This window comes from Somniosus microcephalus, unplaced genomic scaffold, assembly GCF_052327205.1.
Source record: "Somniosus microcephalus isolate GS21.2 unplaced genomic scaffold, FLI_Smic_1.0 scaffold832, whole genome shotgun sequence".
NCBI lineage: Eukaryota > Metazoa > Chordata > Chondrichthyes > Squaliformes > Somniosidae > Somniosus > Somniosus microcephalus.
Genome location: NW_028226019.1, coordinates 16,989 through 87,561, shown reverse-complemented (window position 1 = coordinate 87,561; position 70,573 = coordinate 16,989). Strand labels below are relative to the sequence as shown.

Below are 70,573 nucleotides of genomic sequence, written 5' to 3'. Positions count from 1 at the left end.
TCGGGGGAGGGGCGGGGACAGCCTCGGCCATCAGGACTGGTCGGGTCGGGGGAGGGGCGGGGACAGTCTCGGCCATCAGGACTGGTCGGGTCGGGGGAGGGGCAGGGACAGTATCGGCCATCAGGACTGGTCGGGTCGGGGGAGGGGCGGGGACAGTCTCGGCCATCAGGACTGCTCGGGTCGGGGGAGTGGCGGGGACAGTCTCTGCCATCAGGACTGGTCAGGTCAGGTCGGGGGAGGGGCGGGGACAGTCTCGGCCATCAGGACTGGTCGGGTCGGGGGAGGGGCGGGGACACTCTCGGCCATCAGGACTGGTCGGGTCGGGGGAGGGGCGGGGACAGTCTCAGCCATCAGGACTGGTCGGGTCAGGTCGGGGGAGGGGCGGGGGCAGTCTCGGCCATCAGGACTGGTCGGGTCGGGGGAGGGGCGGGGACACTCTCGGCCATCAGGACTGGTCGGGTCGGGGGAGGGGCGGGGACAGTCTCGGCCATCAGGACTGGTCGGGTCGGGGGAGGGGCGGGGACAGTCTCGGCCATCAGGACTGCTCGGGTCGGGGGAGGGGCGGGGACAGTCTCTGCCATCAGGACTGGTCAGGTCAGGTCGGGGGAGGGGCGGGGACAGTCTCGGCCATCAGGACTGGTCGGGTCGGGGGAGGGGCGGGGACACTCTCGGCCATCAGGACTGGTCGGGTCGGGGACAGTCTCAGCCATCAGGACTGGTCGGGTCAGGTCGGGGGAGGGGCGGGGGCAGTCTCGGCCATCAGGACTGGTCGGGTCAGGTCGGGGGCGGGGCGGGGACAGTCTCGGCCATCAGGACTGGTCGGGTCGGGGGAGGGGCGGGGACACTCTCGGCCATCAGGACTGGTCGGGTCGGGGGAGGGGCGGGGACAGTCTCGGCCATCAGGACTGGTCGGGTCGGGGGAGGGGCGGGGACAGTCTCGGCCATCAGGAGTGGTCGGGTCGTGTCGAAGTCTCGACTCCCGAGTAAGACTCTTTAAACACAAAGTATTGTTGAGGACAGGCTTTATTTGCTTGCAAGGGAAGAGTTGTGTAGTCAAGGGCTACATCAGACCTCTTCAAAGTAATACAGAAGTTGTAACATATTGATACAGTACAGAAACAAAACCGGCTTTCTGTGCCACATGATATAGCATTGAATCATAGCTGATTACAAAGGCACAGACCTTGCGAATTACTGAAACAACGTATTCCGGGCTGCGTTAGAATAACGAACAGAAATACCTTGGGATAAGATTAACTAATCCTTTATTATGGGATCCCTCTGCACTTTCTGTTCTCTCACTGTATCAACTGGGCCTGTGGGCCGATGTTTACCTTATCATGTCCTTGGCTAGTTGTTTGGTGAATGAGGCTCTTTGTAAGCTTATTACAGATAAGGAGCACGTATGTAGCATTCTTAAATTGTCTAAATCCCGAGAGACTGGTTAGTGAATCATGCTTTCACCCATTTAAGTTTTTATTCTATGCCCAGGAAGCCATTTTGTGTCTAAGTGAGAAACTGTACTTCCACAGTCAGGGGAGGGGTGGGGACAGTCTCGGCCATCAGGACTGGTCGGGTCGGGGGAGGGGACAGTCTCGGCCATCAGGACTGGTCGGGTCGGGGGAGGGGTGGGGACAGTCTCGGCCATCAGGACTGGTCGGGTCGGGGGAGGGGTGGGGACAGTCTCGGCCATCAGGACTGGTCGGGTCGGGTGAGGAGCGGGGACAGTCTCGGCCATCAGGACTGGTCAGGTCGGGTCGGGGGAGGAGCGGGGACAGTCTCGGCCATCAGGACTGGCCGGGTTGGGGGAGGGGAGGGAACAGTCTCGGCCACCAGGACTGGTCGGGTCGGGGACAGACTCGGCCATCAGGACTGGTCGGGTCGGGGACATTCTTGGCCATCAGGACTGGTCGGGGGAGGGGCGGGGACAGTCTCGGCCATCAGGACTGGTCAGGTCGGGGACAGACTCGGCCATCAGGACTGGTCGGGTCGGGGGAGGGTCGGGGACGGTCTCGGCCATCAGGACTGGTCGAGTCGGGGGAGGGGCGGGGAGAATCTCGGCCATCAGGACTGGTCGGGTCGGGGACGGCCTCAGCCATCAGGACTGGTCGGGTCGGGGGAGGGGCGGGGCCAGTCTCAGCCATCATGACTGGTCGGGTTGGGTGAGGGCGGGGACCGTCTCGGCCATCAGGACTGGTCGGGTCGGGGGAGGGGCGGGGACAGTCTCGGCCATCAGGACTGGTCGGGTCGGGGGCGGGGACAGTCTCGGCCATCAGGACTGGTCGGGTCGGGGGAGGGGCGGGGGACAGTCTCGGCCAACAGGACTGGTCGGGTCGGGTCGGGGGAGGGGCGGGGGCAGTCTCCGCCATCAGGACTGGTCAGATCGGGGGAGGGGCGGGGTCAGTCTCGGCCATCAGGACTGGTCGGGTCGGGTCGGGGGAGGAGCGGGGACAGTCTCGGCCATCAGGACTGGTCGGGTCGGGGGAGGGGCGGGGACAGTCTGGGCCATCAGGACTGGTCGGGTCGGGGGAGGGGCGGGGGACAGTCTCGGCCATCAGGACTGGTCGGGGGAGGGGCGGGGACAGTCTCGGCCATCAGGACTGGTCCGGTCGGGGGAGGGGCGGGGACAGTCTCGGCCACCAGGACTGGTCGGGTCGGGGGAGGGCCGGGGACAGTCTCGGCCATCAGGATTGGCCAGGTCGGGTCGGGGGAGGGGCGGGGACAGTCTCGGCCAGCAGGACTGGTCGGGTCGGGGGAGGAGCGGGGACAGTCTCGGCCACCAGGACTGGTCGGGTCGGGGGAGGGGCGGGGACAGTCTCTGCCATCAGGACTGGTCAGGTCAGGTCGGGGGAGGGGCGGGGACAGTCTCGGCCATCAGGACTGGTCGGGTCGGGGGAGGGGCGGGGACACTCTCGGCCATCAGGACTGGTCGGGTCGGGGACAGTCTCAGCCATCAGGACTGGTCGGGTCAGGTCGGGGGAGGGGCGGGGGCAGTCTCGGCCATCAGGACTGGTCGGGTCAGGTCGGGGGCGGGGCGGGGACAGTCTCGGCCATCAGGACTGGTCGGGTCGGGGGAGGGGCGGGGACACTCTCGGCCATCAGGACTGGTCGGGTCGGGGGAGGGGCGGGGACAGTCTCGGCCATCAGGACTGGTCGGGTCGGGGGAGGGGCGGGGACAGTCTCGGCCATCAGGAGTGGTCGGGTCGTGTCGAAGTCTCGACTCCCGAGTAAGACTCTTTAAACACAAAGTATTGTTGAGGACAGGCTTTATTTGCTTGCAAGGGAAGAGTTGTGTAGTCAAGGGCTACATCAGACCTCTTCAAAGTAATACAGAAGTTGTAACATATTGATACAGTACAGAAACAAAACCGGCTTTCTGTGCCACATGATATAGCATTGAATCATAGCTGATTACAAAGGCACAGACCTTGCGAATTACTGAAACAACGTATTCCGGGCTGCGTTAGAATAACGAACAGAAATACCTTGGGATAAGATTAACTAATCCTTTATTATGGGATCCCTCTGCACTTTCTGTTCTCTCACTGTATCAACTGGGCCTGTGGGCCGATGTTTACCTTATCATGTCCTTGGCTAGTTGTTTGGTGAATGAGGCTCTTTGTAAGCTTATTACAGATAAGGAGCACGTATGTAGCATTCTTAAATTGTCTAAATCCCGAGAGACTGGTTAGTGAATCATGCTTTCACCCATTTAAGTTTTTATTCTATGCCCAGGAAGCCATTTTGTGTCTAAGTGAGAAACTGTACTTCCACAGTCAGGGGAGGGGTGGGGACAGTCTCGGCCATCAGGACTGGTCGGGTCGGGGGAGGGGACAGTCTCGGCCATCAGGACTGGTCGGGTCGGGGGAGGGGTGGGGACAGTCTCGGCCATCAGGACTGGTCGGGTCGGGGGAGGGGTGGGGACAGTCTCGGCCATCAGGACTGGTCGGGTCGGGTGAGGAGCGGGGACAGTCTCGGCCATCAGGACTGGTCAGGTCGGGTCGGGGGAGGAGCGGGGACAGTCTCGGCCATCAGGACTGGCCGGGTTGGGGGAGGGGAGGGAACAGTCTCGGCCACCAGGACTGGTCGGGTCGGGGACAGACTCGGCCATCAGGACTGGTCGGGTCGGGGACATTCTTGGCCATCAGGACTGGTCGGGGGAGGGGCGGGGACAGTCTCGGCCATCAGGACTGGTCAGGTCGGGGACAGACTCGGCCATCAGGACTGGTCGGGTCGGGGGAGGGTCGGGGACGGTCTCGGCCATCAGGACTGGTCGAGTCGGGGGAGGGGCGGGGAGAATCTCGGCCATCAGGACTGGTCGGGTCGGGGACGGCCTCAGCCATCAGGACTGGTCGGGTCGGGGGAGGGGCGGGGCCAGTCTCAGCCATCATGACTGGTCGGGTTGGGTGAGGGCGGGGACCGTCTCGGCCATCAGGACTGGTCGGGTCGGGGGAGGGGCGGGGACAGTCTCGGCCATCAGGACTGGTCGGGTCGGGGGAGGGGCGGGGACAGTCTCGGCCATCAGGACTGGTCGGGTCGGGGGAGGGGCGGGGACAGTCTCGGCCAACAGGACTGGTCGGGTCGGGGGAGGGGCGGGGCAGTCTCCGCCATCAGGACTGGTCAGATCGGGGGAGGGGCGGGGTCAGTCTCGGCCATCAGGACTGGTCGGGTCGGGGGAGGAGCGGGGACAGTCTCGGCCATCAGGACTGGTCGGGGCAGGTGCGGGGACAGTCTCGGCCATCAGGATTGGTCGGGTCGGGGGAGGGGCGGGGACAGTCTCGGCCATCAGGACTGGTCGGGTCGGGGGAGGAGCGGGGACAGTCTCGGCCATCAGGACTGGTCGGGTCGGGGACAGACTCGGCCATCAGGACTGGTCGGGTCGGGGGAGGGGCGGGGACATTCTTGGCCATCAGGACTGGTCGGGGGAGGGGCGGGGACATTCTCGGCCATCAGGACTGGTCAGGTCGGGGACAGACTCGGCCATCAGGACTGGTCGGGTCGGGGACGGTCTCGGCCATCAGGACTGGTCGAGTCGGGGGAGGGGCGGGGAGAATCTCGGCCATCAGGACTGGTCGGGTCGGGGACGGCCTCAGCCATCAGGACTGGTCGGGTCGGGGGAGGGGCGGGGCCAGTCTCAGCCATCATGACTGGTCGGGTCGGGTGAGGGCGGGGACCGTCTCGGCCATCAGGACTGGTCGGGTCGGGGGAGGGGCGGGGACAGTCTCGGCCATCAGGACTGGTCGGGTCGGGGACAGTCTCGGCCATCAGGACTGGTCGGGTCGGGGGAGGGGCGGGGACAGTCTCGGCCATCAGGACTGGTCGGGTCGGGGCAGTCTCCGCCATCAGGACTGGTCAGATCGGGGGAGGGGCGGGGTCAGTCTCGGCCATCAGGACTGGTCGGGTCGGGTCGGGGGAGGAGCGGGGACAGTCTCGGCCATCAGGACTGGTCGGGGGAGGGGCGGGGACAGTCTCGGCCATCAGGATTGGTCGGGTCGGGGGAGGGGCGGGGACAGTCTCGGCCATCAGGACTGGTCGGGTCGGGGGAGGGGCGGGGACAGTCTGGGCCATCAGGACTGGTCGGGTCGGGGGAGGGGCGGGGACAGTCTCGGCCATCAGGACTGGTCGGGGGAGGGGCGGGGACAGTCTCGGCCATCAGGACTGGTCCGGTCGGGGGAGGGGCGGGGACAGTCTCGGCCACCAGGACTGGTCGGGTCGGGGGAGGGCCGGGGACAGTCTCGGCCATCAGGATTGGCCAGGTCGGGTCGGGGGAGGGGCGGGGACAGTCTCGGCCAGCAGGACTGGTCGGGTCGGGGGAGGGCCGGGGACAGTCTCGGCCATCAGGATTGGCCAGGTCGGGTCGGGGGAGGGGCGGGGACAGTCTCGGCCATCAGGACTGGTCGGGTCGGGGGTGGGGCGGGGACAGTCTCGGCCATCAGGATTGGTCAGGTCGGGTCGGGGGAGGGGCGGCGCCAGTCTCGGCCATCAGGACTGGTCGGGTCGGGAGAGGGGCGGGGACAGTCTCGGCCATCAGGACTGGTCGGGTCGGGGGAGGGGCGGGGACAGTCTCGGCCATCAGGACTGGTCGGGTCGGGGGAGGGGCGGGGACATTCTCGGCCATCAGGACTGGTCGGGTCGGGGACAATCTCAGCCATCAGGACTGGTCGGGTCGGTGGAGGGGCAGGGACAGTCTCGGCCATCAGGACTGGTCGGGTCGGGGGAGGGGCGGGGACAGTCTCGGCCATCAGGACTGTTCGTGTCGGGGGAGGGGCGGCGCCAGTCTCGGCCATCAGGACTGTTCGGGTCGGGGGAGGGGCGGGGACAGTCTCGGCCATCAGGACTGGTCGGGTTGGGGGAGGGACAGTCTCGGCCATCAGGATTGGTCAGGTCGTGTCGGGGGAGGTGCGGCGCCAGTCTCGGCCATCAGGACTGTTCGGGTCGGGGGAGGGGCGGGGACAGTCTCGGCCATCAGGACAGGTCGGGTTGGGGGAGGGGCGGGGACAGTCTCGGCCATCAGGACTGGTCGGGTCGGGGGAGGGGCGGGGACAGTCTCGGCCATCAGGACTGGTCGGGTCGGGGGAGGGGCGGGGACAGTTTCGGCCATCAGGACTGGTCGGGTCGGGGGAGGGGCGGGGACAGTTTCGGCCATCAGGACTGGTCGGGTCAGGGGAGGGGCGGGGACAGTCTCGGCCATCAGGACTGGTCGGGTCGGGGGAGGGGCGGGGACATTCTCAGCCATCAGGACTGGTCGGGTCGGGGGAGGGGCGGGGACAGTCTCGGCCATCAGGACTGGTCGGGTCGGGGACAGTCTCGGCCATCAGGACTGGTCGGGTCGGGGGAGGGGCGGGGACAGTCTCGGCCATCAGGACTGGTCGGGTCGGGGGAGGGGACCGTCTCGGCCATCAGGACTGGTCGGGTCGGGGGAGGGGCGGGGACAGTCTCGGCCATCAGGACTGGTCGGGTCGGGGGAGGGGACAGTCTCGGCCATCAGGACTGGTCGGGTTGGGGAGGGGCGGGGACAGTCTCGGCCATCAGGACTGGTCGGGTTGGGGGAGGGGACAGTCCCGGCCATCAGGACTGGTCGGGTCGGGGGAGGGGCGGGGACAGTCTCGGCCATCAGGACTGGTCGGGTCGGGGGAGGGGCAGGGACAGTCTCGGCCATCAGGACTGGTCGGGTCAGGTCGGGGGAGGGACAGTCTCGGCCATCAGGACTGGTCGGGTCGGGGGAGGGGACAGTCTCGGCCATCAGGACTGGTCGGGTTGGGGGAGGGGCGGGGACAGTCTCGGCCATCAGGACTGGTCGGGGGAGGGGCGGGGACAGTCTCGGCCATCAGGACTGGTCGGGTCGGGGGAGGGGACCGTCTCGGCCATCAGGACTGGTCGGGTCGGGGGAGGGGCGGGGACAGTCTCGGCCATCAGGACTGGTCGGGTCGGGGGAGGGGACAGTCTCGGCCATCAGGACTGGTCGGGTTGGGGGAGGGGCGGGGACAGTCTCGGCCATCAGGACTGGTCAGGTCGGGGGAGGGACAGTCTCGGCCATCAGGACTGGTCAGGTCGGGGGAGGGGCGGGGACAGTCTCGGCCATCAGGACTGGTCGGGTCGGGGGAGGAGCGGGGACACTCTCGGCCATCAGGACTGGTCGGGTCGGGGGAGGGGCGTGGGCAGTCTCGGCCATCAGGACTGGTCGGGTTGGGTGGGGGGAGGGGCGGGGACAGTCTCGGCCATCAGGACTGGTCGGGCTGGGGGAGGGGCGGGGACAGTCTCGGCCATCGGGACTGGTCGGGTCGGGGACAGTCTCGGCCATCAGGACTGGTCGGGTTGGGGGAGGGGCGGGGAGAGTCTCGGCCATCAGGACTGGTCGGGTCGGGGGAGGGGCGGGGGCAGTCTCGGCCATCAGGACTGGTCAGGTCGGGGGAGGGGCGGGGACAGTCTCGGCCATCAGGACTGGTCGGGTCAGGTCGGGGGAGGGGCGGGGGCAGTCTCGGCCATCAGGACTGGTCGGGTCGGGGGAGGGGCGGGGACAGTCTCGGCCATCAGGACTGGTCGGGTCAGGTCGGGGGAGGGGCGGGGGCAGTCTCGGCCATCAGGACTGGTCGGGTCGGGGGAGGGGCGGGGACAGTCTCGGCCATCAGGACTGATCGGGTCGGGGGAGGGGCGGGGACACTCTCGGCCATCAGGACTGGTCGGGTCGGGGGAGGGGCGGGGACAGTCTCGGCCATCAGGACTGGTCGGGTCGGGGGAGGGGCAGGGACAGTCTCGGCCATCAGGACTGGTCGGGTCGGGGGAAGGGCAGGGACAGTCTCGGCCATCAGGACTGGTCGGGTCGGGGGAGGGGTGGGGACAGTCTCGGCCATCAGGACTGGTCGGGTCGGGGGACGGGCGGGGACAGTCTCGGCCGTCAGGACTGGTCGGGTCGGGGACAGTCTCGGCCATCAGGACTGGTCGAGTCGGGGGAGGGGCAGGGACAGTCTCGGCCATCAGGACTGGTCGGGTCGGGGGAGGGGCGGGGACAGTCTCGGCCATCAGGACTGGTCGGGTCGGGGGAGGGGCGGGGACAGTCTCGGCCATCAGGAGTGGTCGGGTCGTGTCGAAGTCTCGACTCCCGAGTAAGACTCTTTAAACACAAAGTATTGTTGAGGACAGGCTTTATTTGCTTGCAAGGGAAGAGTTGTGTAGTCAAGGGCTACATCAGACCTCTTCAAAGTAATACAGAAGTTGTAACATATTGATACAGTACAGAAACAAAACCGGCTTTCTGTGCCACATGATATAGCATTGAATCATAGCTGATTACAAAGGCACAGACCTTGCGAATTACTGAAACAACGTATTCCGGGCTGCGTTAGAATAACGAACAGAAATACCTTGGGATAAGATTAACTAATCCTTTATTATGGGATCCCTCTGCACTTTCTGTTCTCTCACTGTATCAACTGGGCCTGTGGGCCGATGTTTACCTTATCATGTCCTTGGCTAGTTGTTTGGTGAATGAGGCTCTTTGTAAGCTTATTACAGATAAGGAGCACGTATGTAGCATTCTTAAATTGTCTAAATCCCGAGAGACTGGTTAGTGAATCATGCTTTCACCCATTTAAGTTTTTATTCTATGCCCAGGAAGCCATTTTGTGTCTAAGTGAGAAACTGTACTTCCACAGTCAGGGGAGGGGTGGGGACAGTCTCGGCCATCAGGACTGGTCGGGTCGGGGGAGGGGACAGTCTCGGCCATCAGGACTGGTCGGGTCGGGGGAGGGGTGGGGACAGTCTCGGCCATCAGGACTGGTCGGGTCGGGGGAGGGGTGGGGACAGTCTCGGCCATCAGGACTGGTCGGGTCGGGTGAGGAGCGGGGACAGTCTCGGCCATCAGGACTGGTCAGGTCGGGTCGGGGGAGGAGCGGGGACAGTCTCGGCCATCAGGACTGGCCGGGTTGGGGGAGGGGAGGGAACAGTCTCGGCCACCAGGACTGGTCGGGTCGGGGACAGACTCGGCCATCAGGACTGGTCGGGTCGGGGACATTCTTGGCCATCAGGACTGGTCGGGGGAGGGGCGGGGACAGTCTCGGCCATCAGGACTGGTCAGGTCGGGGACAGACTCGGCCATCAGGACTGGTCGGGTCGGGGGAGGGTCGGGGACGGTCTCGGCCATCAGGACTGGTCGAGTCGGGGGAGGGGCGGGGAGAATCTCGGCCATCAGGACTGGTCGGGTCGGGGACGGCCTCAGCCATCAGGACTGGTCGGGTCGGGGGAGGGGCGGGGCCAGTCTCAGCCATCATGACTGGTCGGGTTGGGTGAGGGCGGGGACCGTCTCGGCCATCAGGACTGGTCGGGTCGGGGGAGGGGCGGGGACAGTCTCGGCCATCAGGACTGGTCGGGTCGGGGGAGGGGCGGGGACAGTCTCGGCCATCAGGACTGGTCGGGTCGGGGGAGGGGCGGGGACAGTCTCGGCCAACAGGACTGGTCGGGTCGGGGGAGGGGCGGGGCAGTCTCCGCCATCAGGACTGGTCAGATCGGGGGAGGGGCGGGGTCAGTCTCGGCCATCAGGACTGGTCGGGTCGGGGGAGGAGCGGGGACAGTCTCGGCCATCAGGACTGGTCGGGGGAGGGGCGGGGACAGTCTCGGCCATCAGGATTGGTCGGGTCGGGGGAGGGGCGGGGACAGTCTCGGCCATCAGGACTGGTCGGGTCGGGGGAGGAGCGGGGACAGTCTCGGCCATCAGGACTGGTCGGGTCGGGGACAGACTCGGCCATCAGGACTGGTCGGGTCGGGGGAGGGGCGGGGACATTCTTGGCCATCAGGACTGGTCGGGGGAGGGGCGGGGACATTCTCGGCCATCAGGACTGGTCAGGTCGGGGACAGACTCGGCCATCAGGACTGGTCGGGTCGGGGACGGTCTCGGCCATCAGGACTGGTCGAGTCGGGGGAGGGGCGGGGAGAATCTCGGCCATCAGGACTGGTCGGGTCGGGGACGGCCTCAGCCATCAGGACTGGTCGGGTCGGGGGAGGGGCGGGGCCAGTCTCAGCCATCATGACTGGTCGGGTCGGGTGAGGGCGGGGACCGTCTCGGCCATCAGGACTGGTCGGGTCGGGGGAGGGGCGGGGACAGTCTCGGCCATCAGGACTGGTCGGGTCGGGGACAGTCTCGGCCATCAGGACTGGTCGGGTCGGGGGAGGGGCGGGGACAGTCTCGGCCATCAGGACTGGTCGGGTCGGGGCAGTCTCCGCCATCAGGACTGGTCAGATCGGGGGAGGGGCGGGGTCAGTCTCGGCCATCAGGACTGGTCGGGTCGGGTCGGGGGAGGAGCGGGGACAGTCTCGGCCATCAGGACTGGTCGGGGGAGGGGCGGGGACAGTCTCGGCCATCAGGATTGGTCGGGTCGGGGGAGGGGCGGGGACAGTCTCGGCCATCAGGACTGGTCGGGTCGGGGGAGGGGCGGGGACAGTCTGGGCCATCAGGACTGGTCGGGTCGGGGGAGGGGCGGGGACAGTCTCGGCCATCAGGACTGGTCGGGGGAGGGGCGGGGACAGTCTCGGCCATCAGGACTGGTCCGGTCGGGGGAGGGGCGGGGACAGTCTCGGCCACCAGGACTGGTCGGGTCGGGGGAGGGCCGGGGACAGTCTCGGCCATCAGGATTGGCCAGGTCGGGTCGGGGGAGGGGCGGGGACAGTCTCGGCCAGCAGGACTGGTCGGGTCGGGGGAGGGCCGGGGACAGTCTCGGCCATCAGGATTGGCCAGGTCGGGTCGGGGGAGGGGCGGGGACAGTCTCGGCCATCAGGACTGGTCGGGTCGGGGGTGGGGCGGGGACAGTCTCGGCCATCAGGATTGGTCAGGTCGGGTCGGGGGAGGGGCGGCGCCAGTCTCGGCCATCAGGACTGGTCGGGTCGGGAGAGGGGCGGGGACAGTCTCGGCCATCAGGACTGGTCGGGTCGGGGGAGGGGCGGGGACAGTCTCGGCCATCAGGACTGGTCGGGTCGGGGGAGGGGCGGGGACATTCTCGGCCATCAGGACTGGTCGGGTCGGGGACAATCTCAGCCATCAGGACTGGTCGGGTCGGTGGAGGGGCAGGGACAGTCTCGGCCATCAGGACTGGTCGGGTCGGGGGAGGGGCGGGGACAGTCTCGGCCATCAGGACTGTTCGTGTCGGGGGAGGGGCGGCGCCAGTCTCGGCCATCAGGACTGTTCGGGTCGGGGGAGGGGCGGGGACAGTCTCGGCCATCAGGACTGGTCGGGTTGGGGGAGGGACAGTCTCGGCCATCAGGATTGGTCAGGTCGTGTCGGGGGAGGTGCGGCGCCAGTCTCGGCCATCAGGACTGTTCGGGTCGGGGGAGGGGCGGGGACAGTCTCGGCCATCAGGACAGGTCGGGTTGGGGGAGGGGCGGGGACAGTCTCGGCCATCAGGACTGGTCGGGTCGGGGGAGGGGCGGGGACAGTCTCGGCCATCAGGACTGGTCGGGTCGGGGGAGGGGCGGGGACAGTTTCGGCCATCAGGACTGGTCGGGTCGGGGGAGGGGCGGGGACAGTTTCGGCCATCAGGACTGGTCGGGTCAGGGGAGGGGCGGGGACAGTCTCAGCCATCAGGACTGGTCGGGTCGGGGGAGGGGCGGGGACATTCTCAGCCATCAGGACTGGTCGGGTCGGGGGAGGGGCGGGGACAGTCTCGGCCATCAGGACTGGTCGGGTCGGGGACAGTCTCGGCCATCAGGACTGGTCGGGTCGGGGGAGGGGCGGGGACAGTCTCGGCCATCAGGACTGGTCGGGTCGGGGGAGGGGACCGTCTCGGCCATCAGGACTGGTCGGGTCGGGGGAGGGGCGGGGACAGTCTCGGCCATCAGGACTGGTCGGGTCGGGGGAGGGGACAGTCTCGGCCATCAGGACTGGTCGGGTTGGGGAGGGGCGGGGACAGTCTCGGCCATCAGGACTGGTCGGGTTGGGGGAGGGGACAGTCCCGGCCATCAGGACTGGTCGGGTCGGGGGAGGGGCGGGGACAGTCTCGGCCATCAGGACTGGTCGGGTCGGGGGAGGGGCAGGGACAGTCTCGGCCATCAGGACTGGTCGGGTCAGGTCGGGGGAGGGACAGTCTCGGCCATCAGGACTGGTCGGGTCGGGGGAGGGGACAGTCTCGGCCATCAGGACTGGTCGGGTTGGGGGAGGGGCGGGGACAGTCTCGGCCATCAGGACTGGTCGGGGGAGGGGCGGGGACAGTCTCGGCCATCAGGACTGGTCGGGTCGGGGGAGGGGACCGTCTCGGCCATCAGGACTGGTCGGGTCGGGGGAGGGGCGGGGACAGTCTCGGCCATCAGGACTGGTCGGGTCGGGGGAGGGGACAGTCTCGGCCATCAGGACTGGTCGGGTTGGGGGAGGGGCGGGGACAGTCTCGGCCATCAGGACTGGTCAGGTCGGGGGAGGGACAGTCTCGGCCATCAGGACTGGTCAGGTCGGGGGAGGGGCGGGGACAGTCTCGGCCATCAGGACTGGTCGGGTCGGGGGAGGAGCGGGGACACTCTCGGCCATCAGGACTGGTCGGGTCGGGGGAGGGGCGTGGGCAGTCTCGGCCATCAGGACTGGTCGGGTTGGGTGGGGGGAGGGGCGGGGACAGTCTCGGCCATCAGGGCTGGTCGGGCTGGGGGAGGGGCGGGGACAGTCTCGGCCATCGGGACTGGTCGGGTCGGGGACAGTCTCGGCCATCAGGACTGGTCGGGTTGGGGGAGGGGCGGGGAGAGTCTCGGCCATCAGGACTGGTCGGGTCGGGGGAGGGGCGGGGGCAGTCTCGGCCATCAGGACTGGTCAGGTCGGGGGAGGGGCGGGGACAGTCTCGGCCATCAGGACTGGTCGGGTCAGGTCGGGGGAGGGGCGGGGGCAGTCTCGGCCATCAGGACTGGTCGGGTCGGGGGAGGGGCGGGGACAGTCTCGGCCATCAGGACTGGTCGGGTCAGGTCGGGGGAGGGGCGGGGGCAGTCTCGGCCATCAGGACTGGTCGGGTCGGGGGAGGGGCGGGGACAGTCTCGGCCATCAGGACTGATCGGGTCGGGGGAGGGGCGGGGACACTCTCGGCCATCAGGACTGGTCGGGTCGGGGGAGGGGCGGGGACAGTCTCGGCCATCAGGACTGGTCGGGTCGGGGGAGGGGCAGGGACAGTCTCGGCCATCAGGACTGGTCGGGTCGGGGGAAGGGCAGGGACAGTCTCGGCCATCAGGACTGGTCGGGTCGGGGGAGGGGTGGGGACAGTCTCGGCCATCAGGACTGGTCGGGTCGGGGGACGGGCGGGGACAGTCTCGGCCGTCAGGACTGGTCGGGTCGGGGACAGTCTCGGCCATCAGGACTGGTCGAGTCGGGGGAGGGGCAGGGACAGTCTCGGCCATCAGGACTGGTCGGGTCGGGGGAGGGGCGGGGACAGTCTCGGCCATCAGGACTGCTCGGGTCGGGGGAGGGGCGGGGACAGTCTCGGCCATCAGGACTGGTCAGGTCAGGTCGGGGGAGGGGCGGGGTCAGTCTCGGCCATCAGGACTGGTCGGGTCGGGGGAGGGGCGGGGACACTCTCGGCCATCAGGACTGGTCGGGTCGGGGGAGGGGCGGGGACAGTCTCAGCCATCAGGACTGGTCGGGTCAGGTCGGGGGAGGGGCGGGGGCAGTCTCGGCCATCAGGACTGGTCGGGTCGGGGGAGGGGCGGGGACACTCTCGGCCATCAGGACTGGTCGGGTCGGGGGAGGGGCGGCGACAGTCTCGGCCATCAGGACTGGTCGGGTCGGGGGAGGGGCGGGGACAGTCTCGGCCATCAGGACTGGTCGGGTCGTGTCGAAGTCTCGACTCCCGAGTAAGACTCTTTAAACACAAAGTATTGTTGAAGACAGGCTTTATTTGCTTGCAAGGGAAGAGTTGTGTCGTCAAGGGCTACATCAGACCTCTTCAAAGTAATACAGAAGTTGTAACATATTGATACAGTACAGAAACAAAACCGGCTTTCTGTGCCACATGATATAGCATTGAATCATAGCTGATTACAAAGGCACAGACCTTGCGAATTACTGAAACAACGTATTCCGGGCTGCGTTAGAATAACGAACAGAAATACCTTGGGATAAGATTAACTAATCCTTTATTATGGGATCCCTCTGCACTTTCTGTTCTCTCACTGTATCAACTGGGCCTGTGGGCCGATGTTTACCTTATCATGTCCTTGGCTAGTTGTTTGGTGAATGAGGCTCTTTGTAAGCTTATTACAGATAAGGAGCACGTATGTAGCATTCTTAAATTGTCTAAATCCCGAGAGACTGGTTAGTGAATCATGCTTTCACCCATTTAAGTTTTTATTCTATGCCCAGGAAGCCATTTTGTGTCTAAGTGAGAAACTGTACTTCCACAGTCAGGGGAGGGGTGGGGACAGTCTCGGCCATCAGGACTGGTCGGGTCGGGGGAGGGGACAGTCTCGGCCATCAGGACTGGTCGGGTCGGGGGAGGGGTGGGGACAGTCTCGGCCATCAGGACTGGTCGGGTCGGGGGAGGGGACAGTCTCGGCCATCAGGACTGGTCGGGTCGGGGGAGGGGACAGTCTCGGCCATCAGGACTGGTCGGGTTGGGGGAGGGGCGGGGACAGTCTCGGCCATCAGGACTGGTCGGGGGAGGGGCGGGGACAGTCTCGGCCATCAGGACTGGTCGGGTCGGGGGAGGGGACCGTCTCGGCCATCAGGACTGGTCGGGTCGGGGGAGGGGCGGGGACAGTCTCGGCCATCAGGACTGGTCGGGTCGGGGGAGGGGACAGTCTCGGCCATCAGGACTGGTCGGGTTGGGGGAGGGGCGGGGACAGTCTCGGCCATCAGGACTGGTCAGGTCGGGGGAGGGACAGTCTCGGCCATCAGGACTGGTCAGGTCGGGGGAGGGGCGGGGACAGTCTCGGCCATCAGGACTGGTCGGGTCGGGGGAGGAGCGGGGACACTCTCGGCCATCAGGACTGGTCGGGTCGGGGGAGGGGCGTGGGCAGTCTCGGCCATCAGGACTGGTCGGGTTGGGTGGGGGGAGGGGCGGGGACAGTCTCGGCCATCAGGGCTGGTCGGGCTGGGGGAGGGGCGGGGACAGTCTCGGCCATCGGGACTGGTCGGGTCGGGGACAGTCTCGGCCATCAGGACTGGTCGGGTTGGGGGAGGGGCGGGGAGAGTCTCGGCCATCAGGACTGGTCGGGTCGGGGGAGGGGCGGGGGCAGTCTCGGCCATCAGGACTGGTCAGGTCGGGGGAGGGGCGGGGACAGTCTCGGCCATCAGGACTGGTCGGGTCAGGTCGGGGGAGGGGCGGGGGCAGTCTCGGCCATCAGGACTGGTCGGGTCGGGGGAGGGGCGGGGACAGTCTCGGCCATCAGGACTGGTCGGGTCAGGTCGGGGGAGGGGCGGGGGCAGTCTCGGCCATCAGGACTGGTCGGGTCGGGGGAGGGGCGGGGACAGTCTCGGCCATCAGGACTGATCGGGTCGGGGGAGGGGCGGGGACACTCTCGGCCATCAGGACTGGTCGGGTCGGGGGAGGGGCGGGGACAGTCTCGGCCATCAGGACTGGTCGGGTCGGGGGAGGGGCAGGGACAGTCTCGGCCATCAGGACTGGTCGGGTCGGGGGAAGGGCAGGGACAGTCTCGGCCATCAGGACTGGTCGGGTCGGGGGAGGGGTGGGGACAGTCTCGGCCATCAGGACTGGTCGGGTCGGGGGACGGGCGGGGACAGTCTCGGCCGTCAGGACTGGTCGGGTCGGGGACAGTCTCGGCCATCAGGACTGGTCGAGTCGGGGGAGGGGCAGGGACAGTCTCGGCCATCAGGACTGGTCGGGTCGGGGGAGGGGCGGGGACAGTCTCGGCCATCAGGACTGCTCGGGTCGGGGGAGGGGCGGGGACAGTCTCGGCCATCAGGACTGGTCAGGTCAGGTCGGGGGAGGGGCGGGGTCAGTCTCGGCCATCAGGACTGGTCGGGTCGGGGGAGGGGCGGGGACACTCTCGGCCATCAGGACTGGTCGGGTCGGGGGAGGGGCGGGGACAGTCTCAGCCATCAGGACTGGTCGGGTCAGGTCGGGGGAGGGGCGGGGGCAGTCTCGGCCATCAGGACTGGTCGGGTCGGGGGAGGGGCGGGGACACTCTCGGCCATCAGGACTGGTCGGGTCGGGGGAGGGGCGGGGACAGTCTCGGCCATCAGGACTGGTCGGGTCGGGGGAGGGGCGGGGACAGTCTCGGCCATCAGGACTGGTCGGGTCGTGTCGAAGTCTCGACTCCCGAGTAAGACTCTTTAAACACAAAGTATTGTTGAAGACAGGCTTTATTTGCTTGCAAGGGAAGAGTTGTGTCGTCAAGGGCTACATCAGACCTCTTCAAAGTAATACAGAAGTTGTAACATATTGATACAGTACAGAAACAAAACCGGCTTTCTGTGCCACATGATATAGCATTGAATCATAGCTGATTACAAAGGCACAGACCTTGCGAATTACTGAAACAACGTATTCCGGGCTGCGTTAGAATAACGAACAGAAATACCTTGGGATAAGATTAACTAATCCTTTATTATGGGATCCCTCTGCACTTTCTGTTCTCTCACTGTATCAACTGGGCCTGTGGGCCGATGTTTACCTTATCATGTCCTTGGCTAGTTGTTTGGTGAATGAGGCTCTTTGTAAGCTTATTACAGATAAGGAGCACGTATGTAGCATTCTTAAATTGTCTAAATCCCGAGAGACTGGTTAGTGAATCATGCTTTCACCCATTTAAGTTTTTATTCTATGCCCAGGAAGCCATTTTGTGTCTAAGTGAGAAACTGTACTTCCACAGTCAGGGGAGGGGTGGGGACAGTCTCGGCCATCAGGACTGGTCGGGTCGGGGGAGGGGACAGTCTCGGCCATCAGGACTGGTCGGGTCGGGGGAGGGGTGGGGACAGTCTCGGCCATCAGGACTGGTCGGGTCGGGGGAGGGGACAGTCTCGGCCATCAGGACTGGTCGGGTCGGGGGAGGGGTGGGGACAGTCTCGGCCATCAGGACTGGTCGGGTCGGGGGAGGAGCGGGGACAGTCTCGGCCATCAGGACTGGTCGGGTCGGGGACCGTCTCGGCCATCAGGACTGGTCGGGTCGGGGGAGGGGCGGGGATGGTCTCGGCCATCAGGACTGGTCGGGTCGGGGGAGGAGCGGGGACAGTCTCGGCCACCAGGACTGGTCGGGTCGGGGACAGACTCGGCCATCAGGACTGGTCGGGTCGGGGGCGGGGACATTCTTGGCCATCAGGGCTGGTCGGGGGAGGGGCGGGGACAGTCTCGGCCATCAGGACTGGTCAGGTCGGGGACAGACTCGGCCATCAGGACTGGTCGGGTCGGGGACGGTCTCGGCCATCAGGACTGGTCGAGTCGGGGGAGAATCTCGGCCATCAGGACTGGTCGGGTCGGGGGAGGGGCGGGGCCAGTCTCAGCCATCATGACTGGTCGGGTCGGGTGAGGGCGGGGACCGTCTCGGCCATCAGGACTGGTCGGGTCGGGGGAGGGGCGGGGACAGTCTCAGCCATCAGGACTGGTCGGGTCGGGGACGGTCTCGGCCATCAGGACTGGTCGGGTCGCGGGCAGTCTCGGCAATCAGGACGGGTTGGGGAGGGGCGGGGCCACTCTCGGCCATCAGGACTGGTCGGGTCGGGAGAGGGACAGTCTCGGCCATCAGGACTGGTCGGGTCGGGTCGGGGAGGGGACAGTCTCGGCCATCAGGACTGGTCGGGGGAGGGGCGGGGACAGTCTCGGCCATCAGGACTGGTCGGGGGAGGGGCGGGGACAGTCTCGGCCATCAGGACTGGTGGGGTCAGGGGAGGGGCGGGGACAGTCTCGGCCATCAGGACTGGTCGGGGGAGGGGCGGGGACAGTCTCGGCCATCAGGACTGGTCGGGTCGCGGGAGGGGCGGGGCCAGTCTCGGCCATCAGGACTGGTCGGGGGAGGGGCGGGGACAGTCTCGGCCATCAGGACTGGTCGGGTCGGGGACGGTCTCGGCCATCAGGACTGGTCGGGTCGCGGGAGGGGCGGGACCAGTCTCGGCAATCAGGACGGGTTGGGGGGAGGGGCGGGGACAGTCTCGGCCATCAGGACTGGTCGGGTCGGGGACGGTCTCGGCCATCAGGACTGGTCGGGTCGCGGGAGGGGCGGGGCCAGTCTCGGCAATCAGGACGGGTTGGGGGGAGGGGCGGGGCCAGTCTCGGCCATCAGGACTGGTCGGGTCGGGGCCGGTCTCGGCCATCAGGACTGGTCGGGTCGGGAAGGGGACAGTCTCGGCCATCAGGACTGGTCGGGTCGGGGAGGGGACAGTCTCGGCCATCAGGACTGGTCGGGTTGGGCGGGGACAGTCTCGGCCATCAGGACTGGTGGGCTCAGGGGAGGGGCGGGGACAGTCTCGGCCATCAGGACTGGTCGGGTCGGGTCGGGGGAGGGGCGTGGACAGTCTCGCCATCAGGTCTGGTCGGGTCGGGGGAGGGGCGTGGGCAGTCTCGCCATCAGGTCTGGTCGGGTCGGGGGAGGGGCGTGGACAGTCTCGCCATCAGGACTGGTTGGGTCGGGGACAGTCTCGCCATCAGGACTGGTCGGGTCGGTTCGGGGGAGGGGTGGGGACAGTCTCGGCCATCAGGACTGGTCGGGTCGGTTCGGGGGAGGGGCGTGGACAGTCTCGCCATCAGGACTGGTTGGGTCGGGGACAGTCTCGCCATCAGGACTGGTCGGGTCGGTTCGGGGGAGGGGTGGGGACAGTCTCGGCCATCAGGACTGGTCGGGTCGGTTCGGGGGAGGGGTGGGGACAGTCTCGGCCATCAGGACTGGTCGGGTCGGGTTGGGCCGGGACGGCCGCGAGCAGGGCCGGAGCTGGAGGAGCGGAGTGGGGACAGTCTCTAATAATAATTTTGAATACCATGCTCTCAAATTCTCCCAACAGTTTGGGGATAGTTTAGTCAGTGTCTGGCGAAATGAGATTAACCTCGCCACGGGACTAATAGGTACTTTGACGCCATTGGTTCAATGACAGTCACCTTATGCTGATTTCTGATTGGTTGTGGCCGGGCAGTTATTTTCAATCTGCTTAAGCAAATGAGGCTCCTGTTGCATCACATTACTGTTGGGAGATTTCACTTTTATCATGGGGAGATTTTTGCAGTGAGTTTGTTCCCAGTGTTATTGCATTCAATCGAAATTAAATTCATTTTTAATAGATTAAGTAAATATACTTGCTTCCCAAGAATGATTCGTTTTTCTCCCATGTAATTGAAGGTTACTTGAAATAACTTATAATTCAACAGAAATGATTTTTTTGTTTTAATTAATTCATAAATTAATTGCAGAAACAACATATAAGCACAAAGGAACATGTTTCCCTTTTTCCTACCCAGTTTTGCCTTGTAGGAATGTTCGGATTCCTAACTAAAGGACTGAGGTCGAGTCAGTCTATCAAAGAAACGATGTTTAATACTATTCAACAGAGTTTAATATGCAAGTGCAGGAGAACTTAGGTTACAGGTCTGTACAGTTCGATGGCTCCACGAGGACTGACTGGGGCGGCTTCCCAGGTCACGTTTTCCCGCCGGAGGATCACGTGATCAACGTGATGACGTCATCGCATTTGGTCTCGCTCTTAAAGGGACCGCGCTATGTACATGCAACAATATAAACAAAGATACAGATTCAGCCTGTAGCTAACAAATTGTTAAAGGGAATTATGTACAGTTGATCAAAGTCCCTTAGTGGCTCTGCCACATGCACCCCCCCAGAATTATCTTTAACAGAAAAAGTCAATCGACTAGGAGGTCTGACAAGCCTGTCGGAGCAACTTCTATATTCCTGGAGTGGAAGCTGTTGGACGGTGGGCGGGCTGGCGGGTGGAAGCATTTGGTTTGGCACGGCTGCTGCAGGCGGTCGACCACGTCGTGGCGGCTGTGCGGTCTCGACAGGACGGCCGAGGTCCGGGTGTGCCGGCTTGAGACGGTCAATGGAAACGTGGTCGGGTTTACCACCGATGTCAACGGAGAAACTTCTGTCACCTGCCTCCAGTACAAATGAAAAGGGCCTGTGTAAGGGGCCTTGAGCGGATCCCGATGGGTGTCATGTCGGATGAACACAAATTCGGCGTTCTTTAGCTCTGCTGGGATGTGCGAGGTTGGGAGGCCATGATGCGACGTTGGGATTGGCGCAAAAGACTTGGTTGTTTCGCAGTGGCTGCTGAGTTGGTCGGATGCAGACCATGGCGCTGTTGGAATCGGAAGGAAGTCTCCTGGTACGCGGAATGGCTGACCGTACATGAGCTCAGCAGAAGACGATTGAAGATCTTCTTTGGGTGCCGTGCGAAAACCCAACATGACCCACGGAAGCTTATCTACCCATCCGGCGCCTTGGCGGCTGGCCCTCAGCGATGCTTTTAGCGACCTGTGAAAACGCTCGCACAAGCCGTTCGCCTGTGGATGGTAGGCCATGGTGCGGTGTAGCTTGGTGCCGAGACCCTGGGCCACAGCGTTCCAAAGCTCAGAAGAAAACTGTGGACCGCAGTCTGAAGAAATGTCTGCCGGAATGCCCAAACGGGCGACATTAGCGGAAGTGGTAGATGACAAAGGAACCGCCTCTGGCCATCTAGCAGTGCGGTCTACTATGGTGAGGAGGTGTGTGAACCCGTGATGGTGGAAGCGGCCCAACGAGGTCCACGTTTACATGGTCAAACCGACGCTCTGGTACTGTAAAAGTGGCCAATGGAGCCTTGACATGAGGCTGTACCGTAGATTTTTGGCAGACAACGCAGGTGTTAGCCCAGTCGCAGATATCCTTATGCATACATTTCCAGACAAATTTAGACATTAATTTTTGGGAGGCCTTCATTCCAGGATGCGAAAGCCCGTGTATGGCATCAAAAACTTTGCCGTGCCAGGCAACCGGAACGATTGGGGGAGGGTCTCCCATGGAGACGTCACAGAGTAGTGTGGTGCCTGCTGCATGGAATTCAACATCAGCCGGTTGGAGGCTGGAGATGTCGGTGCGGTATGCCTGTGTTTCAGGATCGGATACTTGGTCGGCAGCCATGAGAGCATAGTCGATGCCCAGCTGGAGTGCTTGGACGGTCGTGCGAGAGAGGCAATCTGCTACCAAGTTGTCCTTGCCAGCTACGTGTTGGATATTTGTCGTGAATTCTGATATGAACGTTAACTGACGTTGTTGTCGAGCTGACCACGGTTCGGTGGTCTTGGCCATGGCGAAGGTTAGTGGTTTGTGGTCCACAAACGCAGTAAAGGGACGTCCCTCTAACAAGAAGCAGAAATGGTGGATAGCCAGAAAGAGTGCCAGCAACTCCCGGTCGAAAGTGCTGTATTTTCGTTCGTTGCGCCGTAGTTGATGGCTGAAAAACGCCAGTGGTTGCCACGTCCCATTGACCCACTGTTCCTGTACAGCGCCGATGGCGTAGTCGGAAGCGTCGGTGGTAAGTGCGATGGTGGCACCTGGCAGTGGGTGCGCCAGCATGGTCGCGTTGGCCAAAGCGGTTTTCGTGTTGTCGAAGGCGTTGTGCATTTCAACTGTCCAGGTTACCGAATCCTTGCCAGACTTGCCTTTGAGGGCCTCGTAGAGGAGCTGCATTAGCCGTGCTGCCTTAGGTACAAAGCGGTGGTAAAAATTTACTATGCTGAGGAATTCCTGCAGGGCCTTGATGGTCTGCGGCCGTGGGAACGCCGTGACTGCCTCTACCTTCGTCTGCAACAGAATTGCACCTTCCGAAGTAATGCGGTGGCCCAAGAAATCAATCTGCTGCAGGCCGAACTGACACTTGGCTGGGTTGATGATCAGGCCGTGTTGGCTGAGGCGTCGAAAGAGGGTGCGTAAATGGCAGATGTGCTCCTCTTTGTTAGGGCTGGCGATAAGGATATCGTCGAGGTAGACGAATATAAATTTAAGGTCCCGCAGTACCGAGTCCATCAGGTGCTGGAAAGCCTGTGCAGCATTCTTCAGCCCAAATGGCATCCGTAGAAACTCGAACAGGCCAAAGGGGGTAATGACTGCAGTTTTCTGGACGTCTTGCAGGTGTACGGGGACCTGGTGGTAGCCATGGACGAGGTCGACCTTGGAGAATATAGAATTTCACAAGTGGGCAGAGAAATCTTGAATATGAGGGATCGGGTACCGATCGGGAGTAGTGGCGTCATTAAGGCATTGCTAGTCGCCGCATGGCCGCCATCCGCCGCTGGGTTTCAGGACAATGTGGAGAGGCGACTGGCGAATAATCCCTAGCTGCTCCATCGTGGCGAACTCCGCCTTCGCAGCCGCGAGCTTGCCAGGTTCCAGACGCCGAGCCCGTGCGTAGACCGGGGAGCCAGTCGTAGTGATGTGGTGTTCGACACCATGTTTAGTGGCCGAGGAGAAGGTGGGCCTGGTCAGGTCCGGGAATTCGCCTAGCAGGCGAGTGAAATCGTCCGGAGAGGGCAATGTGCAGGAGACAGTGCGCGACATGGCGGTACTGCGGAAGCAAGGGATGGAGTGGAAAGTGGCCGCATTAATTAACCGTCAGTTCCTTACATCAACCAAGAGGCTGTTGGCACATAAGAAATCCGCACCAAGGATGGCTTGCGAGACCTTGGCTGTGATGAATTCCCAATGAAACCGTTGCCCGCCGAAGCACACCTGGACCCGCCATTTGCCAAAGGTACGAATAGCCCCGCCATTAGCTGCTTCGAGGGAGAGGCCGTGCCGCCCAGCCTGTATATCCAGTGCTGACGCGGGAAGGATGCTACACTGCACCCCGGTGTCGCATAAAAACCGCCGACCAGAGAGGTAATCCGTGATAGAGGAGCTTCCCTGAAATTCCCAATCGCCATCGCGGCCGCAGGACATCCCTCAGATTCGGTCCTCCTTTGCCAGGGGTGAAGGAGCCCCACCGCTACCGGCCCCGGGCGGGGTGAAGGAGCCCCACCGCTACCGGCCCCGGGCGGGGTGAAGGAGCCCCACCGCTACCGGCCCCGGGTGGGTGAAGGAGCCCCACCGCTACCGGCCCCGGGCGGGGTGAAGGAGCCCCACCGCTACCGGCCCCGGGCGGGGTGAAGGAGCCCCACCGCTACCGGCCCCGGGCGGGGTGAAGGAGCCCCACCGCTACCGGCCCCGGGCGGGGTGAAGAAGCCCCACCGCTACCGGCCCCGGGCGGGGTGAAGAAGCCCCATCGCTACCGGCCCCGGGCGGGGTGAAGAAGCCCCACCGCTACCGGCCCCGGGCGGGGTGAAGGAGCCCCACCGCTACCGGCCCCGGGCGGGGTGAAGGAGCCCCACCGCTACCGGCCCTGGGCGGGGTGAAGAAGCCCCACCGCTACCGGCCCCGGGCGGGGTGAAGAAGCCCCACCGCTACCGGCCCCGGGCGGGGTGAAGGAGCCCCACCGCTACCGGCCCCGGGCGGGGTGAAGAAGCCCCACCGCTACCGGCCCCGGGCGGGGTGAAGAAGCCCCACCGCTACCGGCCCCGGGTGGGTGAAGGAGCAGTGACATCACTTGGAATGGTCACACAATTGGAGCAGTGAGGTCATCACTTGGAATGGTCACACAATGGGAGCAGTGAGTTCGTCACTTGGAATGGTCACACAATGGGAGCAGTGAGGTCATCACTTGGAATGGTCACACAATGGGAGCAGTGAGGTCATCACTTGGAATGGTCACACAATTGGAGCAGTGAGGTCATCACTTGGAATGGTCACACAATGGGAGCAGTGAGGTCATCACTTGGAATGTTCACACAATGGGAGCAGTGAGGTCATCACTTGGAATGGTCACACAATGGGAACAGTGAGGTCATCACTTGGAATGGTCACACAATGGGAGCAGTGAGGTCATCACTTGGAATGGTCACACAATGGGAGCAGTGACGTCATCACTTGGAATGGTCACAATGGGAGCAGTGAGGTCATCACTTGGAATGGTCACACAATGGGCGCAGTGAGGTCATCACTTGGACTGGTCACACAATGGGAGCAGTGAGGTCATCACTGATGTAACTATCAATTCATCCAATGAAAAGCGACGAGTTAGGAAAGTAACTATAGGTTTTTATTGGCTAAATAACAGAGCCCACCCTCGTGGGTGATCGAATACAAGGAGGAATGCCAGCCAGTCGACTACCTTTATACCTGGGCAGGTAGGTGGAGTCATGGGCGGAGTCAGCAGTGGTCAGCCCAGGTATATCAGCGTGACAAGAGGCGACCTTGTATAGTGATACAACAGTGTGAACAGTGATAACCATAGAGTAACGATATAACAGTGATAACTATAATGTAACGATAGTGAACGATAAAAGTGGTTTACCACATTCACCCCTTGTTTAGATTTGAGTCCGGCGGGGTGAAGTGTACTACCAGTTCTGGTATGTCAGTCTGTCCGGAGGCCTCGTAAGCCTTTCTGATCGTCGCAGCGGCGGTGTTGCATTATCCGGTGTTAATGCTGGTGTCTGCGTGGTCGGCGAAGGCTCGTGGGGTTCCGGCATGCCGTCTACCTTGGCTGGAATTGGGGGGGGTGGTGGGGGTGAAGGTGGTGTCTCAGGAGTGCCCGAGGGTGTGAGGTCTCGTAAGGAGACTGTGTCCTCCCGCCTGTCTGGGTATGCCACATAGGCGTACTGGGGGTTGGCGTGCAGGAGGTCCACCCTCTCGACCAGGGGGTCCGTTTTATGGGCCCTCACATGCTTTCGCAGCAAGACGGGCCCCGGAGAGGTCAGCCAGGTTGGTAGCGTGGTTCCCGTAGTCGACTTCCTGGGGAAAACAAACATTCGTTCATGGGGGGTGGCATTGATGGCAGTGCAAAGTAGTGACCGGGTGGAATGCAGCGCTGCCGGGAGGACTTCCTACCAGCGGGAGGTTGGGAGGCCCTTAGACTTTAAGGCTAAGAGGACGGCCTTCCATACCGTCGCGTTCTCTCTTTCCACCTGGCCGTTCCTTCGGGGGTTGTAGCTGGTGGTCCTGCTTGCAGCAATACCTCTCGCTAGTAGGAACTGACGGAGTTCCTCGCTCATGAAGGAGGAGCCCCGGTCACTATGTATATAGTTTGGGAACCCGAACAAGGCGAAGAGGTCGTTCAGGCATTTAATGACCGTGGTACTGGTCATGTCTGGGCAGGGGAAGGCAAAGGGGAAATGGGAGTACTCATCAACAATGTTGAGGAAGTACACATTATGGTCAGAGGACGGGAGGGGCCCCTTAAAGTCGATGCTCAGGCGCTCGAAGGGGCGGGTGGCCTTGATCAGGCTTGCTCTGTCCGGCCTAAAGAAGTGCGGTTTGCACTCGGCACAGGTCTGGCAGTTCCTGGTCATGGTCCTGACCTCCTCGATGGAGTAGGGCAGGTTGCGGGCCTTAATGAAGTGGTAAAGTCTGGTGACCCCGGGGTGGCAGAGGTCGTTGTGGAGGGTCTGAAGTCTATCACTTTGCGCGCTGGCGCATGTAATTCGTGACAGAGCATCGGGGGGTTCGTTCCGCTTACCTGGCCGGTACAAGATATCATAATCATAGGTGGAGAGCTCGATTTTCCACCTCAAGATCTTGTCATTCTTGATTTTGCCCCTCAGCTTGTTATTAAACATAAAAGCGACCGAACGTTGGTCGGTGAGGAGGGTAAATCGTTTGCCTGCCAGGTAGTGCCTCCAGCGTCGTACCGCCTCCACAATCGCCTGGGCCTCCTTCTCGACCGACGAGTGTCGGATCTCAGGGCCCTGTAGGGTCCTTGAGAAGGCCACCGGTCTCCCCTCCTGGTTAAGGGTGGCGGCTAGGGCGAAGTCGGATGCATCGCTCTCGACTTGGAAGGGGATGGACTCATCCACTGCGTGCATTGTGGCCTTGGCAATGTCTCCCTTAATGAGGGAGAAGGCTGCACACGCTTCCTCCGTAAGGGGGAAGGATGTAGACTTCATGAGGGGTCTGGCTTTGTCCGCATAATTGGGCACCCATTGGGCATAGTAGGCGAAGAGCCCCAGGTTTCTCTTCAGTGCCTTTGGACAGTGGGGGAGGGGTAGCTCCATGAGGGGGCACATTCTTTCGGGGTCGGGGCCGATGACTCCGTTCTCTACTACACAGCCGAGGATGGCAAGGCGCGAGGTGTTAAACACACATTTATCCTTATTGTAGGTGAGGTTGGGCCGTACGGAGGAATCTCTCCAGATTAACATCGTGGTCCTGCCGGTCGCGGCCGCAGATGGTGACGTTATCTAGATAGGGGAACGTGGCGTGCAGCCCGTTCTGGTCAACCATCCGGTCCATCTCCCTTTGGAAGACCGAAACCCCGTTGGTGACGCCGAAGGGAACCCTAAGGAAGTGGTAGAGGCGGCCGTTCGCCTCGAAGGCTGTATACTGGCGGTCCTCAGGGCGGATAGGGAGTTGGTGATAGGCCGACTTAAGGTCGATGGTGGAGAATACCCGGTACTGCGCAATCTGATTGACCATATCAGATATGTGGGGAAGGGGGTATGCGTCCAGCTGGGTGTACCTGTTTATGGTCTGGCTGTAGTCGATGCCCAGGCGGTTTTTATTGCCGGTCTTAACGACCACGACCTGGGCACGCCAGGGGCTGGTGCTCCCCTCGATGATGCCCTCCTTCAGGAGACGCTGCACCTCAGAGCTAATGAAAGCTCTGTCCCCGGCGCTGTACCGCCTGCTCTTGGTAGCGACGGGTTTGCAGTCGGGGGTGAGGTTAGCGAACAGGGAAGGTGGCGGGACCTTGAGGGTGGATAGGCCGCAGGTGTTACGCGGTGGGCGGTTTAAAATCTGCTGGTTGTCGACTGTGAGTGGGGGGAGGGGTCCGCCGTATGCTAGCGTAACGCTTTGGAGGTGGGATTGGAAGTCTAGGCCTAGTAGGACGGCAGCGCATAGCTGGGGCAGGACGAGGAGTTTAAAATTTTTATACTCCGTACCCTTAACCGACAGGGTCACAACACAGTAGCCGCTGATGTCTGTGGCGTGTGACCTCGATGCCATCGAGATCCGGTTGCGCGTTGGCAGGACAGGGAGGGAGTAGTGGCTCACCGTGTCTGGGTGGATGAAGCTCTCCGTGCTTCCGCTGTCGAACAGGCAGGTCGTGGCGTGGCCGTTTACTTTGATGTCCATCATCGACTTGGACAGGTGATGCGGGCGGGCCTGGTCCAGTGTGACGGAGGCTAGTGTATAGCTGAGCGTGTTGTTGTAGTCTGCGGTTGAGGCGGTAGTCGGGTCTAGAGGCACGGTGGCGGTCGGGGGTGGTGGGTAAAATGGCGTCTCCCACGAGTCGGGACCAGCGGGAGCAGCGAGGAGGAGCTCGGGAGAAAACCCGGCGACCAGCGAGGCCCGAGACCAGTCGGGAGCAGTGTGGTGAGACCGGTATAAAAACCGGAGAGAGGCGAGGCCCGAGACCAGTCGGGACCAGCGGGAGCAGCGAGCAGCAGCTCGGGAGAAAACCCGGCGACCAGCGAGGCCCGAGACCAGTCGGGACCAGCGGGAGCAGTGAGTCGGAGCCCGGTATAAAAACCGGAGAGAGGCGAGGCCCGAGACCAGTCGGGACCAGCGGGACCAGCGAGGAGGAGCTCGGGAGAAAACCCGGCGACCAGCGAGGCCCGAGACCAGTCGGGACCAGCGGGAGCAATGTGGTGAGACCGGTATAAAAACCGGAGAGAGGCGAGGCCCGAGACCAGTCGGGACCAGCGGGAGCAGCGAGGAGCAGCTCGGGAGAAAACCCGGCGACCAGCGAGGCCCGAGACCAGTCGGGACCAGCGGGAGCAGTGAGTCGGAGCCCGGTATAAAAACCGGAGAGAGGCGAGGCCCGACCAACTCAGCAGCGGGGAGAGAGGTAAAAAGTAATCAGTGTGTGACGTCACCAGGGAGCAGGTAGGTGATTGGTTGGTGAGTATTTCTCTTTTTTCAATACAAGCTTGAATTCTGTGGTGTTAAATTTCTGTGGTGTAGTGGGGATAGTTGGTAAATAAAGCGCCCTAGAGCATACCTGTAACTGGGGTATTGAATAAATTTTTTAAGTAATTAAAGGGGTACGTCATGGCAGGAGAGTTCAGACCCGTGCTCTGCTCCTCCTGCTCCATGTGGGAAGTCAGGGATGCTGCCAGTGTCCCTGATGACCATGTGTGCGGGAAATGCATCCAGCTGCAGCTACTTGTAGACCGCATTGCGGCGCTCGAGCTGCGGGTGGATGAATTTTGGAGCATGCGCGATGCTGAAAGGCTCGTGGATAACACGTTTAGCGAGTTGTGCACGCCTCAGGGTAGGGCAGCACAGGGGGTGACCATCAGGCGGAGCAACAAAGGCAGGCAGGTAGTGCGGGGAACCCCTGCGGACATCCCCCTTTCAAACAAGTATACCGCTTTGGATACTGTTGAGGGGGATGACTCACCAGGGAAAGGCAGCAGCGGCCAACTTCCTGGCACTGGGGGTGCTCCTGCTGCCCAGGAAGGGGGGAAAAAGAGTGGGAGAGCAATAGTGGTAGGGGATTCTATAGTAAGGGGAACAGATAGGCGTTTCTGTGGCCGTAGACGTGAATCCAGGATGGTTTGTTGCCTCCCTGGTGCCAGGGTCAAGGATGTCACTGAGCGGCTGCAGGGCATTCTGGAGGGGGAGGGAGAACAGCCAGTGGTCGTGGTCCACATTGGTACCAACGACATAGGTAAAAAGAGGGATGAGGTCCTGCAGCAAGAATTTAGGGAGCTAGGTGAAGGATTAAGGAGCAGGACCTCAAAGGTTGTAATCTCTGGATTACTCCCGGTGCCACGTGCTAGTAAGTATAGGAATAGGAAGATAGAACAGATGAATGCGTGGCTAAAGGGATGGTGCAGCGGGGAGGGCTTTAGTTTCCTGGATCACTGGGTCTGCTTCTGGGAAAGGTGGGACTTGTACAAGTCGGACGGTTTACACCTGAACCAGGGGGGAACCAATATCCTTGCGGGGAGGTTTGCTAGCACTGCTGGGGAGGGTTTAAACTAACTTGGCAGGGGGTTGGGGTACAGAGTGGAGCTATAGTAGGGGGTGATTTACAGCCAAATACAGAGGGAAAAACAAGTCAGCTGGGAAGGCAGAGCAAATATGTGAAGGCAAAAGAGAATATGGCAGGGCTGGAAGGCATTTATTTTAATGCAAGGAGTCTTGCAAATAAGGTGGATGAACTGAAGTTGTTGTTGAACACATGGGAGTACGATATTGTTGCTATCACGGAGACATGGTTGAGGGAGGGTCAGGACTGGCAGCTCAATATTCCGGGGTATAGAATCTTCAGGCGAGACAGAGGGGGGTGTAAAAGGGGAGGGGGTGTTGCAATATTAATTAAGGAGTCAATTACTGCTGTAAGGAGGGATGATATATTAGCGGGTTCCTCTAATGAGGCCATATGGGTAGAACTTAAAAACAAAAAGGGGGCAAGCACTTTGCTGGGAGTGTACTATAGGCCCCCAAACAGTCAGGGGGAGATAGAGGAACAGATATGTAGGCAAATCTCCGAGAAGTGCGAAAATAATAGGGTAATAATAGTGGGGGATTTCAACTTCCCCAATATAAATTGGGACAGTCAGAGTGTGAAAGGCTTAGAGGGTGCAGAATTCTTAAAGTGCATCCAGGAGAGCTTTTTGAGCCAACATGTAGAAAGTCCTACAAGAGAGGGGGCGGTACTGGACCTAATTCTGGGGAATGTAGCCGGGCAAGTGGTGGAAGTGTCAGTAGGAGAGCATTTTGGCGACAGTGACCATAATTCGGTGAGATTTAAGGTGGTCATGGAAAAAGACAAAGACGGCCCGGAAATAAGGGTTCTAAATTGGGGGAAGGCCGATTTTAATATGATAAGGCAGGATCTGGCCAAAGTGGACTGGGAGCAGCTGCTTATAGGAAAATCCACATCAAAACAGTGGGAGACTTTCAGAAGGGAAATAGAGAGAGTACAACGCCAACATGTTCCTGTAAAGGTCAAGGGTGGGACCAACAAGCAAAGGGAACCTTGGATGACAAGGGATATACAAAAATGCATTAGAAATAAAAGGGGGGCTTTTGGCAGTTACAAAAGACTAAAGACAGAAGAAGCCCTAGAGGAGTATAAAAAGTGCAGGGGCATACTTAAAAAAGAAATTAGGAGGGCGAGGAGGGGCCATGAAATAACACTGGCGAGCAAAATAAAGGAAAATCCTAAGATGTTTTATAAGTATATTAAGGGCAAGAGGATAACCAGGGAAAGGGTAGGGCCCATTAGGGACCAAAGTGGCAATCTGTGTGTAGAGCCAGAGGATGTAGGCGGGGTTTTAAATGAATTTTTTGCATCTGTGTTCACTATGGAGAAAGACGATGCAGACATAGAAATCGGGCAAGGGGACTGTGACATACTTGAACATATTAGCATCGAGAGGGAGGAGGTGCTAGCGGTTTTAGCGGGCCAGAAAGTGGATAAATCCCCAGGCCCGGACGAGATGTATCCCAGGCTGCTGTGGGAGGCAAGGGAGGAGATTGCAGGGGCTCTGACACAAATTTTCAGAACCTCTCTGGCCACAGGGGATGTACCAGAGGACTGGAGAACAGCTAACGTAGTACCATTATTCAAGAAGGGTAGCAGGGATAAACCAGGGAATTACAGGCCAGTGAGCCTAACATCTGTGGTAGGGAAATTATTGGAAAAAATTCTGAGGGACAAAATTAATCTCCACTTGGAGAGGCAAGGATTAATCGGGGACAGTCAGCATGGCTTTATCAAGGGTAAATCATGTCTAACAAATCTGATCGAATTTTTCGAGGGGGTGACTAGTGGGGTGGATGAGGGAAATGCTGTGGATGTGGTTTACATGGACTTCAGTAAAGCTTTTGACAAAGTCCCGCATAGGAGACTGGTCAAGAAGGTAAGAGCCCATGGGATCCAGGGTGCCTTGGCGCGTTGGATCCTAAACTGGCTGAGTGGCAGGAGGCAGAGGGTGATGGTCGAAGGTTGCTTTTGTGACTGGAAGCCTGTGTCCAGTGGGGTACCTCAGGGATCGGTGCTGGGTCCCTTATTGTTTGTGATCTACATAAATGATTTGGATGAAAATGTAAAAGGTATGATTAGTAAGTTCGCAGATGACACGAAAATTGGTGGGGTGGTAAATTGCGAGGAGGAAAGCCTCCGGCTACAGGACGATATAAACGGGTTGGTCAGATGGGCGGAGAAGTGGCAAATGGAATTTAACCCTGAAAAGTGCGAGGTGATGCATTTTGGACGGACAAATAAGGCAAGGGAATACACAATGAGTGGTAGGACCCTAGGAAGTACAGAGGGTCAGAGGGACCTTGGTGTACATGTACATAGATCCCTGAAGGCAGCGGAGCAGGTAGATAAGGTGGTTAAAAAGGCATATGGGATACTTGCCTTCATTAGCCGAGGCATAGAATATAAGAGCAGGGAGGTTATGATGGAGCTGTACAAAACGCTGGTGAGGCCACAGCTGGAGTACTGTGTGCAGTTCTGGTCGCCTCACTATAGGAAGGATGTGATTGCTTTGGAGAGGGTGCAGAGAAGATTCACCAGGATGTTACCTGGGATGGAGCGCCTCAGCTATGAAGAGAGGCTGGACAGGCTGGAGTTGTTTTCCTTGGAGCAGAGAAGGCTGAGGGGGGACCTGATTGAGGTGTACAAAATAATGAGGGGCATAGATAGGGTAGATAAAGAGGAACTTTTCCCCTTAGTAGGGGGGTCAATAACAAGGGGGCATAGATTCAGGGTAAGGGGCAGGAGATTTAGAGGGGATTTGAGGAGGAACTTTTTCACCCAGAGGGTGGTTGGAATGTGGAACTCAATGCCTGAAAGGGTGGTGGAGGCAGGAACCCTCACAACATTCAAGAAGCATTTGGATGAGCACTTGAAATGCCATTGCATACAAGGCTATGGACCAAATGCTGGAAAATGGGATTAGACTGGACAGGGATGGATGGGCAGCGCAGACACGATGGGCCGAAGGGCCTCTTTCTGTGCTGTCAAACTCTATGACTCTATGAGGTTGGACAAAATGGCGGAGAAGATGGCTTCCCCCATAACTCACGAGGCACTGCTGGTGTCGGTTGCCTGGATCAAAGATGGCCGCCCCCATGACTCACGTGTGGGGATGCTGGCCTCTGTGGCCTTGATGGAAGATGGCCGCCCCCACAGCTCGCATGAGGCACTGCTGGCCTCTGATGATCCACCTCTGCAGGCCTTGGCGAAGTGGCCTTTCTTCATGCAGTTTGAGCAGGTAGAGTTCCTGGCTGGGCAGCGCGCCCTCGGGTGTTCCGCCTGGCCGCAGAAGAAGCAGCCGGCGGCCCGATCGCGGGGGTCAGAGGTCGCAGCCGGTACCGGGGGTGGCGGTCCCGATTGGCTCCGGGACGCCGACACTGAGGTAGGTCCCGGGGGGGGGGGGGCGGGGTGTGCTGCGGGGGGTATTGGGGTCGGTCCCGAGTCCCAGGGTCGCAGGTTACAGTACCTTGAGTATGCCTCGAGGTCCCGATGGGCCACTTCTAGGGAGCGAGCGAGGGCTGCAGCTTTGTCCAGGTCGAGGTCGTTTGCTTCCAGTAGTCTTTGCCGTGAGTAGTCGGACCGCAGGCCTTTCACGAAGGCATCGCGGACATTGTCTTCAGTATTTTCTGCCGCCGTTACCGCTTTAAAGTTACAGTCTCTGCCGAGTGCTTGCAGCACCTGTAAAAATTCATCCACGGTCTCTCCTGGCTGTTGCGGGTGGGATCTTAGGAGGTGTCTGGCATACATGGAATTTACCAGGCTCAGGTACTGTCGTTTCAGCCGGTTGATGGTGTCCTCGTATGTTTTAAGGTCCCGGATGAGTGCGAATACTTTAGGGCTCACTTGGGCGGTCAGAACTCTTAGCTTGGATCTCTGAGGCACGCCGGATTCTCCCAGGTAGGACTCGAAACAGCTCAGCCAGTGTTCGAAGTCGAGGGCTGAGTTTGCAGCCTGTGGGTTTAGATCCAGGTACGGTGGTCTGAGGGCTCGCAGCCAGGCCGGCTGCTGTGGCTGTTGTAGCTCGGCGTCTGACGGCTGCTGTGGCTGTTGTAGCTGGGCGTCTGGCTGGTCGTTTGACTGCTCGCTTTGCTGCTCAGGGAACGACATTTTAAAATTTATCCAATAAAATTGATATAAGTATCAATTCAGCCAATGAAAAGCGACGAGTTAGGAAAGTAACTATAGGTTTTTATTGGCTAAATAACAGAGCCCACCCTCGTGGGTGATCGGATACAAGGAGGAATGCCAGCCAGTCGACTACCTTTATACCTGGGCAGGTAGGTGGAGTCATGGGCGGAGTCAGCAGTGGTCAGCCCAGGTATATCAGCGTGACAAGAGGCGACCTCGTATAGTGATACAACAGTGTGAACAGTGATAACCATAGAGTAACGATATAACAGTGATAACTATAGTGTAACGATAGTGAACGATAAAAGTGGTTTACCACAATCACTTGGAATGGTCACACAATGGGAGCAGTGAGGTCATCACTTGGACTGTTCACACAATGGGAGCAGTGAGGTCATCACTTGGAATGGTCACACAATGGGAGCAGTGAGGTCATCACTTGGAATGGTCACACAATGGGAGCAGTGAGGTCATCACTTGGAATGGTCACACAATGGGAGCAGTGACGTCATCAGTTGGAATGGTCACACAATGGGAGCAGTGAGGTCATCACTTGGAATGGTCACAATGGGAGCAGTGAGGTCATCACTTGGACTGGTCACACAATGGGAGCAGTGAGGTCATCACTTGGAATGGTCACACAATGGGAGCAGTGAGGTCATCACTTGGAATGGTCACACAATGGGAGCAGTGAGGTCATCACTTGGAATGGTCACACAATGGGAGCAGTGACATCACTCGGACTGGTCACACAATGGGAGCAGTGAGGTCATCACTTGGAATGGTCACACAATGGGAGCAGTGAGGTCATCACTTGGAATGGTCACACAATGGGAGCAGTGAGGTCATCACTTGGAATGGTCACACAATGGGAGCAGTGAGGTCATCACTTGGAATGGTCACACAATGGGAGCAGTGAGGTCATCACTTGGAATGGTCACACAATGGGAGCAGTGAGGTCATCACTTGGAATGGTCACACAATGGGAGCAGTGAGGTCATCACTTGGACTGTTCACACAATGGGAGCAGTGAGGTCATCACTTGGACTGTTCACACAATGAGAGCAGTGAGGTCATCACTTGGAATGGTCACACAATGGGAGCAGTGAGGTCATCACTTGGACTGTTCACACAATGGGAGCAGTGAGGTCATCACTTGGAATGGTCACACAATGGGAGCAGTGAGGTCATCACTTGGACTGTTCACACAATGGGAGCAGTGAGGTCATCACTTGAACTGTTCACACAATGGGAGCAGGGAGGTCATCACTTGGAATGGTCACACAATGGGAGCAGTGAGGTCATCACTTGGACTGTTCACACAATGGGAGCAGTGAGGTCATCACTTGGAATGGTCACACAATGGGAGCAGTGAGGTCATCACTTGGAATGTTCAGACAATGGGAGCAGTGAGGTCATCACTTGGAATGGTCACACAATGAGAGCATAGATACATAGATACATAGAGATAGGAACAGGAGTAGGCCATTCGGCCCTTCGAGCCTGCTCCGCCATTCAATGAGATCATGGCTGATCTTAGTCTGAGATCATAGCTGATCTTACCAGTTCAGTACCCCGTCCCCGCCTTTTCTCCGTAACCCTTAATCCCCTTAGCCTTCAGAAATATATCCAATTCTCTCTTGAAAATATTTATTGAATTAGCCTTCACAGCCCTCTGTGGCAGGGAATTCCACAGGCTCACCACTCTTTGAGTGAAGAAATTCTTCCTCATCTCTGTTTTAAATGATTTGCCCGCTATTTTTAGACTGTGGCCCCTGGTTCTGTCCTCCCCGGCCATTGGAAACATTCTCTCTGAATTCAGCCTGTCCAGGCCTGCCATAATTTTATATGTTTCGATGAGATCCCCTCTCAATCTTCTAAACTCCAGTGAGTACAAGCCCAAACTATTTAATCTCTCTTCGTAGGTCATTCCCGCCATTCCAGGTATCAGCCTGGTGAATCGCCGTTGCACTCTTTCCATGGCAAGAACATCCTTCCGCAGATGGGGCGACCAAAACTGTACACAATACTCCAGATGCGGTCTCACCAGCACCTTGTACAGCTGTAGTAAGGTATCCCTATTCCTATACTCGAACCCCCTTGATATGAAGGCCAACATACCATTTTCCTTCTTAATCGCCTGTTGCACCTGCATGCTCTCCTTCAGTGACTGGTGCACAAGAACACCCAGGTCCCTCTGCACTTCCCCATCTCCCAATCTATTGCCATTTAGATAATAATCTACCCTCCTGTTTTTACCCCCAAAGTGGATAACCTCGCATTTATCCACATTATAGTGCATCTGCCACGTATCCGCCCATTCCCCCAACCTGTCCAAATCGCACTGTAGCCTCCTGACATCCTCATCAGAGCCCACCCCTCCTCCTAGTTTAGTGTCGTCAGCGAATTTGGAAATATTGCATCCAATTCCCTGATCCAGATCATTTATATATATTGTGAACAGCTGGGGTCCCAGGACAGATCCTTGCGGCACCCCGCTGGTCACTGCCTGCCACTCCGAAAATGAGCCGTTTATTCCAACTCTCTGTTTTCTATCCGCCAGCCAGTTCTCTATCCACGTTAATACTTTGCCCCCAATCCCATGAGCCTTAATTTTGCATGATAATCTTTTGTGTGGAACCTTATCGAAGGCTTTCTGGAAGTCAAGGTACACCACATCCACTGGCTCTCCCCCATCTATTCTACCAGTTACCTCCTCAAAAAATTCCAGCAGATTAGTCAAACACGATTTACCCTTTGTAAATCCATGTTGACTCTGTCCGATCCTTTCCCCATTTGTCAAGTGCTCCGCTATTTTATCCTTAATAATGGACTCTAGCATTTTGCCCACAACCGATGTAAGGCTTACTGGTCTATAATTCCCTGCTTTCTCTCTACCCCCCTTTTTAAATATTGGGGTAACATTAGCTACCCTCCAATCCACGGGTACTGTTCCCGAGTCAATGGAGTTCCGGAAGATGATCCTTAGAGCATCTGCTATCTCCAGGGCCACCTCCTTAAGTACCCTAGGATGTAGTTTATCAGGCCCCGGGGATTTGTCGGCCTTCAGTCCCCTCAACTTACCCAACACCATATCCCTAGAGATACTAATTTCTGTCAGCTCCTCCCTCTCATTAGTCCCTATGTTTGCCGATATTCCTGGGAGGTTATTTGTGTCCTCCTTTGTGAATACAGAACCAAAGTATGAGTTTAATTGGTCTGCCATTTCCTTATTCTCCATTATATATTCTCCCGAATCGGACTGCAAGGGACCGACTTGGGATTTTACCAGTCTTTTCCTCCTGATTGTGTGACCATTCCAAGTGATGACCCCACTGCTCCCATTGTGTGACCATTCCAAGTGAGGTCATCACTTGCAATGTTCACACAATGGGAGCAGTGAGGTCATCACTTGGAATGGTCACACAATGGGAGCAGTGGGGTCATCACTTGGAATGGTCACACAATGGGAGCAGTGAGGTCATCACTTGGAATGGTCACACAATGGGAGCAGTGACATCATCACTTGGAATGGTCACACAATGGGAGCAGTGAGGTCATCACTTGGACTGGTCACACAATGGGAGCAGCGAGGTCATCACTTGGAATGGTCATACAATGGGAGCAGTGAGGTCATCACTTGGAATGGTCACACAATGGGAGCAGTGACATCACTTGGAATGGTCACACAATGGGAGCAGCGAGGTCATCACTTGGAATGGTCACACAATGGGAGCAGTGAGGTCATCACTTGGAATGGTCACACAATGGGAGCAGTGAGGTCATCACTTGGAATGGTCACACAATGGGAGCAGCGAGGTCATCACTTGGAATGGTCACACAATGGGAGCAGTGAGGTCATCACTTGGAATGGTCACACAATGGGAGCAGTGACGTCATCACTTGGAATGGTCACACAATGGGAACAGTGAGGTCATCACTTGGAATGGTCACACAATGGGAGCAGTGAGGTCATCACTTGGACTGTTCACACAATGGGAGCAGTGAGGTCATCACTTGGAATGGTCACACAATGGGAGCAGTGAGGTCATCACTTGGACTGTTCACACTTCCACACTCAGTCCGCGTCTTGTTCCCCGCAGTAACTCCAGCTGTTTTTTTCCGGATGAACTGAACTGATTCCCCCTCAGCCTGAAGCAGATTAAAGATTAAACAGGAAATAAACAGATTGAACAACAGTGTAAATAACCGCGAGACTGGGGGTAATATTTCAATAATAATTACAGACAAATATTACCCAGAAAAGTGACTGAATCCCATTGATATTTAATTTATTACATTAAACATTAACACAAACACTCACTCGATCCGCTCCAGACTCCTGCAGGTCAGTATGAGGCGGCGGAGAGCGGGGACAGATCGGTCTGTGAAGGAGTTTCCTCCCAGGTTCAGATCCGTCAGTGAGCGGTTTGTACTGAGAGCGGAGGCGAGATCCTCGGCACAAGAATCTGTGAGACCGTTAGCGACCAGCCTGGGGATCAGAGAGAGAAATAACAGGAATCAGAGTAAATCCCCAGAGTTTATTAATAACACTATTACTGATACTAATAATAATGTTCAGTGTCAGACATCCAGTTATTATAAACACAATCTCACACAGTCTGGTACTTACCCCAGTCTCTGTATTTTACAGTCCGGGTTCCTCAGAGCCACAGACAGTAGTTTCACTCCTGAATCTCCCAGTTTATTATAACTCAGGCTCAGATCCGTCAGTGAGCGGTTTGTACTGAGAGCGGAGGCGAGATCCTCGACACAAGAATCTGTGAGACCGACACCACCCAGCCTGGGGATCAGAGAGAGAAATAACAGGAATCAGAGTCAATCCCCAGAGTTTATTAATAACACTATTACTGATACTAATAATAATGTTCAGTGTCAGACATCCAGTTATTATAAACACAATCTCACACAGTCTGGTACTTACTCCAGTCTCTGTATTTTACAGTCCGGGTTCCTCAGAGCCACAGACAGTAGTTTCACTCCTGAATCTCCCAGTTTATTATGACTCAGGTCCAGATCCCTCAGTGAGCGGTTTGTACTGAGAGCGGAGGCGAGATCCTCGACACAAGAATCTGTGAGACCGACAGACCATAGCCTGGGGATCAGAGAGAGAAATAACAGGAATCAGAGTAAATCCCCAGAGTTTATTAATAACACTATTACTGATACTAATAATAATGTTCAGTGTCAGACATCCAGTTATTATAAACACAATCTCACACAGTCTGGTACTTACCGCAGTGTCTGTATTTTACAGTCCGGGTTCCTCAGAGCCACAGACAATAGTTTCACTCCTGAATCTCCCAGTTCATTATAACCCAGGTCCAGATCCGTCAGTGAGCGGTTTGTACTGAGAGCGGAGGCGAGATCCTCGGCACAAGAATCTGTGAGACCGACATCACCCAGCCTGGGGATCAGAGAGAGAAATAACAGGAATCAGAGTAAATCCCCAGAGTTTATTAATAACACTATTACTGATACTAATAATAATGTTCAGTGTCAGACATCCAGTTATTATAAACACAATCTCACAGAGTCTGGTACTTACCCCAGTCTCTGTATTTTACAGTCCGGGTTCCTCAGAGCCACAGACAGTAGTTTCACTCCTGAATCTCCCAGTTTATTGCCATTCAGACTAAAAACAAACAGAGAGAGAGAAACAAACTGAATCAAAGTCCGGATCTGATATACTTTTCTCTCTGGGATATTACAGCAATCACTGAAAGTACTTCAGGAAATTAATAACCCGCTTTTCCCCGTCGGCAACGGTCGGCGGGGCTGGGGCTGGTGGAGGGTCGGGCGGGGGCCTGGGTCGGGGGAGGGTCGGGCGGGGGCCTGGGTCGGGGGAGGGTCGGGCGGGGGCCGGTGGAGGGTCGGGCGGGGGTCAGGGTGGGGTTGGTGTTGGGTGCGGCCGGGGTCGGGGGAGGGTTGGGAGTTTCGGGGCCGGCAGAGGGTCAGGTGGGTCCAGGGTCGGCAGAGGGTCGGGCGGGGCCGGGGTCGGGCGGGGGCAGGGTCGGGCCGGGGCCGGCAGAGGGTCGGGCGGGGCCGGGCTGGGGCAGGGTCAGGCGGGGCCGGCGGAGGGTCGGCAGAGGGTTGGGCGGGGCCCGGGGCAGGGTCGGGCGGAGGGTCGGGCCGGCGGAGGGTCGGGCAGGGCCGGGGTCAGCGGAGGGTCGGGCGGGGCCGGGGCAGGGTCGGGCGGGGCTGGCGGAGGGTCGGCAGAGGGTCGGGCGGGGCCCGGGGCAGGGTCGGGCGGAGGGTCGGGCAGGGCCGGGGTTGGGCCGGCGGAGGGTCGGGCGGGGCCGGGTCAGGTCGCCGGAGGGTCGGGCGGGGCTGGGGTCGGCGGAGGATCGGGTGGGGCCGGCGGTGGGGCCGGCGGAGGGTCGGGGGAGGGTCGGTTGAGGTCGGTGGAGGGTCGGGGGCGGGTCGGGTGTGTCCGGGGTCGGGGGTCGCGGCCTCACTCTGGGGAATTGGGGGAAGCGGGTTTGATGACACACATTGACTTTGCCCATTGTGCTCTGTGTTCTACAGTATTGAGGTTCTACAAACACTGACATCAGCACAGAGGAGCTCGGCTGCACCCAGGCTCTCCCAGAACTCCCTCTAGATGATTATGGAGGGAGCCACAGCCCGCAGGGAGGTTCTCGTCTCTTCCAAGGAGCGGAAGAGACCAACACAGCCTGGGTGCACATTGCACCGTGGGGCTCAAGAAGGGATGTCATCGGGAGGACCAGCCTGCAGTGACACAAACCTTTCAATGATCTCAGTAGATCACAAAACGTTACTGCAAAGCCTCACTTAACCTCATCCGGCTGTGCCTCTCATCACATCCCCATCACTCTGCCTTCCCCACCCTACTCCTGAACATCCTTACTCTCACCAACTTACCTTGCACCTCCACCCATCTCTCTCTATATTATCACATCCCCATCACTCTGCCTTCCCCACCCTACTCCTGAACATCCTTACTCTCACCAACTTACCCTGTACCTCCACCCATCTCTCTCTATATTATCACATCCCCATCACTCTGCCTTCCCCACCCTACTCCTGAACATCCTTACTCTCACCAACTTACCCTGCACCTCCACCCATCTCTCTCTATATTATCACATCCCCATCACTCTGCCTTCCCCACCCTTCTCCTGAACATCCTTACTCTCACCAACTTACCCTGCACCTCCACCCATCTCTCTCTATATTATCACATCCTCATCACTCTGCCTTCCCCACCCTACTCCTGAACATCCTTACTCTCACCAACTTACCCTGCACCTCCACCCATCTCTCTCTATATTATCACATCCCCATCACTCTGCCTTCCCCACCCTACTCCTGAACATCCTTACTCTCACCAACTTACCCTGCACCTCCACCCATCACTCTCTATATTATCACATCCCCATCACTCTGCCTTCCCCACCCTACTCCTGAACATCCTTACTCTCACCAACTTACCCTGCACCTCCACCCATCTCTCTCTCTATTATCACATCCCCATCACTCTGCCTTCCCCACCCTACTCCTGAACATCCTTACTCTCACCAACTTACCCTGCACCTCCACCCATCTCTCTCTATATTATCACATCCCCATCACTCTGCCTTCCCCACCCTACTCCTGAACATCCTTACTCTCACCAACTTACCCTGCACCTCCACCCATCTCTCTATATATTATCACATCCCCATCACTCTGCCTTCCGCACCCTACTCCTGAACATCCTTACTCTCACCAACTTACCCTGCACCTCCACCCATCTCTCTCTATATTATCACATCCCCATCACTCTGCCTTCCCCACCCTACTCCTGAACATCCTTACTCTCACCAACTTACCCTGCACCTCCACCCATCTCTCTCTATATTATCACATCCCCATCACTCTGCCTTCCCCACCCTACTCCTGAACATCCTTACTCTCACCAACTTACCCTGCACCTCCACCCATCTCTCTCTATATTATCACATCCCCATCACTCTGCCTTCTCCACCCTACTCCTGAACATCCTTACTCTCACCAACTTACCCCGCACCTCCCCCCATCTCTCTCCATATTATCACATCCCCATCACTCTGCCTTCCCCACCCTACTCCTGAACATCCTTACTCTCACCAACTTACCCTGCACCTCCACCCATCTCTCTCTATATTATCACATCCCCATCACTCTGCCTTCCCCACCCTACTCCTGAACATCCTTACTCTCACCAACTTACCCTGCACCTCCACCCATCTCTCTCTATATTATCACATCCCCATCACTCTGCCTTCCCCACCCTATTCCTGAACATCCTTACTCTCACCAACTTACCCTGCACCTCCACCCATCTCTCTCTATATTATCACATCCCCATCACTCTGCCTTCCCCACCCTACTCATGAACATCCTTACTCTCACCAACTTACCCTGCACCTCCACCCATCTCTCTCTATATTATCACATCCCCATCACTCTGCCTTCCCCACCCTACTCCTGAACATCCTTACTCTCACCAACTTACCCTGCACCTCCACCCATCTCTCTCTATATTATCACATCCCCATCACTCTGCCTTCCCCACCCTACTCCTGAACATCCTTACTCTCACCAGCTTACCCTGCACCTCCACCCATCTCTCTCTATATTATCACATCCCCATCACTCTGCCTTCCCCACCCTACTCCTGAACATCCTTACTCTCACCAACGTACCCTGCACCTCCACCCATCTCTCTCTATATTATCACATCCCCATCACTCTGCCTTCCCCACCCTACTCCTGAACATCCTTACTCTCACCAACTTACCCTGCACCTCCACCCATCTCTCTCTATATTATCACATCCCCATCACTCTGCCTTCCCCACCCTAGTCCTGAACATCCTTACTCTCACCAACTTACCCTGCACCTCCACCCATCTCTCTCTCTATTATCACATCCCCATCACTCTGCCTTCCCCAATCTACTCCTGAACATCCTTACTCTCACCAACTTACCCTGCACCTCCACCCATCTCTCTCTCTATTATCACATCCCCATCACTCTGCCTTCCCCACCCTACTCCTGAACCTCCTTACTCTCACCAACTTACCCTGCACCTCCACCCATCTCTCTCTCTATTATCACATCCCCATCACTCTGCCTTCCCCACCCTACTCCTGAACATCCTTACTCTCACCAACTTACCCTGCACCTCCACCCATCTCTCTCTATATTATCACATCCCCATCACTCTGCCTTCCCCACCCTACTCCTGAACATCCTTACTCTCACCAACTTACCCTGCACCTCCACCCATCTCTCTCTATATTATCACATCCCCGTCACTCTGCCTTCCCCACCCTACTCCTGAACATCCTTACTCTCACCAACTTACCCTGCACCTCCACCCATCTCTCTCTATATTATCACATCCCCATCACTCTGCCTTCCCCACCCTACTCCTGAACATCCTTACTCTCACCAACTTACCCTGCACCTCCACCCATCTCTCTCTATATTATCACATCCCCATCACTCTGCCTTCCCCACCCAACTCCTGAACATCCTTACTCTCACCAACTTACCCTGCACCTCCTCCCATCTCTCTCTATATTATCACATCCCCATCACTCTGCCTTCCCCACCCTACTCCTGAACATCCTTACTCTCACCAACTTACCCTGCACCTCCACCCATCTCTCTCTATATTATCACATCCCCATCACTCTGCCTTCCCCACGCTACTCCTGAACATCCTTACTCTCACCAACTTACCCTGCACCTCCACCCATCTCTCTCTATATTATCACATCCCCATCACTCTGCCTTCCCCACCCTACTCCTGAACATCCTTACTCTCACCAACTTACCCTGCACCTCCACCCATCTCTCTCTATATTATCACATCCCCATCACTCTGCCTTCCCCACCCTACTCCTGAACATCCTTACTCTCACCAACTTACCCTGCACCTCCACCCATCTCTCTCTATATTATCACATCCCCATCACTCTGCCTTCCTCACCCTACTCCTGAACATCCTTACTCTCACCACCTTACCCTGTACCTCCACCCATCTCTCTCTATATTATCACATCCCCATCACTCTGCCTTCCCCACCCTACTCCTGAACATCCTTACTCTCAGCAACGTACCCTGCACCTCCACCCATCTCTCTCTATATTATCACATCCCCATCACTCTGCCTTCCCCACCCTACTCCTGAACATCCTCACTCTCACCAACTTACCCTGCACCTCCACCCATCTCTCTCTATATTATCACATCCCCATCACTCTGCCTTCCCCACCCTACTCCTGAACATCCTTACTCTCACCAACTTACCCTGCACCTCCACCCATCTCTCTCTATATTATCACATCCCCATCACTCTGCCTTCCCCATGCTACTCCTGAACATCCTTACTCTCACCAACTTACCCTGCACCTCTACCCATCTCTCTCTATATTATCACATCCCCATCACTCTGCCTTCCCCACCCTACTCCTGAACATCCTTACTCTCACCAACTTACCCTGCACCTCCACCCATCTCTCTCTATATTATCAGAGCCCCATCACTCTGCCTTCCCCACCCTACTCCTGAACATCCTTACTCTCACCAACTTACCCTGCACCTCCACCCATCTCTCTCTATATTATCACATCGCCATCACTCTGCCTTCCCCGCCCTACTCCTGAACATCCTTACTCTCACCAACTTACCCTGCACCTCCACCCATCTCTCACTATATTATCACATCCCCATCACTCTGCCTTCCCCACCCTACTCCTGAACATCCTTACTCTCACCAACTTACCCTGCACCTCCACCCATCTCTCTCTATATTATCACATCCCCATCACTCTGCCTTCCCCACCCTACTCCTGAACATCCTTACTCTCACCAACTTACCCTGCACCTCCACCCATCTCTCTCTATATTATCACATCCCCATCACTCTGCCTTCCCCACCCTACTCCTGAACATCCTTACTCTCACCAACTTACCCTGCACCTCCACCCATCTCTCTCTATATTATCACAACCCCATCACTCTGCCTTCCCCACCCTACTCCTGAACATCCTTACTCTCACCAACTAACCCTGCACCTCCACCCATTTCTCTCTATATTATCACTTCCCCATCACTCTGCCTTCCCCACCCTACTCCTGAACATCCTTACTCTCACCAACTTACCCTGCACCTCCACCCATCTCTCTCTATATTATCACATCCCCATCACTCTGCCTTCCCCACTCTACTCCTGAACATCCTTACTCTCACCAACTTACCCTGCACCTCCACCCATCTCTCTCTATATTATCACAACCCCATCACTCTGCCTTCCCCACCCTACTCCTGAACATCCTTACTCTCACCAACTAACCCTGCACCTCCACCCATCTCTCTCTATATTATCACATCCCCATCACTCTGCCTTCCCCACCCTACTCCTGAACATCCTTACTCTCACCAACTTACCCTGCACCTCCACCCATCTCTCTCTATATTATCACATCCCCATCACTCTGCCTTCCTCACCCTACTCCTGAACATCCTTACTCTCACCAACTTACCCTGCACCTCCACCCATCTCTCTCTATATTATCACATCCCCATCACTCTGCCTTCCCCACCCTACTCCTGAACATCCTTACTCTCACCAACTTACCCTGCACCTCCACCCATCTCTCTCTATATTATCACATCCCCATCACTCTGCCTTCCCCACCCTACTCCTGAACATCCTTACTCTCACCAACTTACCCTGCACCTCCACCCATCTCTCTCTATATTATCACATCCCCATCACTCTGCCTTCCCCACCCTACTCCTGAACATCCTTACTCTCACCAACTTACCCTGCACCTCCACCCATCTCTCTCTATATTATCACATCCCCATCACTCTGCCTTCCCCACCCTACTCCTGAACATCCTTACTCTCACCAACTTACCCTGCACCTCCACCCATCTCTCTCTATATTATCACATCCCCATCACTCTGCCTTCCCCACCCTACTCCTGAACATCCTTACTCTCACCAACTTACCCTGCACCTCCACCCATCTCTCTCTATATTATCACATCCCCATCTCACGAGCCACCCCTCACACTCACCCTAGTCCAATCATACCAACTAACAACACACAAGGATAGGCAATTGTGTGTTTTAGCCAATGTTCATGTGAAGTTTCTGTTAATGTGGTGTCAAACATTGAAATCTTTATTTTCAACACTTTCCGTTCTTCGACAGATTTGTGTACATGTTTGGAAGTGGCTTAGTGAGTTGCAGTGAATGGTGAGACATAACGGAACTCCTCGCAATGTTGATGAGTGTGACAGGAGTGGTTTGGGCATTGCAGGGATGCTTTGTGTTGTTGGTGTGGGCTGGTGTTCACCTGGCGCATCATGTGTCATCCAGGGCATGCAGTGCCAAGTGAAGAAATTCTGGCCATGGTGAGGCCATCTCTGGTGACCCGGTCAGCAATGTGGCCGGGTGTTGATGCCCTCTGTGCGGTGCAGCATCAGGACTTGTGGAGAAGGTTGGTGTTGTTGTTGGTGCTGCTGGTGTGCCTGGTGCTGCTGGTGTTGGGGCTGATCGTGGTGAGACTCTGAGGCCCAAGGTGAGACAGTATAAACCAGACCCATGCTGGTGTAATAGATGGCAGGTGAACTTGAGATATCAGAAGCTATCTGTTAACGGTGAGAGAGGTTGTTCCAATGAGGTGACACTGGATAGAGAGTTTGCTCCAAACACTTGCAACCTGCATAAAGCTCAATCTGTCTTCCAAATGCAGTAAGCAACAGCTTCTGAGCTTGGAAAGTGAACAACTGTGAGATGGGAGCTTTTAGAGCACATTTCCAGCTGTCAAGTAATGAAATGATTCCATGGCCTTTCAAATCCCGCCCTGGTTACCTGACGTGATCCCCGAGCAGCGTGGACCACAGGAACATAGGGTCTGATGAAAGGGAGGAACTGAAAGAAATCAGTATTTGTCGGGAAATGGTGTTAGGGAAATTGATGGGATTGAAGGCCGATAAATCCCCAGGGCCTGATAATCTACATCCTAGGGTACTTAAGGAAGTGGCCCTAGAAATAGTAGATGCATTGCTGATCATCTGCCAACATTTGATGGAATCTGGAACAGTACCCATGGATTGGAGGGTAGCTAATGTTACCCCACTGTTCAAAAAAGGTGGTAGAGAGAAAACAGGGAATTACATCGGTAAGCCTGACATCGGTAGTGAGGAAAATGCTAGAGTCCATTATAAAAGATGTAATAGCAGAGCACTTGGAAAACAGTGACAGGATCGGACAAAGTCAACATGGATTTACAAAAGGTAAATCGTGCTTGAATAATCTACTGGAATTTTTTGAGGATGTAACTAGTAAAATAGATAAGGGAGAACCAGTGGATGTGGTGTATTTGGACTTTCAGAAAGCTTTCGATAAGGTCCCACATGAGAGATTAGCGTGTAAAGTTAAGGCACATGGGATTGGGGGCAAGGTATTGACTTGGATAGAGAACTGGTTGGCAGATAGAAAGCAAAAAGAGTTGGAATAAACGGGTCTTTTTCTGAGAGGCAGGCAGTGACTAGTGGGGTACCGCAGGGATCGGTCCTTGGACCCCAGCTATTCACAATATATATTAATGATCTAGACAAGGGAACTAGATGTAATATCTCCAAATTTGCAGATGACACAAAGCTGGGTGGGCGTGTGTGTTGTGAGGAGGATGCCGAGAAAATACAGGATGATTTGGACAGGTTGGGTGATTGTATTGCATCTGCCATGCTTCTGCCCAATGTGGATGAATGTGAGGTTATCCACTTTGGTGTCAAAAACAGGAAGGCAGATTATTATCTGAATGGCAATAGATTGGGAGAAGGGGAAGTGCAATGAGACCTGGGTGTCCTTGTGCACCAGTCGCTGAAGGTAAGCATGCAGGTACAGCAGGCGGTTAAGAAGGCAAATGGTATGTTGGCCTTCATAGTGAGAGGGTTTGAGTACAGGAACAAGGATGTCTTGCTGCAGTTGTACAGGGCCTTGGTGAGACCACATCTTGAGTACTGTGTGCAGTTTTGGTCACCTCATCTGAGGAAGGATATTCTTGCCATGGAAGGAGTTCAGCGAAGATTCACCAGACTGATACCTGGGATGGCAGGAATGACGTATGAAGAGAAATTGGGTCGATTGGGCTTGTACTCGCTGGAGTTTAGAAGAATGAGAGGGGATCTCATTGAAATTTATAAAATTCTAACAGGACTAGACAGACTAGATGCAGGAAGGATGTTCCCGATGGCGGGGGAGTCCAGAACCAGGGGTCACAGTCTAAGGATAAGGGGTAGACCTTTTAGGACAGAAATGAGGAGGAATTTCTTCACCCAGAGAGTGGTGAACCTGTGGAATTCTCTACCACAGAAGGCAGCAGAGGCCAATTCATTAAATATATTCAAGAAGGAGTTGGATATATTTCTTAAGGCTAAAGGGATCAAGGGGTATGGGGAGAAGGCAGGGACAGGGTACTGAATTTGGATGATCAGCCATGATCGCATTGAATGGCGGAGCAGGCTCGAGGGGCCGATTGGCCGACTCCTGCTTCTATCTTCTATGTAAACTCTGAAGGCGAGCTGAAAATAGTTGTTACTGTAATCCTCTGTTAACAAGGTTATAATGACCTGAATTGCCTCCCCCGCCGCTACGTGTCGGGTCTGCTCTGCTCTGACAGACCCGACATTTGGGAAAGGCACGTGGTGGCGGGTTGACAGCGGGGTCCCGACCCGCTGAGGAAAAATCCATTTTCCCACCCGACCCGCCACTGATCGCGCCCGCTGACCCCTGCGAAATTCCCCCCTCACTGGGAATGTATCTCACTCTGTCCAACTGCCCATATATTCAGGGACTGTCCGTTAATGTATTTATTAAATAAAGTGCTGTCTGTGTGGAGCCTTTAAATGTCCCTCAGTCCGGTCTCATTCCCTGATGATCAGAATTACCCTCCTGGAGCTCAGTGACCGGCCTCGTCATGTTTGGAGAAACTTGTCTCAGTTCTGCTGCTCCTTAAATCCCGGATTTTATGGGAATCGGTCGATTTTTTCAGAATTAAATGATAAAGCGGTGATTCCCTGTGCTTTATACTCTGTACATTATATTAATCTGTATATCATCTCGGGGTGAGTTATATTGTGAAACGCTCACTGCTGCTGTAAAATCCGCCCCCCAGGATTTTATATAACAAGGAGAATTAATTCTGAAATAAAAACAGGAAATGCTGGAAATACCCAGCAGGTCAGGCAGCATCTATAGAGAGAGAAACAGAGTTAATGTTTCAGGACAAGGACCCCTCGTCAGAACTGGAACAAGTTACAGATGTAACAGATGTTTAAGCAAGTGTCGGGGCCGGGAAAGGCCGGGGGAGCGGAGGACAGAACAAAAGGGAAGGTCTGTGATAGGGTGGAAGACAGGAGAGATTAAATGTGGAGGCTGGTGGGGTGAAAGGTGAAGACAAGGGGAACCTATCGTGGTTCTGGGAGGGAGGGGAAGGGGTGAGAGCAGAAGTGTGGGAAACAGAACAGACACGGTCAAGAGCCGCGTCAACCACGGTAGAGGGGAATCCTCGGTTGAGGGAAAAGGAAGACATGTCGGAAGCACTGGATGGAACGTGGCATCATCAGAAAAACTGGGAGAATGGGCCAGCGTCCTTACAGGAAGCGAGGTGGGAGGAAGTGTATTCCAGGTAGCTGTGGGAGTCAGAGGGCTTATAGTGAATGTTTGTCAATAGCAGCAAGAGAGTTTATTCTGTCCCGTTACAAGTTTTAAATGTCCCTGTGCTCCTAGTTTATAGGGGAGGGGAATCTCTCACTTTATTCCCATTAAACTGGCTCTACATTTATTTCGGGGTAACTGGCCCGGCAGTTTTTGGGGAATTTTTGAAGTTCCCTCCCCGAGCGGGGCCTCACACACAGGGGGTGGATTATGGGGTATTCTCGGGTTCACTGCCCCCGGTTTACCCAGGAGCCGCCCGCTGTGTGCGAGGCCCCACCGCTGGCCGGTGTGTGTCTGTACTCCGGCTAGATTGGAACCTTTTCACCGGCAGGTTTAAGATCCTGAATATCAATCTTTACTCAATGTTCAGGACTGTGAATAATTGTAAACATTTACAGCTGAAAGAATTCCCGATTCCCCAATATTCCCAATCCAGGAAACTACCCCCTCGACAGGACACACCCTGCACGGTATTGGAGTAAATATCGAGCTGTTAGTGATTTAAACTCGGGTTTCTCTCCTGTTTCTAGTTGAAATGGTGGATGTGGAAAATATTTTAAATTAATTTTATCTTTACTGCCAGATTCTATTTTATGTTTATCTTCCGCTATCCAGTCTTATTAAATGTGACTTATTGTAATTATCAGACTCTCAGTGACCTGTATCTGCTGATCCGATAAAGACTGTAAAATCCCTACTTGTTCACAAGGATCCATTTTAGATTCTCCAGTCCTGAGGGAATTACTGACCGATCATATTATTATTGGTCATATTTGTGTTGAATCCACTTCTCCCTGGTTTAACTGAACTGTTTGTTTCCCTACATTACGGAGCAACAACACAATCCGTGACTGTTCTACAATTCACCCAACAGTTAGAGACAAATAAACAGTTACCTCAACACCCGGCATTTGTGCAGTACGGGTCCCAGCCGCTGGAGTCCTTCACACTGAATGGAGCAACAACACAATCCGTGACTGTTCTACAATTCACCCAACAGTTAGAGACAAATAAACAGTTACCTCAACACCCGGCATTTGTGCAGTACGGGTCCCAGCCGCTGGAGTCCTTCACACTGAATGGAGCAGCCTCCTAGATCGAGGCTTTTTATTGTATCACAGAGTCCAATGATGTGAAACAGGACCGCACAGTCAATCGGGGTCAATGTCAATTCATGAAATGTAAGTGTTTCCACAGATCCCACTGTGGCCCGAGCCAGTCCTTTATTCTGAGACTCAAACAGGTAGTGGAATGTGTTCAGGAGGTTCCTTTTATCAGTTTCACTCCATGTGTTCCCAATCTGTCCTTCAATCTTCTCCTTCACCCAGTCAATCACTCGGCAGGTGGTTTGATGAAGAAATGGACCCAGAAACTCCTCCAGGGGCCGAGCTGCCTGTGGGGAGGAGAGACCAGCAACAAAACGGAGAAATATCTCAAATCGCCCATCTTCCTTGCTGTGGGCTTCTCGGAGGAGTTTCAGGATGTCCCCAGGATTTGGAGTCAGGAATTGTGCGAGTGCGGCTACAAACTCTTGGATGGTGAGGTGTGGGAATGTGTACACCACGCTCTGGACAGATTCATCTCTCTCCAAAAGTTCCATCATGAACCCAGACAGGAACTGGGAAGGTTGTAGATTGTACTTGACCAAATCTCCATTTCCAAACACAATCTTCTTCTCGGAGACTCCTGTGAAGGCCATCTCACCAAGCTTCAGTAACACATCACGGGGGCTTTCAATCTCTCGGCCATGGTTTTTCAGAATGTTGTAAATATAGTAGGAATATAGTTGGGTGATGGTCTTGGGAACTCGCTGATTCCTGTCTCTTTGTGTAAAGAAGGGGCCCAGTGACAGACCGAGGATCAAGCAGTAGGAAGGGTTGTAGCACATTGTGTACAGGATCTCGTTCTCCTCCACGTGTTTGAAAACAGCTGCTGCCACCGTCTGATCTTCAAAAAACTTGTTGAAATATTCCTTCCGTTCTTCACCAACAAATCCCAGGATTTCAGCCCAGACACTGATCTCAGCCTTTTCCAATAAATGTAATGCAGTGGGGCGGCTGGTCACTAGCACTGAACATCCTGGGAGCAGCTTGTGCTGTATTAAACTGTACACAATGTCAGACACTCTACATCGGTATTCGGGATCTGTGCACCTGTGCTGAGGTTCTGTATTTCTCCGACTGTCAGCAAAATCGATCCTGTCCTTGAATTCATCCAAACCATCGAATATAAACAGCAATCCCTCTGGGTTCTTCCAGAGCTCCCTAAGAATATTCCCAAAGTAAGGATACTGATCCAGTATCAGATTCCTCAGGTTTATTCTACAATTAATAGCGTTCAAATCCCGGAATTTAAAACTGAAAACAAATTGAAAGTTTGGGTATATTTTCCCAGTGGCCCAGTCATGAACAATCTTTTGTACCATTGTTGTTTTTCCAATCCCCGGGACTCCGCTCACTGCTCCTGAACTCCCCCGTACTTCACTCACTGCTCCTGAACTCCCAGATTTGGATCGCCAGAAGATATCCATGATTTTCTGAAACAAACCCCCTCTCTGAGAAAAACAGCTGTGGAACAATTGATCAGTTCGGATTTTTTCCAGCTCTCCCCGGAGATGTTGTTTTCTCCACTCTTCATGGTCTCGGCCTCTTACCAGCAGTTCATGTTCTACAAGTGTCCGATCTCGAACAGTAGAAATGACCGTTAGCTCAGCGTATCGATCAACCAGCTGGAAAATCTTAACCTTCTCCTTTATTAGGATAGTGTTCAGTCTCAGTGTTTCAGTTTGTTCCCGGAGTGTTTCCTTGTGTTTCTGCTGAACATCTTCAATTAGAACAGACAGAAAGTGGTTCTCAGTATTTGCACTGACATAAAAACAACTTCTCAATGCCATTTCACTATTCAGTAAAATAACGCAAGATTAAACTGGCAATTTCGATAGAGATGTGTGTAGAAATTAAAACTCAGTTAGTAGCTGAGAACTGCTTCAAATCCTCACGTGATTCTAATATTTACTGGGAAATAGGGCAGAGGATATCAGTGGGATATGGACAGAGTGCGAATGGTCAAATGTACCAGTGCTTATGTATCAGACCTTGGGCAGGTTATCTGGGGCATTGTGTGAATTGGGACTGGGACAGACTGTGAATGGACGGATGTCCCACTGTTACTGTATCAGACCATGGGCAGGTTATCTGGGGCATTGTGTGAATTGGGACTGGGACAGACTGTGAATGGACGGATGTCCCACTGTTACTGTATCAGACCATGGGCAGGTTATCTGCGGCATTGTGTGAATTGGGAGTGGGACAGGCTGTGAATGGTCAAGTGTCCCATTGTTACTGTATCAGACCTTGGGCAGGTTATCTGGTGCATTGTGTGAATTGGGAGTGGGACAGACTGTGAATGGTCAAGTGTCCCACTGTTACTGTATCAGACCTTGGGCAGGTTATCTGGGGCATTGTGTGAATTGGGAGTGGGACAGACTGTGAATGGTCAAGTGTCCCACTGTTGCTGTATCAGACCTTGGGCAGGTTATCTGGGGCATTGTGTGAATTGGGAGTGGGACAGACTGTGAATGGTCAAGTGTCCCACTGTTACTGTATGAGACCTTGGGCAGGTTATCTGGGGCATTGTGTGAATTGGGAGTGGGACAGACTGTGAATGGTCAAGTGTCCCACTGTTACTGTATCAGACCTTGGGCAGGTTATCTGGGGCATTGTGTGAATTGGGAGTGGGACACACTGTGAATGGTCAAGTGTCCCACTGTTACTGTATCAGACCTTGGGCAGGTTATCTGGGGCATTGTGTGAATTGGGAGTGGGACAGACTGTGAATGGTCAAGTGTCCCCCTGTTACTGTATCAGACCTTGGGCAGGTTATCTGGGGCATTGTGTGAATTGGGAGTGGGACAGACTGTGAATGGTCAAGTGTCCCACTGTTACTGTATCAGACATTGGGCAGGTTATCTGGGGCATTGTGTGAATTGGGACTGGGACAGACTGTGAATGGTCAAGTGTCCCACTGTTACTGTATCAGACCTTGGGCAGGTTATCTGGGGCATTGTGTGAATTGGGAGTGGGACACACTGTGAATGGTCAAGTGTCCCACTGTTACTGTATCAGACCTTGGGCAGGTTATCTGGGGCATTGTGTGAATTGGGAGTGGGACAGACTGTGAATGGTCAAGTGTCCCACTGTTACTGTATGAGACCTTGGGCAGGTTATCTGGGGCATTGTGTGAATTGGGAGTGGGACAGACTGTGAATGGTCAAGTGTCCCACTGTTACTGTATCAGACATTGGGCAGGTTATCTGGAGCATTGTGTGAATTGGGAGTGGGACACACTGTGAATGGTCAAGTGTCCCACTGTTATTGTATCAGACCTTGGGCAGGTTATCTGGGGCATTGTGTGAATTGGGAGTGGGACAGACTGTGAATGGTCAAGTGTCCCACTGTTACTGTATCAGACCTTGGGCAGGTTATCTGGGGCATTGTGTGAATTGGGAGTGGGACAGACTGTGAATGGTCAAGTGTCCCACTGTTACTGTATCAGACATTGGGCAGGTTATCTGGGGCATTGTGTGAATTGGGACTGGGACAGACTGTGAATGGTCAAGTGTCCCACTGTTACTGTATCAGACCTTGGGCAGGTTATCTGGGGCATTGTGTGAATTGGGAGTGGGACACACTGTGAATGGTCAAGTGTCCCACTGTTACTGTATCAGACCTTGGGCAGGTTATCTGGGGCATTGTGTGAATTGGGAGTGAGACAGACTGTGAATGGTCAAGTGTCCCACTGTTACTGTATGAGACTTTGGGCAGGTTATCTGGGGCATTGTGTGAATTGGGAGTGGGACAGACTGTGAATGGTCAAGTGTCCCACTGTTACTGTATCAGACATTGGGCAGGTTATCTGGAGCATTGTGTGAATTGGGAGTGGGACAGACTGTGAATGGTCAAGTGTCCCACTGTTACTGTATCAGACCTTGGGCAGGTTATCTGGGGCATTGTGTGAATTGGGAGTGGGACACACTGTGAATGGTCAAGTGTCCCCACTGTTATTGTATCAGACCTTGGGCAGGTTATCTGGGGCATTGTGTGAATTGGGAGTGGGACAGACTGTGAATGGTCAAGTGTCCCACTGTTACTGTATCAGACCTTGGGCAGGTTATCTGGGGCATTGTGTGAATTGGGAGTGGGACACACTGTGAATGGTCAAGTGTCCCACTGTTACTGTATCAGACCTTGGGCAGGTTATCTGGGGCATTGTGTGAATTGGGAGTGGGACACACTGTGAATGGTCAAGTGCCCCACTGTTACTGTATCAGACCTTGGGCAGGTTATCTGCGGCATTGTGTGAATTGGGACTGGGACAGACTGTGAATGGTCAAGTGTCCCACTGTTACTGTATCAGACCTTGGGCAGGTTATCTGGGGCATTGTGTGAATTGGGAGTGGGACAGACTGTGAATGGTCAAGTGTCCCACTGTTACTGTATCAGACCTTGGGCAGGTTATCTGGGGCATTGTGTGAATTGGGAGTGGGACAGATTGTGAATGGTCAAGTGTCCCACTGTTACTGTATCAGACCTTGGGCAGGTTATCTGGGGCATTGTGTGAATTGGGAGTGGGACACACTGTGAATGGTCAAGTGTCCCACTGTTATTGTATCAGACCTTGGGCAGGTTTTTAAATTTTTAAATTCATTGATGGGATGTGGGCGTCGCTGGCTGGCCAGGCCTGCATTTAGTGCCCATCCCTAATTGCCCTTGAGAAGATGGTGGTGAGCCGCCTTCTTGAACCGCTGCAGTCCATACGGTGCAGGTACACCCACAATGCTGTTAGGAAGGGAATTCCAGGATTTTGGCCCAGCGACAGTGAAGGAACGGCGATACAGGTCCAAGTCAGGATGGTGTGTGGCTTGGAGGGGAACTTGTAGGTGGTGATGTTCCCATGCGTCTGCTGCCCTTGTCCTTCTAAGTGGTAGAGGTCGCGGGTTTGGAAGGTGCTGTTGAAGGAGCTTTGGCGAGTTGCTGCAGTGCATCTTGTAGATGGTACACACTGCAGCCACAGTGCGCCGGTGGTGGAGGGAGTGAATGTTGGAAGGTGGTGGATGGAGTGCCAATCAAGCGGGCTGCTTTATCCTGGATGGTGTCGAGCTTCTTGAGTGTTGTTGGAGCTGCACTCATCCAGGCAAGTGGAGAGTATTCCATCACACTCCTGACTTGTGCCTTGTAGATGGTGGAAAGGCTTTGGGGAGTCAGGAGGTGAGACACTCACCGCAGAATTCCCAGCCTCTGGCCTGCTCTTGTAGCCACAGTATTTATATGGCTGGTCCAGTTCAGTTTCTGATCAATGGTAACCCCCAGGATGTTGATAGTGGGGGATTCAGCAATGGTAATGCCATTGAATGTCAAGGGGAGATGGTTAGAGTCTCGCTTGTTGGAGATGGTCATTGCCTGGCACTTGTGTGGTGCGAATGTTACTTGCCAGTTGTCAGCCCAAGTCTGAATGTTGTCCAGGTCTTGCTGCATATGGACACGGACTGCGTCAGTATCTGACGAGTCTCGAATGGTGCTGGACAGTGTGCAATCATCAGCGAACATCCCCACTTCTGACCTTATGATGGAGGGAAGGTCATTGATGAAACAGCTGAAGATGGTTGGGCCTAGGACACTGCCCTGAGGAACTCCTGCAGTGATGTCATGTGATTGAGATGAATGACCTCCAACAACCACAGCCAACTTCCTTTGTGCTAGGTATGATTCCAACCAATGGAGAGTTTTCCCCTTGATTCCCATTGACTTCAGTTTTGCTAGGGCTCCTTGATACCACACTCGATCAAATGCTACCTTGATGTCAAGGGAAGTCACTCTCACCTCACCTCTTGAGTTCAGCTCTTTTGTCCATGTTTGGACCAAGGCTGTAATGAGGTCAGGAGCTGAGTGGCCCTGGCGGAACCCAAACTGGGCGTCAGTTAGCAAGTTATTGCTGAGTAAGTGCCGCTTGATAGCACTGTCGACGACACCTTCCATCACTTTGCTGATGATTGAGAGTAGACTGATGGGGCGGTAATTGGCCGGGTCGGATTTGTCCTGCTTTTTGTAGACAGGACATACTTGGGCAATTTTCCACATTGCCGGGTAGATGCCAGTGTTGTAGCTGTACTGGAACAGCTTGGCTAGGGGCGCAGCTAGTTCTGGAGCACAAGTCTTCAGTACTATTGCCGGAATGTTGTCAGGGCCCATAGCCTTTGCAGTATCCAGTGTCTTCAGCCGTTTCTTGACATCACGTGGAGTGAATTGAATGGGCTGAAGACTGGCATCTGTGATGCTGGGGACCTCAGGAGGAGGCCGAGATGGATCATCCACTCGGCACTTCTGGCTGAAGATAGTTGCAAATGCTTCAGCCTTGTCTTTTGCACTCACATGCTGGGCTCCACCATCATTGAGGATGGCGATATTTTTGGAGCCTCCTCCTGTTAACTGTTTAATTGTCCACCACCACTCACGACTGGATAGAGTCATAGAGTTTTACAGCACAGAAAGAGGCCCTTCGGCCCATCGTGTCTGCGCCGCCCATCCATCCCTGTCCAGTCTAATCCCATTTTCCAGCATTTGGTCCATAGCCTTGTATGCAATGGCATTTCAAGTGCTCATCCAAATGCTTCTTGAATGTTGTGAGGGTTCCTGCCTCTACCACCCTTTTAGGCATTGAGTTCCACATTCCAACCACCCTCTGGGTGAAAAAGTTCCTCCTCAAATCCCCTCTAAATCTCCTGCCCCTTACCCTGAATCTATGCCCCCTTGTTATTGACCCCCCTACTAAGGGGAAAAGTTCCTCTTTGTCTACCCTATCTATGCCCCTCATCATTTTGTACACCTCAATCAGGTCCCCCCTCAGCCTTCTTTGCTCCAAGGAAAACAACCCCAGCCTGTTTAGTCTTTCTTCATAGCTGAGGCGCTCCATCCCAGGTAACATCCTGGTGAATCTTCTCTGCACCCTCTCCAAAGCAATCACATCCTTCCTATAGTGAGGCGACCAGAACTGCACACACTACTCCAGCTGTGGCCTCACCAGCATTTTGTACAGCTCCATCATAACCTCCCTGCTCTTATATTCTACGCCTCGGCTAATGAAGGCAAGTATCCCATATGCCTTTTTAACCACCTTATCTACCTGTTCCGCTGCCTTCAGGGGTCTATCACCAGACCGGAAGATTGGGGGCAGTACAGGATACAGCAAAAGAGGACAAAGGGATTAATCAGGAAGGGGAAAATAGAATACGAAAGTAAACTTGCAGCAAACATAAAGACAGACTGCAAAAGCTTTTATCGGTATATCAGGAGGAAAAGACTGGTAAAATCCCAAGTCGGTCCCTTGCAGTCTGATTCGGGAGAATATATAATGGAGAATAAGGAAATGGCAGACCAATTAAACTCATACTTTGGTTCTGTATTCACAAAGGAGGACACAAATAACCTCCCAGGAATATCGGCAAACATAGGGACTAATGAGAGGGAGGAGCTGACAGAAATTAGTATCTCTAGGGGTATGGTGTTGGGTAAGTTGAGGGGACTGAAGGCCGACAAATCCCCAGGGCCTGATAAACTACATCCTAGGGTACTTAAGGAGGTTGCCCTGGAGATAGCAGATGCTCTAAGGATCATCTTCCGGAACTCCATTGACTCGGGAACAGTACCCGTGGATTGGAGGGTAGCTAATGTTACCCCAATATTTAAAAAGGGGGGTAGAGAGAAAGCAGGGAATTATAGACCAGTAAGCCTTACATCGGTTGTGGGCAAAATGCTAGAGTCCATTATTAAGGATAAAATAGCGGAGCACTTGACAAATGGGGAAAGGATCGGACAGAGTCAACATGGATTTACAAAGGGTAAATCGTGTTTGACTAATCTGCTGGAATTTTTTGAGGAGGTAACTGGTAGAATAGATGGGGGAGAGCCAGTGGATGTGGTGTACCTTGACTTCCAGAAAGCCTTCGATAAGGTTCCACACAAAAGATTATCATGCAAAATTAAGGCTCATGGGATTGGGGGCAAAGTATTAACGTGGATAGAGAACTGGCTGGCGGATAGAAAACAGAGAGTTGGAATAAACGGCTCGTTTTCGGAGTGGCAGGCAGTGACCAGCGGGGTGCCGCAAGGATCTGTCCTGGGACCCCAGCTGTTCACAATATATATAAATGATCTGGATCAGGGAATTGGATGCAATATTTCCAAATTCGCTGACGACACTAAACTAGGAGGAGGGGTGGGCTCTGATGAGGATGTCAGGAGGCTACAGTGTGATTTGGACAGGTTGGGGGAATGGGCGGATACGTGGCAGATGCACTATAATGTGGATAAATGCGAGGTTATCCACTTTGGGGGTAAAAACAGGAGGGTAGATTATTATCTAAATGGCAATAGATTGGGAGATGGGGAAGTGCAGAGGGACCTGGGTGTTCTTGTGCACCAGTCACTGAAGGAGAGCATGCAGGTGCAACAGGCGATTAAGAAGGCAAATGGTATGTTGGCCTTCATATCAAGGGGGTTCGAGTATAGGAATAGGGATACCTTACTACAGCTGTACAAGGTGCTGGTGAGACCGCATCTGGAGTATTGTGTACAGTTTTGGTCGCCCCATCTGCGGAAGGATGTTCTTGCCATGGAAAGAGTGCAACGGCGATTCACCAGGCTGATACCTGGAATGGCGGGAATGACCTACGAAGAGAGATTAAATAGTTTGGGCTTGTACTCACTGGAGTTTAGAAGATTGAGAGGGGATCTCATCGAAACATATAAAATTATGGCAGGCCTGGACAGGCTGAATTCAGAGAGAATGTTTCCAATGGCCGGGGAGCACAGAACCAGGGGCCACAGTCTAAAAATAGCGGGCAAATCATTTAAAACAGAGATGAGGAAGAATTTCTTCACTCAAAGAGTGGTGAGCCTGTGGAATTCCCTGCCACAGAGGGCTGTGAAGGCTAATTCAATAAATATTTTCAAGAGAGAATTGGATATATTTCTGAAGGCTAAGGGGATTAAGGGTTACGGAGAAAAGGCGGGGACGGGGTACTGAACTGGTAAGATCAGCTATGATCTCAGACGAAGATCAGCCATGATCTCATTGAATGGCGGAGCAGGCTCGAAGGGCCGAATGGCCTACTCCTGTTCCTATCTCTATGTATCTATGTATCTATGTACATATACACCAAGGTCCCTCTGACCCTCTGTACTTCCTAGGGTCCTACCACTCATTGTGTATTCCCTTGCCTTATTTGTCCGTCCAAAATGCATCACCTCGCACTTTTCAGGGTTAAATTCCATTTGCCACTTTTCCGCCCATCTGACCAACCCGTTTATATCGTCCTGTAGCCTGAGGCTTTCCTCCTCGCAATTTACCACCCCACCAATTTTCGTGTCATCTGCGAACTTACTGATCATACCTTTCACATTCTCATCCAAATCATTTATGTAGATCACAAACAACAAGGGATGTGGCAGGACTGCAGAGCTTTGATTTAATCCGATGGTTGTGAGATCGCTTAGCTCTGTCTATCGCATGTTGCTTCCGTTGTTTGGCATGCAAGTAGTCCTGTGTTGTAGCCTCACCAGGTTGACACCTCATATTTCGGTATGCCTGGTGCTGTTCACGGCATGCTCTCCTGCACTCTTCGTTAAACCAGGGTTGATCTCCCGGCTTGATGGTAATGGTAGAGTGAGGGATATGCCGGGCCATGAGGTTAGATTGTGGTTGAATACAATTCTGCTGCTGCTGATGGCCCACAGCACCTCATGGATGCCCAGTTTTCAGTTGCCAGATCTGTTCGAAATGTGTCCCATTTAGCACGGTGGTAGTGTCACACAACATGGTGGAGGGTATCCTCAACATGAAGACGGGACTTCGTCTCCACAAGGACTGTGCGGTTGTCTGGGATATTGTGTGAAATGGGAGTGGGACAGACTGTGAATGGACGGATGTTCTACTCTTACTGTATCAGACCTTGGGCAGGTTATCTGGGGCACTGTGTGAATTGGGAGTGGGACAGACTGTGATTGGTCAAGTGTCCCACTGTTACTGTATCAGACCTTGGGCAGGTTATCTGGGGCATTGTGTGAATTGGGAGTGGGACAGACTGTGAATGGTCAAGTGTCCCACTGTTACTGTATCAGACCTTGGGCAGGTTATCTGGGGCATTGTGTGAATTGGGAGTGGGACAGATTGTGAATGGTCAAGTGTCCCACTGTTACTGTATCAGACCTTGGGCAGGACATCTGGGGCATTGTGTGAATTGGGAGTGGGACAGACTGTGAATGGTCAAGTGCCCCACTGTTACTGTATCAGACCTTGGGCAGGTTATCTGGGGCATTGTGTGAATTGGGAGTGAGACAGACTGTGAATGGTCAGATGTTCCACTCGGCGTTCTATTTAACCATTAACTGAGCTTCCGACCCCATATCCTCCCCATCACAAAGTTTGCATACTTCCACCTCTGCCATATCCTCAGTCTCCACCCATTCCTCAGCTCAGCTGCTGCTGTAACCCTCATCCGTACTCCTCGTTACTTCCGGACTCGACTATTCCAATGGTCTCCTGGCTGACCTCCCACCTTATACCCTCCATAAACAAGCTCATTTAACACTCTGCTGCCCGTATCCGAATTCGCATCAATCCTGTTTACCCATTACCCATGGGCTAAATTGGCTCCCGGTCAGGCAACATCTGGACATAAACATTCTCATTCTTATTTTCGAATTGCTCCATGTCCCAGCCCCCTCGTTATCTCTGTAACCTCCTGCAGCCACACAATCCTCCGAGCTAACTGTGCTCCTCCAATTCACGCCCCTTGCACATACCAGGTTTACATCGTTCCATCATTGGCGAATGTGCTTCAGCTGCCAGGACGCTGAGTGCAGGAATTAGCACCCTTATCCTTTCCCTCCCTCAACAAAAGGTTCACTGAGAATGTCTCAGGGTTTGGGCAGCTTATCCAGTGTATTGTGTGCACTGAGAGGGACAGACTGTGAATAGACAGGAGGTAGATTGCTATTGTTTCATGAATTGTGCAGGTTATCTGGGGTATTGTGCGCACTGAGAGAGGGATAGACTGTGAATAGACAGGAGGTAGATTGCTATTGTTTCATGAATTGTGCAGGTTATCTGGGGTATTGTGTGCACTGAGAGAGGGACAGACTGTGAATAGACAGGAGGTAGATTGCTATTGTTTCATGAATTGTGCAGGTTATCTGGGGTATTGTGCGCACTGAGAGAGGGATAGACTGTGAATAGACAGGAGGTAGATTGCTATTGTTTCATGAATTGTGCAGATTATCTGGGGTATTGTGTGCACTGAGAGAGGGACAGACTGTGAATAGACAGGAGGTAGATTGCTATTGTTTCATGAATTGTGCAGGTTATCTGGGGTATTGTGTGCACTGAGAGAGGGATAGACTGTGAATAGACAGGAGGTAGATTGCTATTGTTTCATGTATTGTGCAGGTTATCTGGAGTATTGTGTGCACTGAGAGGGACAGACTGTGAATAGACAGGAGGTAGATTGCTATTGTTTCATGTATTGTGCAGGTTATCAGGGGTATTGTGTGCACTGAGAGGGACAGACTGTGAATAGACAGGAGGTAGATTGCTATTGTTTCATGTATTGTGCAGGTTATCTGGGGGTATTGTTTGCACTGAGAGGGACAGACTGTGAATAGACAAGAGGTAGATTGCTATTGTTTCATGAATTGTGCAGGTTATCTGGGGTATTGTGTGCACTGAGGGACAGACTGTGAATAGACAGGAGGTAGATTGCTATTGTTTCATGAATTGTGCAGGTTATCTGGGGTATTGTGTGCACTGAGAGAGGGACAGACTGTGAATAGACAGGAGGTAGATTGCGATTGTTTCATGAATTGTGCAGGTTATCTGGGGTATTGTGTGCACTGAGAGAGGGACAGGCTGAATAGACAGGAGGTAGACTGCTATTGTTTCATGTATTGTGCAGGTTATCTGGGGTATTGTGTGCACTGAGAGAGGGACAGACTGTGAATAGACAGGAGGTAGATTGCTATTGTTTCATGAATTGTGCAGGTTATCTGGGGTATTGTGTGCACTGAGGGACAGACTGTGAATAGACAGGAGGTAGATTGCTATTGTTTCATGAATTGTGCAGGTTATCTGGGGTATTGTGTGCACTGAGGGACAGACTGAGAATAGACAGGAGGTAGATTGCTATTGTTTCATGAATTGTGCAGGTTATCTGGGGTATTGTGTGCACTGAGAGAGGGACAGACTGAATAGACAGGAGGTAGATTGCTATTGTTTCATGAATTGTGCAGGTTATCTGGGGTATTGTGTGCACTGAGAGAGGGACAGACTGTGAATAGACAGGAGATAGATAGCTATTGTTTCATGTGTTGTGCAGGTTATCTGGGGTATTGTGTGCACTGAGAGGGACAGACTGTGAATAGACAGGAGGTAGATTGCTATTGTTTCATGAATTGTGCAGGTTATCTGGGGTATTGTGTGCACTGAGAGGGACAGACTGTGAATAGACAGGAGGTAGATAGCTATTGTTTCATGTGTTGTGCAGGTTATCTGGGGTATTGTGTGCACTGAAAGCGGGACAGACTGTGAATAGACGGGGTAGATTGCTATTGTTTCATGTATTGTGCAGGTTATCTGGGGTATTGTGTGCACAGAGAGGGACAGACTGGCAATAGACAGGAGGTAGATTGCTATTTCATGAATTGTGCAGGTTATCTGGGGTATTGTGTGCACTGAGAGGGACAGACTGTGAATAGACAGGAGGTAGATTGCTATTGTTTCATGAATTGAGCAGGTTATCTGGGGTATTGTGTGCACAGAGAGGGATAGACTGAATAGACAGGAGGTAGATTGCTATTGTATCATGAATTGTGCAGGTTATCTGGGGTATTGTGTGCACTGAGAGAGGGACAGACTGTGAATAGACAGGAGGTAGATTGCTATTGTTTCATGAGTTGTGCAGGTTATCTGGGGTATTGTGTGCACTGAGAAAGGGATAGACTGTGAATAGACAGGAGGTAGATTGCTATTGTTTCATGTATTGTGCAGGTTATCTGGGGGTATTGTGTGCACTGAGAGAGTGACACACTGAATAGACAGGAGGTAGATTGCTATTGTTTCATGAATTGTGCAGGTTATCTGGGGTATTGTGTGCACTGAGAGAGGGACAGACTGTGAATAGACAGCAGCGGCGGCAGGCAGCGAGAGGCGGGACCTGTGGGAGACTCGGCGGCGGCAATAAAAGCGGCAGCGAGGCCAGGAGAGGCCTCAGAGCAGCGGCGGCAGGCAGCAAGAGGCGGGACCTGTGGGAGACTCGGCGGCAGCGAGGCCAGGAGAGGCCTCAGAGCAGCGGCGGCATGCAGCGAGAGGCGGGACCTGTGGGAGACTCGGCGGCGAGGTACAAAAGCGGCAGCGAGGCCAGGAGAGACCTCAGAGCAGCGGCGGCAGGCAGCGAGAGGCGGGACCTGTGGGAGACTCGGCGGCGAGGTACAAAAGCGGCAGCGAGGCCAGGAGAGACCTCAGAGCAGCGGCGGCAGGCAGCGAGAGGCGGGACCTGTGGGAGACTCGGCGGCGAGGTACAAAAGCGGCAGCGAGGCCAGGAGAGACCTCAGAGCAGCGGCGGCATGCAGCGAGAGGCGGGACCTGTGGGAGACTCGGCGGCGAGGTACAAAAGCGGCAGCGAGGCCAGGAGAGGCCTCAGAGCAGCGGCGGCAGGCAGCGAGAGGCGGGACCTGTGGGAGACTCGGCGGCGAGGTATAAAAGGCGGCAGCGAGGCCAGGAGAGACCTCAGAGCAGCGGCGGCAGGCAACGAGAGGCGGGACCTGCGGGAGACTCGGCGGCGAGGTATAAAAGGCGGCAGCGAGGCCAGGAGAGACCTCAGAGCAGCGGCGGCAGGCAACGAGAGGCGGGACCTGTGGGAGACTCGGCGGCGAGGTACAAAAGGCGGCAGCGAGGCCAGGAGAGGCGGGACCTGTGGGAGACTCGGCGGCAGCGAGGCCAGGAGAGACCTCAGAGCAGTGGCGGCAGGCAGCGAGAGAGGCGGGACCTGTGGGAGACTCGGCGGCAGCGAGGCCAGGAGAGGCGGGACCAGCGGGAGACTCGGCGGCGGCGAGGTATAAAAGCGGCAGCGAGGCCCGGAGAGACCTCAGAGCAGCGGCGACATGCAGCGAGAGGCGGGACCTGTGGGAGACTCGGCGGCGAGGTACAAAAGCGGCAGCGAGGCCAGGAGAGGCCTCAGAGCAGCGGCGGCAGGCAACGAGAGGCGGGACCTGCGGGAGACTCGGCGGCGAGGTATAAAAGGCGGCAGCGAGGCCAGGAGAGGCCTCAGAGCAGCAGCGGCAGGCAACGAGAGGCGGGACCTGCGGGAGACTCGGCGGCGAGGTATAAAAGGCGGCAGCGAGGCCAGGAGAGACCTCAGAGCAGCGGCGGCAGGCAACGAGAGGCGGGACCTGTGGGAGACTCGGCGGCGAGGTACAAAAGGCGGCAGCGAGGCCAGGAGAGGCGGGACCTGTGGGAGACTCGGCGGCAGCGAGGCCAGGAGAGACCTCAGAGCAGTGGCGGCAGGCAGCGAGAGGCGGGACCTGTGGGAGACTCGGCGGCGAGCTACAAAAGGCGGCAGCGAGGCCAGGAGACACCTCCGAGCAGCGGCGGCAGGCAACGAGAGGCGCGACCTGTGGGAGACTCGGCGGCGAGGTACAAAAGGCGGCAGCGAGGCCAGGAGAGGCGGGACCTGTGGGAGACTCGGCGGCAGCGAGGCCAGGAGAGACCTCAGAGCAGTGGCGGCAGGCAGCGAGAGGCGGGACCTGTGGGAGACTCGGCGGCGAGGTATAAAAGCGGCAGCGAGGCCAGGAGAGACCTCAGAGCAGCAGCGGCAGGCAGCGAGAGGCGGGACCTGTGGGAGACTCGGCGGCGAGGTACAAAAGGCGGCAGCGAGGCCAGGAGAGGCGGGACCTGTGGGAGACTCGGCGGCAGCGAGGCCAGGAGAGACCTCAGAGCAGTGGCGGCAGGCAGCGAGAGAGGCGGGACCTGTGGGAGACTCGGCGGCGAGGTATAAAAGCGGCAGCGAGGCCAGGAGAGACCTCAGAGCAGCGGCGGCAGGCAACGAGAGGCGGGACCTGTGGGAGACTCGGCGGCGAGGTACAAAAGGCGGCAGCGAGGCCAGGAGAGGCGGGACCTGTGGGAGACTCGGCGGCAGCGAGGCCAGGAGAGACCTCCGAGCAGTGGCGGCAGGCAGCGAGAGGCGGGACCTGTGGGAGACTCGGCGGCGAGGTATAAAAGCGGCAGCGAGGCCAGGAGAGACCTCAGAGCAGCGGCGGCAGGCAACGAGAGGCGGGACCTGCGGGAGACTCGGCGGCGAGGTATAAAAGGCGGCAGCGAGGCCAGGAGAGACCTCAGAGCAGCGGCGGCAGGCAACGAGAGGCGGGACCTGCGGGAGACTCGGCGGCGAGGTATAAAAGGCGGCAGCGAGGCCAGGAGAGGCCTCAGAGCAGCGGCGTCAGGCAGCGAGAGGCGGGACCTGTGGGAGACTCGGCGGCGAGGTACAAAAGGCGGCAGCGAGGCCAGGAGAGGCGGGACCTGTGGGAGACTCGGCGGCAGCGAGGCCAGGAGAGACCTCAGAGCAGTGGCGGCAGGCAGCGAGAGAGGCGGGACCTGCGGGAGACTCGGCGGCGGCGAGGTATAAAAGCGGCAGCGAGGCCAGGAGAGACCTCAGAGCAGTGGCGGCAGGCAGCGAGAGGCGGGACCTGTGGGAGACTCGGCGGCGAGGTACAAAAGCGGCAGCGAGGCCAGGAGAGACCTCAGAGCAGTGGCGGCAGGCAGCGAGAGGCGGGACCTGTGGGAGACTCGGCGGCGGCGAGCTACAAAAGGCGGCAGCGAGGCCAGGAGAGACCTCAGAGCAGCGGCGGCAGGCAGCGAGAGGCGGGACCTGTGGGAGACTCGGCGGCAGCGAGGCCAGGAGAGGCGGGACCTGCGGGAGACTCGGCGGCAGCGAGGCCAGGAGAGGCGGGACCTGCGGGAGACTCGGCGGCAGCGAGGCCAGGAGAGGCGGGACCTGCGGGAGACTCGGCGGCAGCGAGGCCAGGAGAGGCGGGACCTGCGGGAGACTCGGCGGCAGCGAGGCCAGGAGAGGCGGGACCTGCGGGAGACTCGGCGGCAGCGAGGCCAGGAGAGGCGGGACCTGCGGGAGACTCGGCGGCAGCGAGGCCAGGAGAGGCGGGACCTGCGGGAGACTCGGCGGCAGCGAGGCCAGGAGAGGCGGGACCTGCGGGAGACTCGGCGGCAGCGAGGCCAGGAGAGGCGGGACCTGCGGGAGACTCGGCGGCAGCGAGGCCAGGAGAGGCGGGACCTGCGGGAGACTCGGCGGCAGCGAGGCCAGGAGAGGCGGGACCTGTGGGAGACTCGGCGGCGAGGTATAAAAGCGGCAGCGAGGCCAGGAGAGGCCTACCAAACTCCAGTCTGCGAGCTCGGTAGTTGCAGAGAGGTAAAAAGTAATCAGGGTGTGACGTCACCAGGGAGCAGGTAAGTGATTGGTTGGTGAGTATTTCTCTCTTTTCATTACAAGCTTGAATTCTGTGGTGTTAAATTTCTAGGGGCTCTGTTGTGGTGAGGACAGTTGGTAAATAAAGCGCCCTAGAGTATACCTGTAACTGGGGTATTGAATAAATTTTTAGATTAATTAAAGGAGTAAGTCATGGCAGGAGAGCTCAGACCCGTGTTCTGCTCCTCTTGCTCTATGTGGGAAATCAGGGACGCTGCCAGTGTCCCTGGCGACCATGTGTGCAGGAAATGCATCCAGCTGCAGCTACTTGTAGACCGCATTGTGGCGCTCGAGCTGCGGGTGGATGAATTTTGGAGCATACGCGATGCTGAGAGGCTCGTGGATAGCACGTTTAGCGAGTTGTTCACGCCTCAGGGTAGGGCAGCACAGGGGGTGACCATCAGGCGGAGCAACAAAGGCAGGCAGGTAGTGCAGGGAACCCCTGCGGACATCCCCCTTTCAAACAAGTATACCGCTTTGGATACTGTTGAGGGGGATGACTCACCAGGGGAAGGCAGCAGCAGCCAACTTCCTGGCACTGGCGGTGCTCCTGCTGCCCAGGAAGGGGGGAAAAAGAGTGGGAGAGCAATAGTGGTAGGGGATTCTATAGTAAGGGGAACAGATAGGCGTTTCTGTGGCCGTAGACGTGAATCCAGGATGGTTTGTTGCCTCCCTGGTGCCAGGGTCAAGGATGTCACTGAGCGGCTGCAGGGCATTCTGGAGGGGGAGGGTGAACAGCCAGTGGTCGTGGTCCACATTGGTACCAACGACATAGGTAAAAAGAGGGATGAGGTCCTGCAGCAAGAATTTAGGGAGCTAGGTGAAGGATTAAAGAGCAGGACCTCAAGGGTTGTAATCTCTGGATTACTCCCGGTGCCACGTGCTAGTAAGTATAGAAATAGGAAGATAGAACAGATGAATGCGTGGCTAAAGGGATGGTGCAGGGGGGAGGGCTTTAGTTTCCTGGATCACTGGGTCTGCTTCTGGGAAAGGTGGGACTTGTACAAGTCGGACGGTTTACACCTGAACCAGAAGGGCACCATTATCCTTGCGGGGAGGTTTGCTAGCACTGCTGGGGCGGGTTTAAACTAACTTGGCAGGGGGATGGGGTACAGAGTGGAGCTATAGTAGGGGGTGATTTACAGCCAAATACAGAGGGAAAAACAAGTCAGCTGGGAAAGCAAAGCAAATATGTGAAGGCAAAAGAGAATATGGCAGGGCTGGAAGGCATTTATTTTAATGCAAGGAGTCTTGCAAATAAGGTGGATGAACTGAAGTTGTTGTTGAACACATGGGAGTACGATATTGTTGCTATCACGGAGACATGGTTGAGGGAGGGTCAGGACTGGCAGCTCAATATTCCGGGGTATAGAATCTTCAGGCGAGACAGAGGGGGGTGTAAAAGGGGAGGGGGTGTTGCAATATTAATTAAGGAGTCAATTACTGCTGTAAGGAGGGATGATATATTAGCGGGTTCCTCTAATGAGGCCATATGGGTAGAACTTAAAAACAAAAAGGGGGCAAGCACTTTGCTGGGAGTGTACTATAGGCCCCCAAACAGTCAGGGGGAGATAGAGGAACAGATATGTAGGCAAATCTCAGAAAAGTGCGAAAATAATAGGGTAATAATAGTGGGGGATTTCAACTTCCCCAATATAAATTGGGATAGTCAGAGTGTGAAAGGCTTAGAGGGTGCAGAATTCTTAAAGTGCATCCAGGAGAGCTTTTTGAGCCAACATGTAGAAAGTTCTACAAGAGAGGGGGCGATACTGGACCTAATTCTGGGGAGTGTAGCCAGGCAAGTGGTGGAAGTGTCAGTAGGAGAGCATTTTGCCGATAGTGACCATAATTCGGTGAGATTTAAGGTGGTCATGGAAAAAGACAAAGACGGCCCGGAAATAAGGGTTCTAAATTGGGGGAAGGCCGATTTTAATATGATAAGGCAGGATCTGGCCAAAGTGGACTGGGAGCAGCTACTTATAGGAAAATCCACATCAAGACAGTGGGAGACTTTCAGAAGGGAAATAGAGAGAGTACAACGCCAACATGTTCCTGTAAAGGTCAAGGGTGGGATCAACAAGCAAAGGGAACCTTGGATGACAAGGGATATACAAAAATGCATTAGAAATAAAAGGGGGCTTTTGGCAGTTACAAAAGACTAAAGACGGAAGAAGCCCTAGAGGAGTATAAAAAGTGCAGGGGCATACTTAAAAAAGAAATTAGGAGGGCGAGGAGGGGCCATGAAATAAGACTGGCGAGCAAAATAAAGGAAAATCCTAAGATGTTTTATATTAAGGGCAAGAGGATAACCAGGGAAAGGGTAGGGCCCATTAGGGACCAAAGTGGCAATCTGTGTGTAGAGCCAGATGATGTAGGCGGGGTTTTAAATGAATTTTTTGCATCTGTGTTCACTATGGAGAGAGACGATGCAGACATAGAAATCGGGCAAGGGGACTGTGACATACTTGAACATATTAGCATCGAGAGGGAGGAGGTGCTAGCGGTTTTAGCAGGCCAAAAAGTGGATAAATCCCCAGGCCCGGACGAGATGTATCCCAGGCTGCTGTGGGAGGCAAAGGAGGAGATTGCAGGGGCTCTGACAGAAATTTTCAGAACCTCTCTGGCCACAGGGGATGTACCAGAGGACTGGAGAACAGCTAATGTAGTACCATTATACAAGAAGGGTAGCAGGGATAAACCAGGGAATTACAGGCCAGTGAGCCTAACATCTGTGGTAGGGAAATTATTGGAAAAAATTCTGAGGGACAAAATTAGTCTCCACTTGGAGAGGCAAGGATTAATCGGGGATAGTCAGCATGGCTTTGTCAAGGGTAAATCATGTCTGACAAATCTGATTGAATTTTTCGAGGGGGTGACTAGGGGGGTGGATGAGGGAAATGCTGTGGATGTGGTTTACATGGACTTCAGTAAAGCTTTTGACAAAGTCCCACATAGGAGACTGGTCAAGAAGGTAAGAGCCCATGGGATCCAGGGTGCCTTGGCGCGTTGGATCCTAAACTGGCTGAGTGGCAGGAGGCAGAGGGTGATGGTCGAAGGATGCTTTTGTGACTGGAAGCCTGTGTCCAGTGGGGTACCTCAGGGATCGGTGCTGGGTCCCTTGTTGTTTGTGATCTACATAAATGATTTGGATGAGAATGTTAAAGGTATGATCAGTAAGTTCGCAGATGACACGAAAATTGGTGGGGTGGTAAATTGCGAGGAGGAAAGCCTCAGGCTACAGGACGATATAAACGGGTTGGTCAGATGGGCGGAAAAGTGGCAAATGGAATTTAACCCTGAAAAGTGCGAGGTGATGCATTTTGGACGGACAAATAAGGCAAGGGAATACACAATGAGTGGTAGGACCCTAGGAAGTACAGAGGGTCAGAGGGACCTTGGTGCACATGTACATAGATCTCTGAAGGCAGCGGAACAGGTAGATAAGGTGGTTAAAAAGGCATATGGGATACTTGCCTTCATTAGCCGAGGCATAGAATATAAGAGCAGGGAGGTTATGATGGAGCTGTACAAAATGCTGGTGAGGCCACAGCTGGAGTACTGTGTGCAGTTCTGGTCGCCTCACTATAGGAAGGATGTGATTGCTTTGGAGAGGGTGCAGAGAAGATTCACCAGGATGTTACCTGGGATGGAGCGCCTCAGCTATGAAGAAAGACTAAACAGGCTGG

At 55.7% G+C, this 70,573-nt stretch overlaps 2 protein-coding genes across 5 annotated transcripts; both read right to left on the bottom strand.

Annotated features, from left to right (window-relative positions):
* Nucleotides 1–24,498: 24,498 nt before the first annotated feature.
* LOC147081057 (uncharacterized) lies at nt 24,499–33,529 on the bottom strand. Its single transcript, XM_085980976.1, has 2 exons — nt 32,889–33,529; nt 24,499–25,215 (listed from the first exon to the last, which is right to left on the bottom strand). Exons 1-2 carry the CDS (start codon nt 33,527–33,529, stop codon nt 24,822–24,824), a joined length of 1,035 nt encoding a protein of 344 aa, XP_085837102.1. The 3' UTR covers nt 24,499–24,821.
* Nucleotides 33,530–37,160: 3,631 nt separating this feature from the next.
* On the bottom strand, nt 37,161–51,810 carry LOC147081056 (NACHT, LRR and PYD domains-containing protein 3-like). Of its 4 annotated transcripts, XM_085980978.1 has the most exons (7): nt 50,326–51,810; nt 39,120–39,206; nt 38,808–38,978; nt 38,496–38,666; nt 38,184–38,354; nt 37,875–38,042; nt 37,161–37,702 (listed from the first exon to the last, which is right to left on the bottom strand). In XM_085980978.1, the coding sequence occupies exons 1-7, from the start codon at nt 51,726–51,728 to the stop codon at nt 37,615–37,617; spliced, it is 2,259 nt and encodes a 752-aa protein (XP_085837104.1). In that variant the 5' UTR covers nt 51,729–51,810; the 3' UTR covers nt 37,161–37,614. The 4 variants fall into 4 exon arrangements, with proteins under 4 accessions (XP_085837104.1, XP_085837107.1, XP_085837106.1 ...); XM_085980981.1 differs by lacking the exon at nt 38,184–38,354; XM_085980980.1 differs by lacking the exon at nt 38,496–38,666.
* Nucleotides 51,811–70,573: the final 18,763 nt, after the last annotated feature.

Excerpts from the sequence above, each read along its gene's own strand:
- LOC147081056 (XM_085980978.1), bottom strand. The coding sequence starts at position 51,728 with ATGGTACAAAAGATTGTTCATGACTGGGCCACTGGGAAAATATACCCA. Across the intron at positions 38,667-38,807 it reads TGTAAAATACAGACACTGCG|GCTATGGTCTGTCGGTCTCA; the intron begins GTAAGTACCAGA and ends TCTGATCCCCAG. Across the intron at positions 38,355-38,495 it reads TGTAAAATACAGAGACTGGA|GCTGGGTGGTGTCGGTCTCA; the intron begins GTAAGTACCAGA and ends TCTGATCCCCAG.
- LOC147081057 (XM_085980976.1), bottom strand. The coding sequence starts at position 33,529 with ATGTCGTTCCCTGAGCAGCAAAGCGAGCAGTCAAACGACCAGCCAGAC. Across the intron at positions 25,216-32,888 it reads GACCTCGAGGCATACTCAAG|GAAGTCGACTACGGGAACCA; the intron begins GTACTGTAACCT and ends TGTTTTCCCCAG.